General features: G+C 38.7%; 1 protein-coding gene and 1 pseudogene across 6 annotated transcripts; one reads left to right on the top strand and one right to left on the bottom strand.

Moving 5' to 3' along the window:
• Positions 1–23107: 23107 nt before the first annotated feature.
• On the bottom strand, positions 23108–57231 carry LOC149212213 (uncharacterized). Of its 6 annotated transcripts, none has more exons than XR_016250759.1 (6): positions 56582–57229; positions 56380–56427; positions 55055–55117; positions 54837–54902; positions 54293–54741; positions 23108–23171 (listed from the first exon to the last, which is right to left on the bottom strand). XR_016250759.1 is itself a non-coding variant. In XM_089391771.1 (5 exons), the coding sequence occupies exons 1-5, from the start codon at positions 57059–57061 to the stop codon at positions 54553–54555; spliced, it is 843 nt and encodes a 280-aa protein (XP_089247897.1). In that variant the 5' UTR covers positions 57062–57231; the 3' UTR covers positions 54100–54552. The 6 variants fall into 6 exon arrangements, 4 of the variants coding, with proteins under 4 accessions (XP_089247897.1, XP_089247899.1, XP_089247896.1 ...); XR_016250758.1 differs by having other exon boundaries at positions 23113–23171; positions 54156–54741; XM_089391771.1 differs by lacking the exon at positions 23108–23171 and having other exon boundaries at positions 54100–54741; positions 54837–54899; positions 56582–57231.
• LOC149212214 (extra-large guanine nucleotide-binding protein 3 pseudogene) lies at positions 40633–42930 on the top strand (annotated as a pseudogene).
• Positions 57232–72089: the final 14858 nt, after the last annotated feature.

Below are 72089 nucleotides of genomic sequence, written 5' to 3' on the forward strand. Positions count from 1 at the left end.
GTTGCAGCGTTGGAACATTCTTTGGTCAGGTGGGGGATAGTGCAAATAATCAAATAGAATTAGAAATCGACATTTACAATGAAATTAATGCATTTATTGCAAGCAAACAAATAGAATTAGAAATTAGCAACTACACTGAAATCAATGCATCCAATGCAATCAATCAAGTAGGATTAGGAATCAACATCTACACTAAAGTCAATGCATCTATTTCAGTGAAACCCCAAAATATTCATGGCTTTCTAAATCCAATTTATTTTACCTTTTGTAAGAGCCTTACTTCTTCTTCCTTTATGGTTAATAACGTTAGGTATCATATAATACTATATAATATATGTATTGTTTTATGTGTTTCTCTTTCGTCTCCCCTATCTCTTTCCCTACCTCTCTCTCGTTCTGCCTCTCTGTCTCTCTCTTCTTCCCTCTCCCCACCCCCATTGTCGTTTATATCTACATCTCCCGCAATATCTCCTTCTTTGTCTCAACCTCTCTCTCACCCCCCAAAAAACACACGCTCTCTCTCTCCATATCTATCTCTCTCCCTCCCTCCCTTTCTTTGTCTCTCTCTTCTTCCCTCTCTCCCCCCTCCATCTATATCTCTATCTCCCTCCATCTCGCCTTCTTTGTCTCTCTATCTCACCCCTAAAACATACACACTTTCTCTCCATATATATATGTGTATATATATATATATATATATATATATATATATATATATATATATATATATATACCTCCATCTTCCTATCCCTCTCTCTCGCTCCTCCATCCATATGGTCGAGAATTGTCACTTTTTGTAATCAATAATATATGTAAGGTCTAATATAATAATACTTAAAATGGAGATGATTATTATTATAATATATTGGAATAGTAAATGAGGCAAATTCATATATATAAAATGGTAGGTGATGTCAATCAAAAGCGGAAGAAATTCCATGCGTTGATTTCTCCTTAATCGAGGTATAGTAGGGTAGGACCAATGTATTGAGATGTGGGATCCAAAATAGGCACAAAATTCAATCTAGTAGCTACTACAATGGAGCTTTCATCCAAAGTGGACACTTCTAGATCGAAAGCTTATTGGGCGGGCACTAATATAGTGGATACAACTCCATGTTGCAATCCATTAGTAAGTTGTAAGGTCACTAGTTGGTCCAGTATGGGTGCAGTGCTTGTAACTCAAAGAAGATGGCTAATGTGTCATATATTCGTATATAGAGGAAATGGCACAGATTCAATGTGGATCCCTGCCTAGGAAGCTCATTTTTTAACGGAACGCCCCTATTTCTTTATCGATATCGCGAATGGAAGCAAATATTGGTCCCTAAGGTAGGGCCTACAAGCGGAGATTATGGTTTACATATGGAGTAGGTCATGCTCGATCTTACCATAGTACAAGTCCAAGGTGGAGATGATTATTATTATAGTATATTGGAATAATAATAATAATAATAATAATAATATTATTATTATTATTATTATATTCATAATAATATTATTATTATTATTATTATTATTATTATATTCATAATAATAATATATAAATAAATCACCTGCTAAAGAAACAATATTATGTTAACTTTACATTATAGACAAACATTTCTTCTGATCAAGTCGGTAGCTTTATGTCTTATATTTTATGTTTTGTATTTTAAATTTTACATTACATTTTGCATTTTACAATTCACATTACATTTTATTTTACATTATATATATATATATATATATATATATATATATATATATATATATATATATATATATATATATATATATATATATATATATTAAACATATTCTGCTAAAAGTTAATTTTTTTTTCTCGACATTTAAAAAATATTCACATACATATTTTCTTATATTACTCCTACATTCTCCCCATTCTAAATTCCATTCTAAATTGTAGAGCACCTTTCAACCAAATCATCAAAATTAATGCTCATGCTCAATTGCAATCTCATATGCTAAAGTCTCTCCATCATGTGTCACAAGAGGTGTGACTACAATACTAACTCCAATTCATGCCCCCCCCCAACTTGGATTCCACCCTCGTACCACACTTGGAAAACGATTAACTGGCTTCACCGAGTAGGGTAGAGATGTCTAATGTTGTGCAGGGACCAGTAATTGATATAGTACTGGTCTCGTCAAACCACGAGAAATTGAGAGATGTGCAACCAATATTTAAACAAAAATAAATAACATTAATTTCAAATATGTTTTAATTTGTCCAAAATTTCCCAAAACATTGGATGGGCCCACAAATGTCCATAAATAGTATCTTAATACTTAAGAGTACACTTCATATTGACATAACTAGAAAACAGATAAAATCATAAATCCTTCCAAAATGATCTATTCCATAACTACAAAGTAGCCGTCACTTCAACCCCCACTCATCAAAACTGAAGCTATGTATCCCAAATTAATATCCATACCTTCACATAATAAAAGTGAATGTATGTCGGCCATAATTGTTGTGGTGTTCAATATTTAAACCCAATGTGTTAAATAAATTACACCCAACCCATTAACTTCAATAAATGGTACCCAACCCATTGTATTTCCCATTAAAACAGATCAAATCACATGGATCAACAAAAAACAAATTCTCAGCCATTGGATCACATCCAAATCAATCCAGATCACACATTCAAAATGAAGCCATTGCAATCCATGTCCATCCTTGCCACCAATTAAATTCAAGTGCAAAAAACTATAAAAGAAGTTCAACCACTGCTGAAGTTGCATGTTTAACATTCAAACTATTCACCAGCCCTAGAGACAAACCATCACAGAACATTTGACAATATATTCAGGTTAGTTATTTCAATTACAACACATTTTTCTTACAATTTTATTTTCATTTCTCAGTTTTTATTTCAGTTTCTTATAGTTTTATTTTCATGGAAATATATATTTTTTTCTTTTTTTCTATATTCTGAATCATTTTCAAGTTGATTAGAAAATATGACACAACCATAATGAAGAGTATTGGCTAGTATGGCTAGCTACAAATGAAAAAGAATAGAACTCGTGGAGATAAACTTTAAATTGCACTGACAAATACATATTCTAATTCTCAAACCAAAGGCATTCATTTCTTCTTTTATTGAAAATAAATATTTCATTAAACTTTTTTCTTGAGGAAAAAATAATTCCAAAAATCAATGTGTGATAGACAATCCAGGTCAACATCTTAACCAGAAAAGGAACCAAGTGACACTTTTTATAGTTGAAATTCCTCCTAGAGCTTCCTTCATGTCTGAAGAGTGTTAGCTATAGGAATAAAAACAGTATTGACATTAGGTCTCTAAGTTGCCAAAGAACCCAAATGAGAATTCAAGGATAGCCCCAAAGAAAACAAGCACTACAAAAGTTTATGAAGCATTTCAATAAAAAATAAGTAGAAGGGTCTACTCATAGTACCAAAAGTAGGTGGAAACCCAGGGAAAACAAGCAATGCAGGAGTTTATGAAGCATTACAATGAACAATTAATAGATGGGTTTGCTCAGAGGACAAGAATGTAGAAACCCAAACGGCCTTTTGGGAAAATTCAATACTAAAAGCATGCAAATATGTGAGTTGAGGAAGACATGATAATGATATCAAAAGGAATGAAAACGGCTTATATGACAAGAATGTAGAAACCCAAATGATATTTTGGGAAAATTCAATACTAAAAACATGCAAATATGTGAGTAGATGCAGACATGATAATGATATCAAAAGGAATGAAAATGGTGCAACATTGAATCATCTATCATGCAACCTAACAATAAACTAACTGCAAGAAGAAGATAAGGGAGGAGAAAAATAAGTTATGAACAAGATCCCATTTGAATCAAAGTGTCAAAAAGGCTTACATATATACCTTATGATGTAATTCATATATCTATGTAGGTTGGCATTTTTGTGGATGCTCTTGCATTGTCGGATCTAAAGTTCTTGTCTCGAAGAAAAAATATAAATATGGTTCAGATCTTGGTACTTAAATACCTAATGAAACTAAACAATATTGACAAACATGAGGTTAAACAACTTAATTCAAATAACAATTTATAAAAAATAACTAAATGAGACTAACATCTTAACCAAAAAGATCACTTTATTTAGTTGAAATTCCTAGGATGTCTGTGAGTGTCTCCAAAAGTGTTAGACTTTAAATGGAGACTTTATAGTTTTCAAAATTTAAGGATTAAATTTAATTGAAACAACAGTAAGCCAATGCACTTTATAACTAGGTCCAAGAACACAACTAAGGCTACCCTCAATAGCTGAACAACTTGCAAAATTACCATGTCTTCCCAATCCAAACCTAGGATGTTTGTGATCACTATGAATAACAATAATGACAAACATGAGGCTAAACAAATTAATTCAAACAACAATAACTAACATATCAACATCTTAGCCAGAAAAGGAACCAGGTGTCACTTTTTATAGTTGAAATTCCTCCTAGAGCTTCCTTCATATCTAAAGAGTGTGAGCTATAGGAATAACAAGGGTATTGACACTAAGTCTCTAAGTTTCCAAAGAACCCAAATGAGAATTCAAACATAGCCCGAAAGAAATAAGCAATGCAGAAGTTCATGAAGCATTACAGTCAACAATAAGTAGAGGGGTCTACTCATAGTACTAGAAGAAGGTGGAAACCCAGGGAAAATAAGCAATGCAGAAGTTTATGAAGCATTACAGTCAACAATAAATAGATGGGTCTTCTCAAATGACAAGAATGTAGAAACCCAAACGATCTTTTGGGCAAATTCAATACTAAAAGCATGCAAATATGTGAGTAGAGGCAGACATGATAATGATATCAAAAGGAATGAAAATGACTCAGATGAAGAGAATGTAGAAACCCAAACAATATTTTGGGAAAATTAAATACTAAAAGCATGCAAATATGTGAGTAGAGGCAGACATGATAATGATATCAAAAGGAATGAAAACGGTGCAGCATTGAATCATTTGCCCTGAAACCTAAAAATAAACTAACTACAAGAAGAAGGTAATGAAGGAGAAAAATAAGTTATGAACATGATCTCATTTGAATCAAAGTGTCAAAAAGGCTTTCATGTATATCTTATGATGTAATTCATATATCTATGCAGGTTAGCATTTTTGTGGATGATCTTGCATTGTCGGATCTAGAGTTCTTGTCTCGAAGAAAAAATATAAATATTGTTCGGATCTTGGTACTCAGAGACCTAATGAAACTAAATAATATTGACAACACATGAGGCTAAACAAATTAATTCAAATAATAGTTTATAAAAAATAACTCAACCAGATCAACATCTTAACCAGAAAGATCACTTTGTTTAGTTGAAATTCCTAGGATGTTTGTGAGTGTCTCCAAAAGTGTCAGACTTTAAATTGAGACTTTACAGTTTTCAACATTTAAGGATTAAATTTAATTGAAACAATAGTAAGCCAATGCACTTTATAACTAGGTCCAAAAACACAGCTAAGGCTACCATCAGCAGCCAAACAACTTGCAAAATTACCATGTCTTCCCAATGCAAACCTAGGATGTTTGTGGTCACTATGAATAACAATAATGACGAACATGAGGCTAAACAAATTAATTCAAACAACAATAACTCCCAGACCAACATCTTAACCAGAAAAGGAACCATGATAGCGCCAAATAAAACAAGAAATGCATAAGTTTATGAAGCATTATAGTCAACAATAAGTAGAGGGGACTTCTCATAGTACTAGGAAAAGGTGGAAACTGACAGTAGTTTTCCAAGTACAAATACAGTCATGGTATTTTAAGTGTAAAAACAAGTTATCAAAACAACAATCACTGATAATTTTGAAGATATACAACAAATTCATTATGTAGATTTGATTTTTCAAGGATACTAACATACATGTTGATAATTTCATGTAATGAAGCAGAAATATTTTTGGCTTGTATGAAAGCATAATTTCAAATATTCTTAAGTAAATGCATGCAATAATTCTGCAGGTTGTTACATCTATGGTAAGATTTAGTTATGTTGCTCGCACAAGGAGAAGTGGCAGGAGAGTGACAAGGGGTGCCCAACTGCAATGCCCTTTGTCAGATGAGGACAGGACAGGTGATGTGAATGTCAAAAATGCCCCAAGCAACGATGTTGAAGATGACCATGCGACTGAAGTTGATGTTGTCACACCATCATCCACGGAGCCATCATCAACAACAATCCAAGGGGAAATTTCAACTAAAAAGATTAGTGTTATAAGAGGTTGGAAAAAAGAAGAAATGTTAGTTGCAATTGACGACATAGAGTTTAATGGATATTTAGCTTGGGCATCTGCAAAAAACATGGTATTCCTCCCTCATCAATACATCATTGGATAAATGGGTTGACTCATACAAAACATAGAGGGCCTCTTACAATTATGACTGAAGAGGAGGAGGAGGATGTGGTTGAGTGGTGTAAAGAGAGGACCCAATTGGGACATGAGCTAGAGTTGATATGACTCAATCCACAGTTGCTCAAATCTGTCAAGGGAAGCCAAACCCATTCAAAGATGGGTTTCCTGGTAAATCATGGTGGTTTGGGTTCAAAAAAAGGCATCCATACCTTGTATTGCGTACACTGAGGACCTTGACAGATTCAGAGCATTAAGTTTGCGGCCTTCAGTTGTATGTAAGTTCTATGACGTTCTTTCTAGTGCTTACGCTAAACATTCTTATGGGGCAGACCATATATGGAACTGTGATGAAATAGGTCTACAAACACGAAGGAATTGTGGCATGCGGGTAATTGCCAAGAGAGGGAGCCAAAACATGCCAAATATTTTTCGTAAGAGCAGGGAGTGGATAACTATTTTATGTTGTGTCAATTCAATTGGTACTTCAATCCCAGGGTTTTATCTATTCAAAGGTAAAATTCAACTAAAAAAATATATACAAAACTGTGAACTAGGTGCATGCATGGTTGCACATCCCCATGCATGGTTGCACATCCCCATGCATGGATGACTAAAGAACATTTTTTAAATTGGCTTTGTCACTTTGCTGCATCTGTAGCAGGTGGTGTCTCACCTAATAACATACACCTATTGATATTAGATGGCCATGGAAGCCACATGGTTATACAAACAATTAAGGAAGCAAACAATTCAGGCATCAACCTGTTGACATTGCCCACTCATACCACTCACAAATTGCAACCCCTTGATGTTAGTGTGTTTGGCCATTTCAAGAACTATTTCAGGTTAGAGCGTGTTGCATGGATGTCAAAGAATCCAGGGGTTGAGGTGAAAATGTTCGAGCTAGCTAAGCTTGCAACTAAAGCATTTAAAAAATATCTGACACCATCAAATATAAAGGCTGGCTTTAGGAGGACAGGAATCTGGCCACTGAATTATGATGCTCTTATGCATGATATTGGTTGTAGCCAGGTGTTTCATGTGGATGTTCAAGAAGAAGGGCATGTCCAAACAGGTGTCGAAGTACAAGAATTAGATGAACAAGATGATGTGATTGCAGTTGGTAATATGATTTCCCTCTTTCGAGGACACTTATATGGTGGTGATGATGAAACTGTATGTGAAACACAGTATAAACATGAACAAATTCACAGTAACATGGAGGTTGTTCTACGAACTCAGGAACATGAAACTTATGTTGTTGATTTTGTTAATGACATTGTTGAACATGCAGTTGACAATGACCAATTGACATTGCCAAGCCAAGTAACACCACCGTCATGGATTGCAAAAGCCATGATTAATTTGAACGAACATAGGGTCTCAACAACCAATGAACGAAGCATGAACATGCTTTCACAACCAGCAGAATTGAACAATGAAATTGTTCATTTTTTTGTGGACAATAGATCAATGGAAGAAGATGAAGCACATAATGAGGCATCAAATAAGGTAAAAATATAGTTCAAACAGTTGTCTCAGATACTGAAAGGGGAGTACCAAGCAATGACATGCACGTGGGATGGGTGGAGAAGTTACTTGGTCAATTCCTAAAGCTACCAGTGGAGAGAGTATTAATGAAAAAAAACAGTACATCGGGTAGTCTTCGTTTGCGCCGAAGTTCACAGTTACTCACCTCAAAAAAAAAAAAACAAAAACAAAAACAAACAAAAAACAAAAACAAAACAAACAAAAAACAAAACAAACAAACAAACAACAAAAAAACAAACAAAAACAAAAACAAAACAAAACAAAAACACAAAAAAGGGTCTAGCCAAGGAGAAGAAGGCAACAAGGATTGTTGCAGCACAACGTCGAGCAGATGAAAGGCTTGAAAGAGATAAAGCAAGGCAAGAGAAGGACCAACAAAAACAAATGGAAAGATAAAAAAAGGGAATCAAGAAAGGCACAACAAATGCTTGAAAAGGAACAAGGGATTATCAATATGGTTGACAATGATGCAAGCATAGATGATGAAACCAGGATTATGTCAAATGCATTAGACAATATTGCAGATAACACACCATTATTCCAAGGCCTCATAAACATTCAAGTGCCTCACTATCAAAATGAGGGTTTATCCACTTGCCTTATTCCTACCAGAGGAGATGTCAATTCTATGTATGCGCATCACACACCTCCACTTAATGCAAGGGTTAGGAGTGAAAATGTGAGGTATGGGTAATCAATTCCTCCATGGTTGGAAGGTGAAAATTGAACTCAATCATATGGAAGCAATCAACCATTTTTAGGTAGGCGAACCTATTTGGCTCAAGTAGGTAACTCAGAGAGTTTTGGTACTCAAAATTTTCAAGGCCATAAAGAATAGGGGTGTCATATGTTTTTGGTTGTAACCACATTATGATGTGGATTTTGGATGGATTGTTTCTTTTTCTTGTCACAGAAATATTTTGGCTTACAACCTAGGTTGTTTTATTTCACACTGTTTGCGGCATTGTAACCAAAATTCATTTTAGAAGAAACATTTATAGTCTATTATAATGTAGAAATCTTACCTGAGAATGAAAATGGGATTTTTTGTTATGCCTCTACACACCAAATGATTTACAACACATTTATAACCGAGTTGTAAATATGATGAAAAACGAGTGAATAATGAAATCTTGAACAAGTCACTTATTTTAATATGAAAATTCCATAAAATTGTGCATAGTAAAAATACATAACCTCACACCGCATATGAAACCTCATCCACTGTAATTTAACTTAGAAGACAAACATAGTGCATGTGTGGTGAACAATCAACAAGCCAAATAAGACCTCAGAATGAAAATGGGATTTTATGTTATGCCTCTACACACCAAATAATTTACAACACATTTATAATTGAGTTGTAAATATGATGACGAATGAGTGAATAATGAAATCTTGAACAAGTCACTTATTTTAATATGAAAATTCCATAAAACAATGAATAGTAAAAGTACCTAACCTCACACCACATATGAAACCTCATCCATTGTAAGTTAACTTAAAAGACAAACAAAGTGCATGTGCAGTGAAGCATCAACAAGCCAAATAAAACCTGAGAATGCAAATGGGATTTTCTGTTATGCCTCTACACACCAAATAATTTGAAACACATTTATAATTGAGTTGTAAATATGATGACAAACGAGTGAATAATGAAATCTTGAACAAGTCACTTATTTTAATATGAAAATTCTATAAAACAGTGAACAATAAAAGTACCTAACCTCACACCACATATGAAACCTCATCCATTGTAAGTTAACTTAGAAGACAAACAGACTTCTCCAAGCATGAGTAAAATACAAACCATGGAAAATAAAATTGAAAAATAGCTAAAGCCGAAAAAATTAGCCACTAGAACAAAATAAATAAGAATTAATGAGTTGGAATAGTGGATAATTAATCTGGGTGCTAACCCTAAATATGTGAAGTCACTACAAGATTTGGTCAAAACCAAAGACATTCAAATCCTAAAATTAAACAAAAATCTAAAAATACCAAATATTGGCCATGTTCAAGCTCCTAAATTGCAAGCAATATAAAAACAAAATGTTCAACTCCTACAGTAGATTCTTGAAATGATTAATCATATTGAATTATATGAGCAATAGATTGATGTTCTAAGGAAGGGTAAAGTTGAACATATATTCAAAAGATCTCCGTCTTCTCAACCTTCAATACTAATAGACCCATCTGAAGAGTTAGCTAAGATATTGTTAGATTTGAGCCTCAAGAGATTGAGGTTGAGAATTTGAAGAGAATAATCACTATTAAAAATGATAAGTTAGATATTTTTAAAGAGAAAATAAAGGAAAAATATGGAATTATAATTGAATATCAGAAGACTAAAATTAAATTGCAAGGACAATTAGAAAAGATATAGGGAAAATATAATTATAAAAAATTTCAACTCTAAATATTTGGACAAATTAAAATCCCTTAGAGTTAATGACTACAATGATCCTGGAGAAAATTAAAATATTGACAAAGAGGAATCCAATCCAACAAGCTCAAAAAACTTGTAATGTAATTAAAAGAAGCATTGAACATTTTAGGAATAAGTTCAATAATATGGGAGAAATGGTTATACCAACTCATGGATTTTTCTCTTTTTATAAACTATAGCACTTGAAATTCATTAATATAAAAAAGTTACATAACTATTAGTTTCATATTCACAAAGAACCTAACATTCCATACATCAATAAATATGGAGATAGCGCAATAAAGAAGCTCCTCAAGATGGCAAGATACAAAAGAACAACTTAGATCCATCTGATATAAACTCAAGAAGAGAACAGATTAAATTTGACCAGAACCAAAACCATTTCCAAAATGACATAAAATCCAAATTTCTCCACAAACCAAATGCTACAAAGGAATGAAACAACAATACACAAATACATTCGTTCCAACCCAAACATCTTTTAATTATACATTCGTTCCAACCCAAACATTTAGTGCAATTACATATTTTCACTATAAGCATTATAGAAGAAGGAATCAGAACATGAATTTACATATTAATGCAGTCATTACATTTAAAGTATTTGTTTAAGAAGTTCAAATGTGAAATATTTGCATATTATTGCATACTCTATTCCAAACAATACATAAATTGCAGTCCTCCTACTGGCCACTGCATATGTTACCAAATTTTGGGATAAATTAAAATCCCTTAAGAGTTAATGACTACAATGATCATGGAGAAAATTAAAATATTGACAAAGAGAAATCCGCTCCAACAAGCTCAAAAAACTTGTATGTAATTAAAAGAAGCATTGAACATTTTAGCAATAAGTTCAATAATATGGGAGAAATGGTTATACTAACTTGTGGATTTTTCACTTTTTTATAAACTGTAGCACTTGAAATTCATTAATATAGAAAAGTTACATAGCTATTAGTTTCATATTCACAAAGAACCTAGCATTCCATACATCAACAAATATAGAGATAGAGCAATAAAGAAGCTCCTCGAGATGGCAAGATACAAAAGGACAACTTAGATCCATCTGATATAAACTCAAGAAGACAACAGACTAAATCGGACCAGAACCAAAACCATTTACAAAACGACATATAATCTAGATTTCTCCACAAACCAAATGCTACAAAAGAATGAAACAACAATACACAAATACATTCTTTCCAACCCAAATGTCTTTTAGTTGTACATTTGTTCCAACCCAAAAATTAAGTGCAATTACATCATTTAACTGTAAGTGTTATAGAAGAAGGAATTGGAAAATAAATTTCACAAATTAATGCAGTCATTGCATTTAAAGTATTTGTCTAAGAAATTCAAATGTGAAACCTCTACATATTATGCAGAATCTATTCCAAACAATACATAAATCGCAGTCCTTCTACGGGCCACTGCATATGTTACCAAATTTTGGGAAAAATTAAATCCCTTAGAGTTAATGACTACAATGATCATGGAGAAATTAAAATATTGACAAAGAGGAATCTACTCTAACAAGCTCAAATAACTTGTAATGTAATTAAAAGAAGCATTGAACATTTTAGGAATAAGTTCAATAATATGGGAGAAATGGTTATACTAACTTGTGGATTTTTCTCTTTTTTATAAACTATAGCACTTGAAATTCATTAATATAGAAAAGTTACATAGATATTAGTTTCATATTCACAAAGAACTTAGCATTCCATACATCAACAAATATAGAGATAGAGCAATAAAGAAGCTCCTCGAGATGGCAAGATATAAAAGGACAACTTAAATCGATCTGATATAACCTCAAGAAGACAACAGAGTAAATCTGACCAGAACCAAAACCTTTTACAAAATGACATAAAATCCAGATTTCTCCACAAACCAGATGCTATAAAGGAATGAAACAACAATACACAAGTACATTCGTTCCAACCCAAATGTCTTTTAATTGTACATTTGTTCCAACCCAAACATTAAGTGCAATTACATCGTTTAACTGTAAGTGTTATAGAAGAAGGAATTGGAAAATAAATTTCATAGATTAATGCAGTCATTGCATTTAAAGTATTTGTCTAAGAAGTTTGAATGTAAAATCTCTGCATATTATCGCAGAATCTATTCCAAACAATACATAAATTGCAATCCTTCTATGGGCCACTGCATATGTTACCAAATTTTCGGACAAATTAAATCCCTTAGAGTTAATGACTACAATGATCATGGAGAAAATTAAAAAAATTGACAAAGAGGACTCCACTCCAACAAGCTCAAAAAAATTGTAATGTAATTAAAAGAAGCAGTGAACATTTTAGGAATAAGTTTAATAGTATTTGAGAAATGGTTATACCACCGTGTGGATTTTTCTCTTTTTATAAATTGTAGCACTTGAAATTCATTAATATAGAAAAGTTACATAGCTATTAGTTTCATATTCACAAAGAACCTAGCATTCCATACATCAATAAATATGGAGACAGAGCAATAACGAAGCTCCTCAAGATGTCAAGATACAAAAGGACAACTTAGATCCATCTGATATAAACTCAAGAAGACAACAAACTAAATCTTACGAGAACCAAAACCATTTCCAAAATGACAAAAAATCTAGATTTCTCCACAAACCAGATGCCACAAAGGAATGAAACAACAATACACAAGTACATTCGTTCCAACCCAAACATCTTTTAAATGTACATTCATTCCAAACCAAACATTAAGTGCAATTACATCTTTTAACTGTAAGTGTTATAGAAGAAGGAATTCTTTACCCTTGCCTTACATTTACTAAACTTCTATACAACTTCTCACCTTCAGAGCTAGACATGTTGGCCCTAGAACACTTATCTTATTTAGCTATTAGTATCATATTCACAAAGAACCCAACATTCCATACATCAACAAATATGGAGACAAGCAATAAAGAAGCTCCTCAAGATGACAAGATACAAAAGGACAACTTAGATCCATTTGATATAAACTCAAGAAGACAACAAACTAAATCTGAGCAGAACCAAAACCATTTCCAAAATGACATAAAATCCAGATTTATCCACAGACCAAATGCCACAAAGGAATGAAACAACAATACACAAGTACATTCATTCCAACCCAAACATTAAGTGCAATTACATCTTCTAACAATAAGTTTTATAGAAGAAGGAATCCTTACCCTTGCCTTACATTCACTGAACTATTATACAATTTCTCACCTTCAAAGCTAGACATGTCGGCCCTAGAACACTTACTGTATTTAGCCCTTAGGAGGTACTACTATTAACTACCATTTTCTTAGAAACATCGGATTGGGTGGGGGTTTCTCGGAAATGGTAACAGAGCAAGCAGAAATCGTAATAGAGCAAGCATAATCGTAACAAAGCAAGCAGAAATAGTAACAGAAGAAGTAGAAATTGTAACAGAGGAAGAAAATGTAGAGATGATGTAACAAGAGCTAATTTCCCAACAACTTTCAAGTGTTGAAAAACACAACAGTGCAACAAGAATTAAATTACAAAAATCCCAACAACAATTTTAAGTGTTGAAAAACACAGTGGCTGGTAGGATTTAGAATCCTACCGGAGAGCCGCAAAAGCCACCACCGTGTCCAAACGTCCCCCAGACCTCGCCATACCTCTTCTGTGACAGCGACACAAATTACCTACAACCAAAACTTGCATAACGCATGAAAAAATTAGCATTTGGGCAAAAACCTACAAACAAATTACAACAAATTCGAAAAAAAAAAACCCATGAATTTGCAGATTTACCTTCATGGACCTCGAAATGTGTATGTCTACCACCAAACTAGTTAGAATCTCCCACTAGCTCCTTCCCAAACAACAAGCCGCAAGGATGAAATAACAACCACATTATTTGTAAACCCCCGATGATGCAAAACGAACAACAACAACGATAGTGTTAAACCCCCCTCGAAACAAGTAAAGCAACCACACCCTAACCCCTAAACGAGAAACGAACCACTGCAAAAAACAATGCTAGGCGCAGTAAAGCAACCACACCATAAACCCTAAATGAGAAACGAACCACTGCAAGCAACCTCACCCGGTGAGCATCTCCATAATGGCAGACAACGTGAACCAGTATTGAAGCCGAGAGGAGCCATCGCCGACGAAGCGCATTTCCCACACACCGAACCCAAATGAAATAATACAGGGCAGCAAAGACAGGCCATAAAATATGTGGAATGAAACCCTAAATGACATATTCCCTGTTGTCTTAAATGTACCCACCCACCGCAACACGTGGCAGGAGCTACTCGACATCTATCGTACGCCATCGCAAGTGTCTCCACATCAGCAGCTTAGGTGGATGGGAGGGCACACAGGTAATGGCATCCCTCCCCTCTATGCATCATATCCTCCTTCAACAAATCTACCCCATCATGTACCTTTTTCCTATGCTCTCAATAAACCCAAACGAGAGTGGATGCAAGCTTGACTAGTTCCACAAACCCTCCAGGGAGTCAACTAGAAGTAAGCTTGACCAAATCCACTAATCAATGATCTACTGAGTGGACAGTGCAATAGTTATCAAGAAGTCAGATCAACATACTTTGAAAGGTTAAGCGTCAAACAAAGTAAACAACAACAACAGGAGACTAATGTTGCTCAGAAGCGCAAACCAAAAAAGGAAGAGAGGATGCACGCTAAGTGTTTGATGAATCAATTGTATAACAACGGAAGTTATAGTCATGTTTGTGCAGTATTTTTACAGGATTTCTGATAGACCTATACATGGACGCTAACCAATTCCTTGAAATCTTGTCAAAGCCTCCAGCTTCACTTGAAACAGTGGTTGAAGGTGAAGGGTTACAACTTGAAACTGGGGTCCATGAAAAACCATGAAGTCGAATTTTTCATTTTGGACAACCAAAGTAAAACAAAATTTGCAGAAAAAAGAATTTCTGAAAACTGAAACAACAAGCTTCGTTCTGAAATACACACCCTCTCTACGAGAGTTTCGGAGGTGGAAGGGGATAATTTATCCCTTAAGAAGATATTACATGAAAGCAAAGCGCAGGAAAATATCCATCCTCCAAATGATATGTTGCATGCAAAAATTCTTGACCTTAAAAGCAAGCAAGAAGAAATTTGATCCCAACAGGCCACCTTCAAACAAGAAACTGAGACACACATCAATTCTTGGGCATAGGTGGTTTGGGCAAAGGATAAAACTCCTACCCCTCTTGCAGCAGTTGAGGAGGTGGTGCAAGAAAAACTTGTGGAAGAATGCACTAGACGAGCGAGAGAATTGAATCTCAAGGTGAGAGGTCTCCCCTTACCTCACTCCTCTTCGGATCCTATGGAAGTGGGGGCTAGGTTCCTTCAGGATACCCTTAGCCTCCCTAATATAGCTCTGGACAAAGCCTGGTTGGGTTATGACTCCACTCTCTTCCTCAGGTTTCGGACTGCATCTGATCGACTCCGCACCCTCAGGGCTAAGCAGAAGTTGTTTTCTCTCCCCAGCAGGATTTTCTTGGATGAGGACCTCACCCGAGCATAGGTTGCAGAACTTAAACAATCCAGAGAACAGGTTATGGCAGCACGGCAAGCAGGGAAATGGGCAGTTATTAGGAATCTTTGAGTAGTCATTTGAGACTCCTTCCCACCTGGGTGGGAACCCCGAACTAGAGGTTCCAAATGACGGGCCCGCTTAGGGAGACGACAGGGTACAGACATCTTTATCCGTTGTTGGAATGGAAATAGATAATTCTGGTCATCATCGGGACTTGTGTATGACGCTCTCGAATCAGCGGACATCCTCTTCATGACCGAGACTCATGCAAGCCTTGTTCGACCTCTCCCAGATATCACAGGTTACCATTGGTTCTCAGTTTGCAGGCAAGAGACGAGGAGCTTGGGAGGGGTCAAAGGATCAAGTGGAGTTGCTTGTTTGGCTAGTGACTCACTTCGGAACAGGATATATGTGGTAGTCAAAGACGAGTTTGCCAGGTTTTTGTGGATTCATATTAGCATCGGAGTCTCTTGTCTGAGGGGCATCTACATTACAGTTTGTTACTTTCCCCCAACCTCTTCACCATTTGCCATCCATAATGGCTCAAATGGGGACCCCTTTATAGACTTGTACACTAGCATCACCCAATACTTTATTGTTGGGGAAGTCATCCTCCTAGGTGACTTCAATGCTCATACTGGAGATCTCAAGATCCCTCTCCATGATCGATTAGAGGACGTGTTTTGTACCCAGGGGATACATCTAGATTCAATTAAGCTTCACCGGATGTCAGATGATGCTTTGGGGCCTACAGGAGTTTATGGTAAGCATCTATTGCAACTGTGGGAATCACAAGAGTTGTTAATTCTAAATGGTCTTCCATGTTTCCCAGATTCACGTGTTGGCCATATGGCGCGGGTGCGAGTGTAGTTGATTATGTCCTTGCTAGCCATAACTTGCTCCCTTTTATTCGCCATCTCTCGATCTCCCCCATCCCCCTTGTTGATCATGCACTTCTTTCCTTCTCTCTTCGGTCAGACCCTCCCCTTCCACCCCATCCTTCCCTTTGGGGCCCACCCCGAACCACCTTTCAATTTGATGAAGGCGACCCTGACATCTTCTCCTCTACTTTACGCAAGATGCTCCCATCAGAAACCCATTTCTCCTTGCTTGATTTTGCTTCCACTAAATACACTTGTCTTTCATCTGCCATTTGGGAAGCAGCACTCAAATCCTTCCCTCACTCCACTCGTCCCACTTTCACCTCCCGAAAATTTGGATCTTGCCCCATGAACAATTGGTACGATGACGAATGCAAGACTCTACATCGAGAACTTCGATATCGTTTCACCCAATCTCAACCCTTCTACCCTAACATCAAAGCTTCTTACCATCGTCTCCTTCGTCGCAAGAAACGACTCTTTGTCTCTCATAGAATATGAGAACTTTCTGCTCTCCTTGCCCACTCCCCTAAACAATTATGGGATACCATCCTTCCCCGATGCTCCCCTCTTCCATCTGACCTCAACCCTACATCCATGTTCTCTCACACTTCCAACCTTCATTATATTCCGGAGCAGGGCCAAGTTTGTGTTACCTCCCCACCCTCTTCCTATTACCTATTCTCAGACAAAGATATTAGAGAGGCCATTTGGGTGATGAACAGTAGCAAAGCAGCCGATGAGGAAGGCTACCAAGCAGAGTTCTTTAAACACGGTTTTCGTGCTTTGGTTAGTTACTTGGCTGATCTCTTCAACCATGTAGTCTGTGAAGGTTTTCCACCAGCATGGTCACACCACATCATCCATCCGATCCACAAATCAAGCTCCAGCTCAAATCCTAATAACTACAGAACGATCATGGTGGGCCACACGTTCTCGAAGTTGTATGCTATTGTTCTACATAGGAAGCTCTCTAGTGACCTTGAGCAAAGACAACTCAGAGCTAGGGGATAGGCAAGTTTTCGACCAGCTCATCAGACCATTGACCACATCTTCACCCTTCACGCCGTGATTGAGGAGGCATGACATCGCTCTTTGAAAGTCTATTGTTGTTTCGTAGATTTTCGGAAAGCTTTTGACTTTGTTTCGAGGGAAGCCTTACTCCAGAGACTCAGAGATATTGGCATCTCGACGACCCTATTGACAGCTATTACGCGCCTATATGAGTCCGTCCTTGGTCGTCTTCGCATGGTTCATGGGATGTCTGATTTCATCCGAAGCACTATTGGGGTTAAACAGGGTTGTCCATTGTCCCCTACCCTGTTTGGGATCTATATTGATGAGTTGGAGGCTTTTCTACACGAGCATATCCAAGACACTGATGGTTGCCTTCTTCACCGGGTCATGATATCTCTTCTACTCTTTGTTGACGACATGGTCCTCCTCTCCTCATCTCCAGAAGGATTACCGAGGCAGTTGGAAGCCTTAGCTTTGTTTTGCGATCTTCGACAGTTGACGATCAACCTAGGTAAAACCAAGGTTATGATCTTCAATGGGGTGAAAAAAACCTCAGACCTTCACTTCCTATTCAGACGGGAGGAGGTTGAGATCACTAGCACGTATATGTACTTGGGGGTGCAATTCTCAGGTCCCCGCTTCAGTTTGCGACCAACTCTTCAGCCTTGGATCAACAAAGGATATGGATCCTTAGCCCTTCTCGAGAGACAGTGCTTTCGACATCACTTCCAGGACATCTCGTCCAAGATGAGCCTCATGGACACCTTGATTCATCCCACTATTCTATATGGTTCAAAGATTTGGGGACCGTATTTACTTGAGTCAAATTGGGTTTCAATTGAGAGAGTTCAGACTCTTCTTCTCCGCAGCATCATTAGATGCAAACATACAATACCTCAACACATCATCCTTGTAGAGTTTGGAGCTCAACCATTTTGGCTTGAGACAGTCTTCAGTTTGGTCTCATTCCTGCATCGTGTCCGAGGATTTGCAGACTTGATAAAGAGTAGGGACCGTTACCCTTACTTGGCATATTGCTCTTCTGAGAATATTGCTCGTTCTACTCCCTCGGGTCAGGCTAGATGTTGGTTTACAAGAGTTTCAAATCTCTTAGAGTCAGTGAGCATTCAATTGGATCGTCTCCCTCCTTTCTAATATTCCTTGGATGCTCCTGGTCACCTTCTACCTACTAGACAAGAGTTGAACAAGATCATCAGGGAGGACATCTACAGGTAGTTTGTCCAGGTCCCCTGGGTAAATCCTTTGGGAGGGTTGCGCCCAAAGATGGCCTTCAACGCTGAGCACTTCTAGGAGTTGAGAGACAGACTCATTATTCGACCCCAATATACGTTTCACCACTAGATGCATGCTCTTCGCATTCCTCTAGATCAGTTCAGAGTAGGTTCTCATAGACTTTAGGTACCACCAGATTGATAGGCCAAACAAAATATGTCAGGTATGTCATCTACAAGAAGTAGAGACTGAGGTGCACTTTATTTTTGGATGTCCTATCTACTACGAGATTAGAGGAAGGTTTCATTGCTTGTTCATAGACTCTCAGACCCTCACAGACTTTTTCACGTATCCCGATCAGAGATGTTTGGCCCTATATATCCAGGAGGCCCTTAGGTTTCGAACGCATATTCTTCAACATCCCATCAAACCAAACCCCACACAGAGGATCACAACATTTTTCAAGGTACTACTTTTAGACAGGGACACAAAGAGAATGATTGATATCGTTTCATATCCAAACTATAAACCAGTGAGGATCCGTGGGACCTCACCCCGCCACACGAGACCCCGGCAGCTAAACCGTCTCAAATCTGTCCTTGAGAGACGAACTAGGTCCTCCAGACCTCAACAATGCACAAACTCCCCCAAACAATGAGTTAGTGGACAGTCTATAACTCCCACTAACCCTTCATCAGACCAACAAACTTTGTGGAATGTTTCTCAGTGCTCTTCAGTCAATCTCGGATGTTATGAGAGATGGGTCCGATTCTCTTCGTCAAGGCATTCCATACATTGTATCTTTTATGTTCCCGCATTGTACCTTTTATATTCGTGCAATGTATTTTTTTTATAGGAGACCGTTTGGTTCTCCTGCATTCTATGGACATCACAGTACTCAACCGTCTCTTTGACCTACTTTGTGGTCAGTAGTTGGACATAAATATAATTATCTTATCTCATCTTATCTTCCATTGTCAGTGATGTTGCCATGTCCTCGCCCCTTAAACCTTAAAGAGACTTATCTCGATGATGATGATGGAAGCCCTAGCTCACCCCTCTAGAAACCCTCTCCCATATCCCACCATAGGCAACCTGCGTCTGTATATTGTGCGTTGCAGTTAGAGACCATGGTTTCCAAGTAGGGATTTCTTCATGAACTTATGGTTCAACAACATGACCATAGCTAGAGGCTACTGCAGTTGATCTTGGATTTTAATTGAAAATGTAGCAGTCTACATTGAGTTCTACCAAATGTCACTACTCGATCCATGAAGAAGTGACTTAGTTTTCAGGTCATTGGATTTTGGATGATATCGAGCGATTAGCACATAACATGGGTAAGACCACTGCAAATCGATGCAATCAGAAACAACTTAGTTACACTGCAAATGATTTGCACCTTTAAAGGGCTTTGGTTCACTACATTTTTTTTTGGCTCGAAGTAATTCGACAAGGAAGTCGAGGGTAGTGGACAGAAGTTAGCCACGACTACTTGTTCTTGGTTTGGATTTCATTAACAAATCTAATGAGGTAGAGATTAGATGAAAACAATGTCTTCAAAGGCATAGTTTGGCTCGTCTTAATCTTGACTCTCATTTAAAGAATAAGCAACGCCTTTGAAATCATTATCCTCATCGAATTTTCACCTCATTAGAAATGGGTTCTTGAAACCCAAACCAAGAATAAGTGGTCGTGGCCAACCTCTGTCCACAACCCTCGACCCCCTCGCCGAATCTCTTGCAGCTAAGATAATGGACTGTACCAAGGCTCTTTAACTCTGCCAATACTTAGCAACCTACCTAGGCAATTTCTAATTACATTGTGTCCATCATTGGGTGCTAATGACACAGGTCATCCAAATCTCAATTACCTGGCAGAGTCATTTCTCTGTGGGTCGAGCAACCTAGCAGCCAATTGACTTCTCTGTGCATCGAACAGGCACGTCGGGTAGAGATGAATGCAGAATGCTACATTTTCAATTGGATCTCAGGATCAACCACGCCAGCCAACCTCCAACCGCGATCACGGTGTCAAACCCTAAGTTCGTGAAAAATCCCTGGTTGGAAACCCCGGTCTTACAATGTGGAGGCAGGTTGCCTGACGGAGTCCAGCCACCGTCTGCCAGAACCTGTCAGATACAAAATAAATTTACCTGAATTTCCTCTGTTGTAGCATTTACACTCAACAAAAAAAAATTGGTGTTTCAAATCTTTGGAGATTGAATTGTGTGTTTTGAAACATCCAATATTTTGAGTAGACACTTTAACCATCACCATAGATAAAAAATTATGAGAAAACTTGTTAAATACTTTCCAAGAAGTTTACTGTTTTTTTCAAAAAGCCTCCAAAACCTGCCAAATGGTTTCTTGCTCATCTGAAAGAATTCAAATGTATTACAAATATTATAATTAGTTGTATTGCAAATGATAAAATTGAGTTTTGCCTGCGTTTCAGCAAGTCAAACTACTGTGGTAGCTAGATAGGCCCAGCTAATAAGCTATATACAGAGCTGGTAATTACATAGACCAAAGACATATAGTGGGTCTTTCTGTCTGCCCATATAACTGTAGCGTAGAATTTCTATTAGATTCCTTCTGATGCAAAGTGCTAATTCTAGAATTTCTATAATGCAAAGCACCAATCTTCCCTCTGCATTTCGGTATTTCATATCTATCTTTCCAATATCAACCCAGTTTACCTATTAGATATAGATACAAAGCCATTCCCATTACATCGTCTTTGGCATTTAAACCAAAAGATTTGGGTTGATTCTCTATACGCTGGTTATTTCATATCTATTTTTTCATTATCAACACAGTTTCCTTTTTCTTCATTATCAACCCAGTTTCCTTATTAGATATAGATACAAAAGCCTTTAACACTGCATTGTCTTTAACATCTAAACCAAGAGATTCATTGCATTGGTGTTTGGCATTTAAACCAAGAGATTCATTGCATTGGTGTTTGGCATTTAAACCAAGAGATTTGAGCAAATCAGCCCTCATATCTTGCATTTATGTTAGAATCCACTTGAGAGTCAGGACTATCATGAGAGAAGCTTCTAAAAACCGAAGTGAATCCCTCAATGAAACTTAGATTGATGGATATAGAAATAACACAAAATTGAGCTTACATGGATCCAAAGAATGATACACTTTAGAATACTTTGACAGGCACAGAAAAGTGAACAAATATCCTCATTTTCTAAGCCAATAGCTAAATCATGTAACTAGCATGGCTGCAACATTTATAAAATGAAGCATTTAAAGAAATGTAATCCACCTTAACTGGGGATATTTGCCTCTTTTGATCTTTATCCTATGCCTCACCTCTGTAGCAGCTGCAGCTTTGTTCTTTGACTTTGGCATTTGGTCATGAAGATCATTTGAAATGTTAGTGCCAAACAAAGCTTTTTCCAGAGCGTTCAGATCAAGAAAACCTGAACAGTGAGTATTCTTCGTAGCCATAGCACCATCCTTCTCAAACCCAAATGATAACTCAGAGGAACAAGGATGCGTTGGCCTTCCAAGCCTCTGTGGCTAGTCATATGTCACGATTAAAGCTGACCTACCAGAACATTTTTCAAAATGCTCATGCTCGTCGCTTCTTTGAAAACTACCACATGAGGCAGCTGTTTCTGTTTTGTGTCTGGTGCTTGAATGAGATGATGATGGCCAAGATATTTAAGGAATGTTTTGCTCTTGCCTTTGCTCAAGGCATAATGCCAACTGCTAAACTCAACCAGAACTATTTTTCAATAAAACAATTACCCATGTCTCCTACTTGCAAATATAAGAGGGTGTAAATAAGATAATCAAAAACCCAGATGGGATATGTACCTGTGATTTCATATAAACACTGTAATCTTTTGAGTCTTGATTTATTTTGCTCATCTGCTCTACCCCTGTTCCAAACACAAAACTTGTGAACATCTGCTTTGGGAAAAACCAGATAAACAACACATGGGAACATTCCAATTTCGTGGAACCCAGTAATGACACAATCTAGGAAGAACTGGCAATAGATCAAATATATAAGTGAATAAAAAAATCCAACCTTGTTAATTTTGCATTTTCTAACGACAGTTCATCCAACGTCTCCCTCAGTTTTGCGTCTGCATTGGACAGAATGTTGAATTTTCAGTCCCCTATAAAGAGTTTTTCCCTACCATCAAGGCACGAACATCATCTATACCCACACACATCCATATGCCTATCTGCATGAACAATTATACCTAGGTATGCAGTCACAGACAAGTGCAAATATACATGCATATGCACCAGCACAAAGATATATACATAAACATTTATCCATAATACATATACATATATACATGCACACACATATTTGCCAAGATACACACATACCCACATCTGAAGCAATGCATATATACTCATACAATAACAGAATGCACATAAACAATGTCTGTAGATATGTGTGTGCATATTTATTCATGCATATGCACACACATTCTCAAAACAATCACACACACCTACAAAGAGATACATATGTCATATACACAAGGGCAAAGGCAGACAAACATACAACACACATATTTGCATGTATACACAGTCACAAATGACGATGTATATATCAGTTTTGCACATATCACGGTAATATTGGAACTACCGCCGTATTATCACCAAAACCACACTCCCCGATATTGTCACGATAATTTGCCCAATCGAAATTATTGTGATAATTTGCCCAATTATCGCGAGTCAAAAGGAAATTATTGCCCTGCTGCTGGAAAAGGCATTATAAAGTTCCAGTTTTGGGGGTCATTTTCTTTCTTTCTTGTGTTAAGATTGAGCTTTGAGGGTTGTGTGATCCTTGTGACCATTTTTCACCAAGCAAACAAGGGAAAATCCATAGTTTTCTTTGTTGAGAAATCTATAGGGCAATAATTAGGATGATTTCTCTTATACTTGATAACTGTTTGTGATATCTTTTTACTTTTTCTTACTTATTTGCTTCTTCTCTTATTATTATGGTATTTTTATCATCAAATAGCTACCAAAACAAGAAGATCAACAATACACAAAAACACAGGATATAGGCTGCAAGCTAGGTCCAAAACCTCTCCACTTTAGAGGAAAACCCGCAAATCTCTTCTCTTCTTATAGATTCTTCAATTGACGAATCGTCGAATTCCAAGACCTCTAGACCAAGACCAATACCCTTCGAAGACCAACTCCAACCTTCTTGATGATGTGCTTACTTTGTCCAAGTCAAACCCAGTCAAATCTCTTCTAGCAGCACAACTTCAACCCCCAGCTACAGAATTTCGGCCTCTACTGCAGGTCTAAAATTTTTGGCCCCTCCAGTGACTGTTGCCTTCGCACATGTGAGCTGATTTAGGGTTTCCAAGGCTTCTCTTGACCTTCGCTTGAGTTTCTCCTTCTAGGGCTTGAGGATGACCTAATGAGCCTTCCTTCGACCTTCTTTCTACACTTTCTTCAAATTCGATCTTGCAGTAGCAAAACCCTAGCCTTCTTTCCTTCGCACGTGTGAAAAGAGAGAGAAATAACCCAAACACTTGTCTTCGTCCTTCTTCCTTCTTTGTTGGCCTTCTTCTTCTTCTCCTTCACTTGAATGATGAGAGGATGAATGATGTCCTAAGGAGGTCAAGTTCCCTCCTATATATAGGCCTCCAAGGTGGATGAAATGCCCTAGAATAGGCTGACTTCTTAGCTGCCAGGCCAACTTGGTCTTGGAAGGTATCTTGACACTTTAAAATACAAAAATAATTTTTTTACAAGTTACAATGTGCCCAATGGGACCTTCAACTTATGAGAATGACTCTTTTGACTTCTTGACCCTAGGATAAGTCCTAGAAGCCCTCAATAGGTACTTGACCTCTAAAATAAAAGACCTTGAGCATGAAATCCATGCTTCAAAAATAACAATAATATTTTTTCTTTCATTTTACAATATACAAGAATCAAAAGTACATTTTATATTTATGAAGACCGAATCTAGTTACACATTTTTCAACACTCCCTCTTAACTAGGGAGGTATTCATAAATGGTACATGGACATTCTCAATCTGAAGAGATCTCATAAGAAGAGTCAAATTGGTAAGCCATCTCTTTGCATCAAATCATCCAACATTGTCACATAGAAAGGCCTTGACTAACAACTCTATCTCTCCACAAGATCAGAGCACAATGTTGGTGAGACAAATGACTGATAAACACCATCATCGTCTCTCAAGGCACATACCCCACCCAGGTGTTCACAGGGTATGTCCTTCTAGGACAATTCCTATCTTGGAATACCACATCCTCAAGGAATTTCCTCTACGACCACTCTTATCTTGGATGCCCTACCTCATCCTCAAAGAGTGTCAGATGCTAGATGCTTACCCAATCCTCCATTCTTTCTTCACAAAGTGAAGACAAGAATGATGTGTCTATCTCTCCCTCTCAACTAGGGAGGATATATCAACCAAACCAAGCTTGTCTCTCAAGTACACAAGCTTCTTGTTAGGAAGATATTTTGTCAAGATGTTAGCTACCTATTCATCAGTGGAGATATACCGTAGCTGCAACACTCCATCCTGCACCAGCTTTCAAATGTAGTGATACTTGTTATTTATGTGTTTTGTCTTTCCATGAAACATTGGGTCTTCAGACAACCTTATACATCTGGTGTTGTCACAATGTATCACCGTAGGGTTCATAGGTCCTTCAAACAAGTCAGATAGCAGCTTCCTCAACCAGATAGCTTCTCTGCTTACTTCACACGCTGCAATATATTCAACCTTAGCACTACTCAAAGCAATTGATTCTTGCTTTCTGTTCATCCATGATACCATGGAGGGTCCCAAACTAAAACATCCTCCAATGGTGCTTCTTCCATCCTTTTCACTACCTCCCCAATCAGAATTTGTATATCCAATCAAGTGGACATCATTCCTCTTATCATACTTCAGGCAATAGTGGATTGTTCCTTACAGATATCTCAGTATATGCTTGGTTGCTATCCAATGATCATGCTTGGGCTCTACCTGGAACTAACTGAGAACATTCATTGCAAAACAAATGTCTAGTTGAGTATTTACCAAGTACATTAGTGAGCCAATCAATTGTCTATACCTGGTCAGATCCACTAGGCTTGATTCGAAACTTCTTAGCCTCTTCAAGTTTGTGATCATGGGAGTTGTCATAGGTTTGCAATCCATCATGTCAAACCTCTTCAACATCTCAATCACATACTTTCCTTGACCTAAATAAATCTCATCAAGTCCCTGCCAAACTTCCAGTCCCAAATAATAGTGCATCAACCCTAGATCTTTCATGTCGAATTCTGTTGCCAATTGCTTCTTGCACTCTTGAATACGACCTTCCACACTTGTCATGATAAGATCATCCACATACAAAAGAATGATTACGAGCTCATCCTTCACAACCTTGATATAGAGATTCGGATCAGAAAAACTCCTTGAGATGCCCAATCTTTGTAGGTATGCATCCATCCTTGCATACCATGCCCTCGATGCCTGCTTAAGGCCAAACAATGCATTCTTTAAGTTGCAAACATAAGCCTCTATTGCTGACTCCAAATCCCAAGGGTTGCTCTATATAGACTTCTTCATCAATAGTGTTATTCAGGAATGCAGTCTTGACATCCATTAGATGGATGCTCCATCCCATCGATGTTGCCAAAGAGACCAATGAACGTATAGTTGTATACCTTGATGTTGGTGCAAATGTCTCTTCATAATTGATGCCTTCCTGTTGAGAGAAGCCCCTAGCCACAAAACTTGCCTTATATTTACTAATACTTCCATTTGTTGCATGCTTAATCTTATAGAGTCACTTGGAAGTTACCACAAATTTGTCTTCAGACCTAGGTACAATCTCCCAAACTCCATTTTTCATTATCGATTGATACTCTTCATTCATGGCATCTTTCCATTCTTGATGTTTGATAGCCTCTTCAAAGGTGGATGGTTCTACTTCTATTAGCTTTGTCATATACGTTGCATACCCAAAATATTAACAAACTCTTCAAAGGTGGATGGTTATGCTTCTATTAGCTTCGTCATATAGGCTGCATACCCAGAATATCTTTTGGGCTTCTTGCTTTCCCTGAATGTGCCTTTGGCTGCTCCATGTCCCTCTGCATCTAAAAGAGTAGATTTCAACCAATTAGGTCTCTTTCTATTTTCAGGGATGACCACAGGTTGCACGGGTTCACTGGGACCTTCATCTTCATGATTTGAATCTTCTTCCTCCCTGATACATTCTTCTTCAAATATTGGAAGTTCTTTGTCATCAGAGTCCATCGGGAGGTCTTTTGATTTCTTAAATGCAATACTTTCATCAAATATCACATCTCGACTAACTTCTATTCGGTGTCCTTCGTTTATGTAGATCCTATATGCCTTTGAAGTATTGCTATAGCCAACAAATGTACCCTTCATGCTTGTAGGATCCAACTTCTTTCTCTTCTCCTTCGATATGTGAATATAAACAAGACAGCCAAATATTCGGAGATGGTCCACGCATTGTTTCTTCCTAGTGAATGCTTCTTTAGAAGTCATGTTGTCTAATGATCTGTGAGGACTTCAATTTTGAATTTATACAGTAGTATTTGTTGCTTCACCCCATAGAAATTTTGGCAAATTGTGATCATGTAACATGGCTCTTACACTTTCTTCAATAGATCGATTCTTTCATTTTGCAACTCCATTTTATTTGGGATTATATGGGACTATCAACTCCCCCTTAATCCCATCCTCCTTACAGAAAGCTATGATTTCCTTTGCAGTGTATTCCCCTCCATTGTCGGACCTTAGAATCTTGATTCATCTTTCTGTAAGGTTCTCCACTTCAGCTTTGAATTCTTGAAATTTGATGAATACTTCATCCTTGGATTTTAGCAAATAAACCCAAGTTTTCCTTGAATGGTCATCAATGAATGTCACATAATATAGATGACCTCCAAGAGACTTAGTAGACATAGGACCACAAACATCATAATGAATGAGATCCAGAATTTCTTTTGACCTTGAAGCACTGCTTCCAAATGGTCTCTTGACATTTTTACCCAATGCACATCCCTTGCATACTCCTTCATGATCCTCCTTGAGTTCAGGGATGCCATTTACCATTGAATTTAGAGTTGGTAAGATTTTGTAGTGAAGGTGACTAAACCTTCTATGCCAAAGTTCACATGGACTTACTTCAATGTGAACCAAAGCTTGAGAGAGAGGAGTCAACAATCTATAGAGTCTTCCTTCACGAATCCCAATCATCTTTGCATTTTCAATGCTAGAGTTTTTATCCCATACTACAACCTTTCCATTTATAAAAGCGACTGTATCTCCCTTATCTTCTACATGAAATATAGAGTAGATTCTTTTGCAAACCTAGAACAAATAGAATGTTGTTGAGATGAATATTTCCTCCATTCTCTAGCTCCAGTGAGGTTGATCCAATTCCTATTACAAGATAACTCTTTTTGTCACCAAGCTCAATAGAGTAAGAGGATTTTCCTCTTGATAAGGTCTTTAGTTGCTTGTGCTCACCAGTCATATGTCTTGATGCTCCACTATTGATTACCCAAATATTCTCATCTTCAAATGTGCCAGTAAGTGTTGAGAATAATCCTTTGTCCTTTGTAGATGTCTTGGTCATATTATTCTTGATGGATAACAAGAGATTCCACAATGCCTTGATACCTTTCTTGAGATGACTTGCTACCATAGAACACTTATGTAGAGACTTCTTCAAAGGAGTAGTGATCTTCATCATGCCCTTAGCCAACCTTAGCTTTGATACCGTGTTGAGAAATCTATAGGGTAATAGTTAGGATGATTTCTCTTATACTTGATAATTGTTTGTGATATCTTTTTACTTTTTCTTACTTATTAGCTTCTTCTCATTATTATGTTATTCTTATCATCAAACAACTACCAAAACAAGAAGATAAACAATACACAAAAACACAGGATATAGGCTACAAGCCAGGGTTAAAACCTCTCCACTTGAGAGGAAAACCTGCAAATCTCTTCTCTTCTTATAGATTCGTCAATTGACAAATCCAAAGACCTCTAGACCAAGACCAATACCCTTCCAAGACCAAGTTCAACCTTCTTGATGATGTGCTTCCTTTGTCCAAGTCAAACCCAGTCAAATATCTTCCAGCAACTCAACTTCGACCCCCAGCTACAGAATTCGGCCTCTACTGCAAGTCTAAAAATTTTTGACCTCTCCAACCACTGTTGCCTTCACACGTGTGAGCTGGTTTAGGGTTTCCAAGGCTTCTCTTGACCTTTGCTTGAGTTTCTCCTTCTTCTAGGGCTTGAGGATGACCTAATGAGCATTCCTTCGACCTTCTTTCTACACTTTCTTTAACTTCGATCTAGCAGCAACGAAACCCTAGCCTTCTTTCCTTCGCACGTGTGAAAAGAGAGAGAGAAATAACCTAAACACGTGTCTTCATCCTTCTTCCTTCTTTGTTGGCCTTCTTCTTCTTCTCCTTTGCTTGAATGATGAGGCTAAATGATTTCCTAAGGGGGTCGAGTTCCCTCCTATATATAGGCCTCCAAGGTGGACGAAATGCCCTAGAATAGGTCGACTTCTTAGCTGCCAGGCCGACTTGGTCTTGGAAGGTATCTTGACACTTTAAAATACAAAAATAATTATTTTTACAAGTTACAATGTGCCCAATGGGGTCTTCCTTATATGACAATGACTCTTTTGACTTCTTGACCCTAGGACAAATCCTAAAAGCACTCAATGGGTGCTTGACCTCTAAAATAAAAGACCTTGAGCATGAAACCCATGCTTCAAAAATAACAATAATAATTTTTCTTTCATTTTATAATATACAAGAATCAAAAGTACATTTCATATTTATGAAGACCGAACCTAGTTACACATTTTTCAACATTCTTTGCCATCAATTGAGCATTTTTGGAGTGGAGATTTACTTTAGTATACCATAACCATATTTCCAAGTATGTAAAAAAAATATTCTTTTATTTTCTTTGTTTTGAATATTAGTATACACTATAAATTTAGAGTCTTCCTCTTCTTACCTTTTTTTGAAGTTTCACATTTGTTTTATGTTGTAGGTCCAAAACATAAAAAATTAATCAAAGCTCTACAAAACGGAAAAGCCATTTGACTAAATGTGGGAGTATGGTGAGCCATGCGAACGTGATAATAGAACAAATCTGAGTTTCAAGCTATGTGGAATGGAAATGTTTGGCGGAATCACTCGCTTAAAATACCACTTTGTCAAAATCTTAGAGCATGAAGTGGATATTTTCCCTATAGCTACCACATACATTGTCCTCATTGCAAAGAACTCAATTCTTGATACTGCTAGAAAGAGAGATTAGAGGAAGGAACTAAGGATTGCATTGGAACCACAAGCTTCTCAAGGGCCAGGGAAACTTGATCCTTGGCCACACTTTTTTAGTGCATTATTATTATCGGATTATCATTATAGTATCTAGATGATTCATGATTATCATCTCATGAAATACATTTATTTGTGTTTTAATGTGATTTTGTATAAACTATTATCTTGTCTGAAATTATGATTGAGGACAAATATCATATTTTAGTGTATACTATCATTGATTGATTACCCACTTGACATCTTATACATTTTATATTGTAGTTTTATTTTCATATTTGTGTCACAATGTGTTTGTTTGATGTTGTGTCACAAAAGAATAAAAATTTGAAAAAAATGATTTTTTTTGTATTTTTTTAAGTTTCTCGATAATTTCCAATATTTTTCCCAATATTACCGATAATTTAAATTTTGGACCCCCGACAATAAATTACCAATATTAATAAATGTAACTTTGGCATATACACAAATATGTATATACAAAAATAAATAACCACACATAGGGGAAATGGTAAATGCATGGATACATATACACTAAGTCGCAGGACACGTCCTCCAAGGTCCCGTGTCTCGTATTTTACGTGTCGGACACGAAAACGGCCCTGAAACGTGTCGAAAACGTTTTTCATCGTGTCCTGTAAAATGTAAAAGGTATTCATCGGTTTTCATCATGTCCTGCATCTGGAGAACGCGTATTCCGTTGATAGAAAACGTTGCCTGCATAAGCTGCAATTTTTTTGAAAGAAACAAATAATTTTTGAGTGGGGCAGCTTAATGATCAAGTCTAGGCCCTAGTATTGATATGCTATTCATGGTAATGTTAAATTCTTAAAGTAAAAGTGACAATTCTCCTTAATCTTCATTTTCATCCTTTTACTTAAATTTTTAACATTACCATGAAATGACTCAGGATGTTTGAGAGTGGTTCCGGCCTCATTGGATTTCATATGGAGAAAGTAGAATTTTAGATTTCATTCAAAATGCAGCAGACTTATCAGTTTTTCAGGATTTCAAGATTGGAAGATTGTAATGTTGCCAGGTGACACCACCTGCCCGGGCTACCCCTGCCACCAGTAGAGGACGTGGTCTAGCTCCTATAGCTCCTACTTCTAGTTCTTCAGCTTCTAGAGCATAGCAAACTCCACTGCCAACTCCACCAGCACCAGCATCTACATCTAGAGAGAAAAGGAAAGCTGTGGCATTTTCTCGCAAGGGGGGCAAAGGAAATCAATAGGATTAGACTTTAGTTATTTTCTTATGTGCTTGTAAGTTGTACATGAACAATGAACATTGAATATTCAAGAATCAAGACCAAGCATATCACATTCTAATTTCTAAACAGTAAATTTTGATTCTATTTATTTTTTTAAAGTGAACTATGAACTTTGAGAAGTAATTATATTTTAATTTGATTAGATAAGCTACAACCTGCAATTTAATATGGATAAAAAACTATATTTCGGCATATATATATATATATATATATATATATATATATATATAAAACGTGTCCCCCATGTCCTGTTTCCAGGTCGCTGCGTTTTGTATTGAATACTCGTATTTACGTGTCCTCCATGTCTCGTGTCCTTGTGTCATGTGACTTAACATATACACAATAAAACGGCAATGATAGAGACAAAGTGCACATATGCTACAATTGGAGTCCTGTGACGTAGCGACATCGTCCAAATCGCTTTTCTTCTAGTAAATGAGTAGAGTGAATAACAAAAAGCCGGATAGTTTGCCTCCCCATGACCTAAAAATAAGGTAGATCCTACCCAATACAGTGACACATACACATATGTACATCTATGTTTATGAATACCAAGCCACAAACAAAGAGGTATAAATAGAGATACATGTACAAAGTGGCAATGACACACAACATCCAAAAAGAAAACAGGGGCCTACATTATATTTCACAGATTAGAGACCACTTCCCTTTGAGTTGGGTTGAGGTGTGGGAGCTAAGTGGCATGCAGCAGGTTGGCGGTGGGGGAGAAGATATAACCATGGCACCCTGTTCAAGCTCATAATCATTTCATTGGCAGAGATATCAAGTGGGCTCAGTTTGGAGTCATGGGTGGCACTGCTCTCGTCTCTCCAAATGATGTCTCACCTGCTCTTTGCCCCACTTGAAGAAACAGTCTCCAGTAATGGTGGAAGCAGGATATAATGTCTGCAACTTCAATCTCATCAATATTGTAGACTTAGATCCCTTAGAAATCCCTATCCTACTGTGCTTCATGTCTTCAAAATCTCTTCTGCTTCTGTTGCCGCTCCTCTTTAAAATCCCCTTTAGTCCATAGAAAAAGAGAGTAAAGTTGGATGAATGAGGGAGGATGAGAATATAGCACATTTGGTGGTTAAGTGATCATATGCGTAGCAACTATGGAAGAAGGTTGAACAGCTGACTGGTCTGCCAAATATTTGGAAGGGGGATTCAAGGGAGGAAAGTTCGCTTGCATAGTTTGACAAAAAGGAGCTTAAGGAGTTTAAACCCCTGCCAAGCATAGTGCTCTGGGTCATTTGGTTGTCCCACAATGCCCATATTTTTGAAGATAAAGATGTTCCTACCTTTCAAGTCATCTCTCGGATTCAAGCTATGTTTCCATTCTGTAGAATGCCAGAGATTCTGAAGACTCCATGTGTGATTGAATACCAGCTAATAGATAGAACTCGTTTGTGGGTTTTTCTAGATGGGGTCAGGCAAGGTCCACAAAACTTCTGTATTGCAGGGTAGTCTTTTGCTTATTTCTCCTCAGCATCGGTGGAAGTACAATGCAGGATTGGGGGCAAAATTGAACAACTACGCAGAATTTTTTAGGATCCTGATAAAACTGGGTTTAGAGAAGGATTTGTAGCACTTGCATATTTTCATGATTTGTTCTATAATTATCGATCAGATGTGTGGTTCAGCACAGATTTAAAATGTAATGCTTGGACCCATTGCGGAACAACTTCTGGAGGCATCATGATCCTCTAAAATGTTTCCTTTGTCCATGCTTTTAGAAAGCATAATATTGAAGCCAATACTTTATCCAATGCCCATGTGATAGAAGGATCTGTAGTGCTGGAAGAAACTTGGGAGGGAACTCTGTTTCCTCTATTCTCCCAGTCTGATGCTCTTCCCTCTGAAATAGTGGCCTGCAAGGCTGTCCTTTTATGATCATTTCCATTTAGGTTATATGATCATATGTTAATGGATATTTGATTTTGGAAAATAGAAGTGATATTTGCAAGTTAGTTTGTTTTCGTCCAGTTAGGAGTTTTTTATTTGGGCGTTTTTGGGTTTGTTATAGACAGTCTTGTTGTGAAACTATAAGCTAATTTGCCAAAGATAAACAGGGTACTGTACTTAATGCACATGAGAAATGTGATTTCCATCCTCACTATTAATAGAGAGTTTTTCTTTAGGAGTTTTTATTTGGGCGTTTTTGGGTTTGTTACAGACAGTTTTGTTGTGAAGCTATAAGCTAATTTGCCAAAGATAAACAAAATACTGTGCTTAATGCACATGAGAAGTGTGATTTCGATTCTCACTATTAATAGAGAGTTTTTTCTTTGACAAAAGAGAATTGCATGAATGTATTCATGCTGGGATTGGTATTCTTAAGGCATCAATAAAAATCAAACCAATAGCAACGTTGTAATTTCCTCTTCTAATTAAAATCAAGGAGGACAATATAGCCTATCTAACCCCATAAGCTATTATCTTTTGTAAAGGGGAACCACCCATGTTATTCGGCTATGGTCTTTTGTAAAGGGGAACCATCCAACTCCTGAATTCTACAGCTCCTTCTTTGAGCTTATTGGAGATGATCTACTTCAGACTATAGAGGATCACAGAAGATCAGGCAGAATGTATGATGCTTTTAATGCAACTTTCCTGGCCCTCATCCCCAAATCATACAAACCCTCCTATTTCGATGACTACCGCCCCATCTCGCTCTGTAACAACATCTACAAAATCATCTCTAAAACTATTGCTCTTCGTATCAAACCTATCCTTTCTCGGATGATCTCCAAGGAACAGTTTGCTTTCCTCAGTCAGCGCCAGATCCATGAAGCCATTGGGACAGCCCAGGAAGCCCTCCATTCAATCAAAAAGCTACATAAAAAGTCTATTATTCTTAAGATTGATCTTTCCAAAGCCTTTGATCGTGCCTGTTGGTCCTACCTTCAGTTTACTCTCACTCATATCGGCTTCCCCCATGCCTTTATCTCTTGGATTATGTGATGTCTCTCATCAGTCTCTTACAATATCCTCATCAATGGTGCTGCCTCCGGATTTTTTCATGTGGAGCGTGGACTTAGACAAGGTTGCGCTCTTTCTCCGCTGCTTTTCCTTCTCATTATGGAAGGGTTTAGCAGACTGATTAAAAATGGCAGGGCGGAGGGTGCGCTGGGGGGTGTCCGGATCTCTGATATGTCCACACTTACCCATCTTTTATTTGTAGATGATGTTCTGATTTTTTTAAATGGATCCTTTCATGACTCATATGCTTTCAAGAACATTTTATCTCTCTTTTGCAAAGCTACAAGAATGGAACCTAATTTTGAAAAGTCCACAATTATCATTGTGACCTGCCAGCCGCATGAGTCAAGATTCGCTAGCCAACAATTTGCCTATGTGAGGCAAGATCTGGATGTTGGACTAAAATATTTGGGCTTCAAATTGAAACCGAATGGTTATTGTATTGCAGACTAGGCTTGGCTCATTGCAAAAATTGAAAGCAGAATCAACATCTAGCAGCAACATTGGCTTTCTAGAGCAGGTCGGCTCACCCTGCTCAAATCGGTACTGGAAGCAATCTCGGTTTATTGGATGACGTTGGCTTGGATTCCCAAAGGAATTCTAAAAAGGATTCAACAAATCTGTTGTCGTTTTCTCTGGAGGGGCCAGAACACAGGGCGAACTTTTACATGGGTTCGCTAGGACTGAATTGGAAAACCTAAAAAATTGGGGGACTGGGGTATAAAAAACCTTCAGCTTTTTGCAGAGGCACTTGCAGCAAAAATGGGTTGGCACATCGTAAATTCTAGAAGCCTTTGGCAGGAGGTTATTTACTATAAATACATCCATCCGCTTACTGTCATGGATTGGATCCGCAGTCCCACCAATTTGTCGTTTGGTGCCTCTATCATCTGGAAAGCGATTACTCAATCCCTCTCCCTCATTAAGAACGAGCTGGCATGGAAAATTGGGAAAGGGGACCAAGTGTGAATTGGCTTGGACACTTGGAGCGGCTGTGGGAATGCTCATATTCTCCCACAGCAACTCTGTAATTATCTCTCTAGAGCAGGCTTTACCCATATTGTGCAGATTACAAACACTGAACAAGACCTGTGGCAGCAACAGCGTTGGTTGGATCACAGGGCGCTCAACATCCCAGATCGATGGAGCGAGGACTGGCAATGCTTCATTGGGGCTCTTAAGGAGGCCAATGTGAGGATCAATGATCAACAAGATGTTCTTATTTGGGCCCCCAACCCCCATGGCAGATATTCCCCAAAAGCTGGTTACACGAATTCTATGGCTTCCTGGGAAAATGGCGATATCTATTGGTGGTGGCGCCATCTATGGAAATTAAAGGCCCCCCCAAAATCCAGATTATTTATGTGGTGCATTCTTATGGAGAAGGCCCCTACTGAACTTAATCTAATGCGAAGGGCGTTCCACAGACCCTCCAAATGTTGCTTGTGCAAACAACACGAGGAAGATACAAACCATTTATTCCTCACCTGCCCTATGACGACTTTCTTCTGGTCAAGGATCACTACTTCCTTGAATTTGCCAACAGCCTGGTCTGGGCAAAATGTTGGCGAGGCTTGGCACAGATGGTGGACAGAAGCACAATCTCATAAAGTCAGGAATCTGCCACTGATTATCTGTTGGGGTATATGGATTAACAAGAACAAAACTATTTTTATGGATGCCACGATAAATTGGGACACCTCCTGTTCAATGTTGCTAGCTATTTATAATTTGATCCCAGATGATCCAGACAACAAGCCCCCTGGGGTCATCATCCCAGAACATATCGACTCTAATTTCCCCTTGGGTTATTTTGATGGATCAGCACAAGCCGAGCACTGTGGGGGGGAGGCTGTATTGCACATCGACAACCTCGTGTAGAATATAAGTTGGTCTGGGCAAGGGTTCCAACAACTATGCAGAACTTAACAATCTTAAACACCTCCTCCTATTTGCAAGAGAACTAAATTGCCAAAAGATTCAAATTTTTGGGGACTCACAGCTCACTATAAACTGGATAAACGATGTATATCACAGTCACTTGCACACACTCAAAGACATATTGGCTGATATCATTACTCTAAAGTCTCAATTTAATTCTTTTGCATGCTCACACATATACAGGGAAAGGAATGAGATCGTTGATCGTCTTTCCAAAGTGGCCGCGCAGCTGAACAGAGGACAATGGAAAATTCAGGAATTCAGGGAGGGCACTTTCTACCATTTCTTCCACCAACCGTTCATGGAGATGAACGGGCTCATCACTAAATGATCCTTTTGATCATTCTTTTTTTGATATTCGGCTCTATGTATATAGTTTTACTGTTATTACCTGTTGTTTTTACTTTATGGGACTGAACTCAGTTTATCTTGTTTTTTTTGATGGACTATCTGGACTTCAATGAAGTTTATTTTCAGTGACATCAAGAATGTAATTTTGTATAAAGCTTTTAACTATAGTTTGAACTGCTCCTCAATGAATGCATCTCATACATGCAGCATTATACATGATGTAATTTTCTTATTTATTAATGAAAATTACGCCTTTTTCCATGGAAGAAAGTAAAGGGGAACCATCCATGTTATTGGGGTAACACCAAGTTAGATCCATTTTAAATATGGACTTAACCTGAGATCCAATTTCTTCAAGTGAAAATTTTTTTTCAAGTCAACATTATTTAAATCTTTTGTACAATTTTTTTTTTTAGATATTTTTAAATTTTTATTTTGGCCATGAGCAAAATTTCAATTTGATGAGGGATGGACAACCTTACACATCATACTGGGGTGTAGAATGAGCCTCTCAGCTTAGATAATTTGGGATAAATGGAAAAGAATTTATAATAAAAGTGAAATTTGAATAAATAGAGAGAAAATTGTTAGCCACTCAAATTCAATAATTTGGGATAAATGGAGATGAACTTGTAATAAAAGCGAAATTTAGGGGTAAATAGAAGGAAAATTGTTAACCACTCAAATATTCAAATTAAAATTAGGAGAGAAGACCCAAATAAGGCCCCAAAGGGAATCTATGAAAATCATGGACTGTGAATTTTTCTGATTTTTTTAGCAGAGGCTCTTAGAGAGTTTTAAGACTCCTTTCTTTCTGATTTGTTTCTGTGGTGCCAATCCCTTCTCTGCTCTGTTTAGCAAAATTTATGAAACAACATTCATCTATCTTGTGGCAATAAGGATTCTGTGGCAGCGTGGGACAGCAACGCCCCTGTTTCTCTCTCGCTAAGGCTGCGGCCCATTTGGATGTGATCTCCTGTGGCAACATATTAACCTGAGGTTTTTTTTTCCCTCTCCTCTGGTTCAGGGCTCTAATCGCCCCTGTTCTCTCTCTAAGGCTGTGGCCCATTTGGTTGTGATCTTCTGCAGTAACACATTGACCTGAGGCTCTATCCCGGCATTTCATGAGGCAGCGTAGGTTTTCTAAAGGGTTAATTTCTGTGAGAGCGAGGGTGATTGGCACTGTGTGGGCAGCAAAACATCATCTAAGCTAGCGGCCCACCCTCAAGTGCTTACCTGTGGCAGCAGAGAGGTTTTGAGGCTCATTTGTGACAGCGGTTTACCTCTGCATTACTATATGAGGCAATTCTGTGGCAACGCCCTAGTTTGTGGCACGAACTGTGGCAACATTGGAGATCGGAGGCTAACAGAGGCAGCAGATCCCTTCTGGGGTCACTTTGTGAAAGCGGATCCCGGCTGAGGGGTTACTGGAGACAGTAGATCCTTTTGGGTGGTCAGCGGAGTCTTGCTGAGGTATTTCTTGTGGCAGCGGCACCCTTTTGAGGATCAATTGTTGCAACGAATCTCTACTGAGGTAGCAGAATCTCTTTTGCAGTCTGGTCTGGGCAGCGAGGTCCATGGGCACCCTGAGTAGCAGTGAGGTGTAATTTGAGTTGTAAATGGTATTGTTAGGACATTTCCTGATGCAGCAAGGAGACTGATGGTCTTGTAAGTCGGTTGTTATGTATTTAAAATAGTCCATGTACAGTGTTGTCGATGTCTGATATTACTGGTACATTCAATAAAGGTTGTCATTATTTATTGATGAATACTATACTGCAAGACTGGCTGGTGTAACAGCACTACAAGTATGATTATAGATTGGTAGTCTGTTATGTACCATTGAAAACCAACTGCTTGTTTACACTGTTGTGCATTCAATATCATCTCTGTTTAAAAAACTTGATGCAAGCTTAGGATACAATCTTGTCATGTGCTTTTTCCCTCCCAAGGGCAACAAATTCCTGAATTCCTTAGGGATACTATAGTGGTATCAAAGCTGGCTGGTTCTCCTGCCAGCCTGGAGAGTTTATTTGAAAAATGTGGCAGCTGGAATTAGTTTTCCCTTTGGGAAGGAGTACGCAGAGTTTTGGAGAAAATGTGAAGATCATAACAAGGACCTAATAAAAAAGATAGAACGAGCTAAAGCATGGGCGAAGGCACACCCTGGTTATTTTATTTCTATAACCATTTCTAGCACCTTCTAACAGGGATCGAACGGGTTCCCACATAAATAAAGCAAGGGCCACTAAACAAGTAAATAATACATAGAATAAAAGTTCTCTTTTAGGTCAATGTGTAAATTGAAAAGATAGGGTCAGCCAAAATCCAATTAGGGGCTGCAGTTCCCTAGGGGGTATGGGAAGAAATGCTGATAAGACCATATTAGGAGACACTGCAACAAACTCAATAGATGAGTGTGACATTTTAAGTGGCGACGGTAACTCTGGTCGAAACAGGAAAGTCAATGTTGCAGATGATAGCAAGAAATTAGATTCCTCAAATGAAGATCCATCTACATGCAGAATACAACAGATTGATTCTTTTATGCATAGCAAGGATGACAACTTGTCAACTAATGGTGGAACTTACTCACGGAGAGTTGGAAATGAGCTACTAGATGGTAGCCTGCAAAATAGAACTGTTATTAAAGGTCAAGGCACGCAAGCACATGGCATCAAGAGTTATATTTTATTACCAGAAATAAACCACCCTGATAGGACTAATCTCATTGCTGGGAAGGGTATTTCTGAAACAAGATTCAAACGGAAGCTCCGTGGTGTAGAAAGTCCTAAAAATGACTCCACCCAAATTACGCACTCTGCAGTTGCAGTGGACTCTTCGAAGGTTGTGTTGATACAAGGAAGAACACATGTCCTATCCTGTGATGATTCTGTACCTGAGAATGCAGATGGAGATGATTGCCCACCTTCGAGTGCCAGTATGATTCCTGGTACCCACAAAACTGAAAACAACAAATTTTACTCAAGTAACGCGGGAGAAAGTATAGAGTTTCTTGAGAAAGCATCAATAGATCTGCGACCAGAATTAAATAGTGTTGAAGAAGGGAAAAAGTTTTCAAGGAAGCTGTCCTTGGAGAAAGTTCACCCACAATTGGAATCTGATCATGCTGGAGAAAGTATGGTTTTTCATGATAGACTGCCCAAGAAAGTCTCCCCACAATCAAAATTTGCCAATGTTGGAGAACATTTAACGTCACTTCAAAAACCATCCCTATGAAGGGGATCACTTTCAACTAGATGACAATCATGTAGGAGAGAGTATGGACCGTGCTCACCTAGAATCAGAAATTGATACTTACGTACATTTAGAATCTAAAGGCACTGGAGAAAGTGAACATATATCCATGGAGGAAGGTCGTCTCCAGTCAGAATTTGGGAAGGATGAGAACAATTCAAATTTATTGAATCCAGTCTTTCTGGAGGCAGAAGCAACATCACATTTAAGAGCATTACAAAGTTCTAAACTTCCGGCAAACTCCACCAAGCCATCTTCATCCGAGTTCGATGAATCCTCTCCTGCTTCAGTCTCACCCTCATTTCATTCTTCACCTCATGAATTGGTCAACTCACATAACAGTGACGCAAAACAATTGGCATAGTAACAAATCAGAATGTGGAACAGATGGATGATGAGGAAGCTGGTCCTTCGCATTTCAATTCTCCAGATCCTTCATTGAGACATGTTGCATCAAATGGTTTGGTCTCAAGAAAATCAGGGAATAAAGACACAGGAGCTGAGCAACGAAGGAAGAAAGGAATGTGTCATAGGTGCCAGAAAACTAATCGGTTGAAAGAGAAAGAAACTTCTCTGGTATGTAATGCTAAATACTGCAACAATTGTGTACTCAAAGCAATGGGGTCAACGCCTGAAGGGCCCAAATGTGTAAGCAGTATTGGCCAACCTATTCAGGAATCAAAGCGGTTGAGTCTGGGTAAGAGCTTGAGAGTGTTGAGCCATCTCCTAAGCACCTTAGAGGTTCAACAAATCATGAAGGCTGAGAAGTAATGCCCAGCAAATCAGTGTGAAAGGAAGGCCAGTTTGGCCCGAAGAAATGGCTATTCTACTTGGTTGTCCTAATCCACCCCGTAAATTAAATCCCGGGGGCTAATGATAAAGTATCTGGATTTTGGGGCATGGTAGACCAGAAGCCAAATCAGATCATAAGTCCACACTTGAATGTAGGGGCTGATCTTCAAGTTGATGCCAGTGGTGGCAAGACAAAGGCTTTTATTAATGAGCGTGAAATCAAATTACTAAAACAGAACTCAAGATGCTGAAGGTGACAGGTGTGCAGTGTGCAAGTGAATTGCACTTTTGGGTTAATGCAGATGGTGCATATCAAGAGGAAGATCATAATATCATTAGAGGAAATATATGGGGCAAGACATATCAAGAGGAAGGTCACAAAACCGTTAAAGGAAATATATGGGGGAAGGCAACAACATGGCTGTTATGCACTTTACTATCATTGCCTACATCTTGTGGGGGTTTTATTGGGGGGGCAGATGTGAATTATCAGTCAAACAGATTGCTTCCTGAATACCTAGAGCCAAGAAAGTTCAAAAGCTTTTATTGCTTGGATATCAAGGATCTGGTACTAGTACCATTTTTATACAGGCAAGAATTATATAAAAGGGTGACAAATTTTCATAGGAAGAGCTGCAAAATATTAAGCTGGTGATACAAAGCAACCTGTACAAATACCTTAGTATCTTGCTAGAGGTTCGTGAGTGTTTCGAGAAAGAAAGTTTGACAGAAAGAGATGACAATGCACAGAATCAACCTATCTCATCTGGGGAGAGTGAACAAGACGCTGATGTTCAAAGTGTTTATTCCATCAACCTAAGATTGAAGGTCCTTTTTCACTGGCTTCTGGAAATTGTGGTGAAGGAGGATTTTGATACCTTTTTCCCAGCTGCCACACGAGTATGCTCCTGCGGTTGAGGAATTATGGAGGGACCCTGTAATTCAAGCTATGTATGCAAGAAAAATTGAGTTGCATGTTCTCCCTGATGTTGCCGGTTACTTTGAAATGGGCTGTTGAGATATCAAGTAATGAATACGATCCAATACGATCCATCAGAATCTGATATTTTATATTCTAAAGGAGTGACTCAAAGTAATGAGTTAGCATTTCTAGAATTTTCACTTGATGATCGTAGTCCAATGTCAGAACCTTATAATGAAAACCTTGATTGTCCAACACCAGCTGTGAAGTATCATCTTATTAGAGTAAATACTAAAGGATTAAATGAAGGATGTAAGTGGCTGGAAATGTTTGAGAATGTACAAGCTGTAATCTTCTGTGTTGCTATGAGTGAATATGACCAAATGTGGGTTGAAGACAACGGTACCTTGAGAAATAAGATGATCTTGAGTAAAGAACTTTTTGAGAATGTTGTGAAGCATTCATGTTTCAGCGATATGCCATTCATTCTATTACTAAATAAATATGACATTTCTGAGGAGAAGATCAACAGAGTGCCACTTACTGTATGTGAGAGGTTTAAGGATTTCAGCCCAGTGAAGGCGCATCACAACAATCAATCACTGGCCCATCAAGCTTACCATTATGTGGCAATGAAATTCAAGGATTTCTATGCATCTCTTAGCAGCCATAAATTGTTTGTATGGCAAATGAAGGCTCAAGATCGCAGCACAGTGAATGAAGCCTTCAAAAATATTTGTAAGGTTTTAAAGTGGGCTGCATATGTGCAAGAACAGGTCTTGCAATACACGAACATGCAATTGCTTGAGGACAAGTGACATCAGGATGTAATGTTCCAAACTTAAACAAACAGTGATACATAAAAACCAATTTGATTATTGCACAGAAAAATTAAACTATCATCAAATATTCAATACACAACAGAAATGGGAACCAGCTGAGCCATTTTATTTAGTAATGGAGCAATGTACAATAGTATGGAAAGAGCAACTGGGCTTGCCTCAAGGGCAAGTTAGACAGAACCCAGGTGTCAACAGTAATCCCAAATGCTAGAAAGCAACTGCTCCTTTAAATCTCTGTGCTGTCTCCCAGCTACGGCAACTGCTGGCTGGAAAGGTGCTGCAAGAAACCCCGCCTCTGGTGCTCAGAAAATTCTGAAATTTCAGCCACAAACTCCTTGGCCAAAACCCAGAAAAACCCAGAAAGGGTTTGGCCTATCTCCAACCACCCAATTTCAACCTCCTCTATGGCCTACGCCCTCCAAGTAGCTACAGCAAAACGACCTGCAAGAAATGGCCACAAAGTCCTCCAAGCTCTGAAATCGAAGCAAACATCACTCCAAATATCTCCTCTAACCTCCACGACAAAGCTTAGCCCCAAGGACTGATACTCTACCCACCAGATGAGCTCCCACACACTGCTTCTGCGCTGACCCAAGAAGTGCGAAAATCACACTGCCAAACTTGATGCCCAATCAGCCCCCAAACTCCCCCAGAGGCTGGCAATCCTCCGTAGCCTCTTCTCCGGAAAATCCCACAGCAAAACTCTCCTACTCAACCCCACAAACAACTCGACTTCCTCTCTCCCTGCGTCTTCCAGAAATACGGACCCCCTGGAAGGAAATGCTACTGCTAGAAACCACAACGAGAATCTCCTCTCGAAGAAGAAGGAAACCTTCCTAGGGTGGCGCTTGAAGTCCCCCGAAGAAAAGATGAGCTCTCAGCCTGAAGAACTCGTGCTAAATAGCCAGTGACTCAGCTAAGCAGCTCGAGCAACCAAGAGAAATCGATATACAGTCATGAATGATTTGAGAAGAGAGAGTTGTCCTCCTTATATAGTTTTTGTGGGGGATTTTCCCTCCATTTCGTCCTCCATCATGGGCCCCACTTAACCAACGCCATGCAAAAGTTATCTCCCTCTATGCATATCGAACTAGGGAGTGCGTAATTCCCTAGTGAGGGTGGCCTCCATGTGTAACTTAACTTTAATACAAAACATCTTCTCCTAGTTTAATCTCCTAATAGCATCGAATGGGGTCCACTACTCCAAAATTGGCCCCATAATATAAAATTAAATCTTGTTCCAAAATTATTTAGGAAGGGACATTACAGTCCTCCCCTCCCAAATGTTGCTTGTCCCCAAGCAACTTCAATGTCGGATGCTCCAAAATGTGCTCTCCCTCCCAAGTGGCATCCTCATTTGGTAGATTCTTCCATCGCACCAAATGTTCTCTGATTATCCTGCTCCTAAGCTTCCTCTCTCTGGTTTCCAAGATGGCTTCTGGCTCTAAGATCAAATGCCCCTCATCATCAAGCGGAGGCAACTCCATGACTGTTGTAACCTGCTACCCCAACACCCTCTTGAGGCATGATACATGAAAGATGTTATGAATCCTGCTCCCTGGTGGTAGCTCCAACTCGTAAGCCACCTCTCCAACTCTTTTTCTCACTCTATACGGCCCAAAGAATCTCGGTTGCAGCTTTTCTGCCCCCTTCTACTTGAGTGTGGACTGTCGGTACAACTGCAATCAAAGGTAGACCAAGTCACCCTCAAAATGTCTCTCTACTCGGTGCCAATCAACATACATCTTCTGCTGGTTTTGAGTTGCTTGTAAGTTATCCTTAAGAGCCTTGAGGATATCTTGGCTCTCCAGGATCCAATCCTTGGCCTTTGGGGCCCTGCTGTCTCCAAAAACAATATCAGCAAAAGATAAAGCATCATAACCATATAAAGCACGGAAAGGAGTCATACCAATGGACATATGATAGGTGGTGTTGTAACAATACTCTCCCAAGTGCAACCATCGAATCCAAGCCCTCTGCTGCCCTGTCACATAATTCCTGAGATAACCCTCTAACCACTTGTTCACCCTCTCTGTCTAACCATCGGTCTGCGGATGATAGCTGGTGCTCTGGGTGAGCTCAGTGCCGACTAATCTGAATAGCTCCTGCCAAAATCTTCCCATGAATCGGCTATCCCTGTCACTGACTATGGTCTTCGGGAGTCTGTGCAGACGAAAGACCTCCCTAAAGAACAACTCTGCCACCTATGAAGCTGAAGATCGTGTTGGTATGGCAAAGAAGTGTGCAAACTTGGTCAACTGATCGACCACTACAAAAATACAATCCTTCCCTTGTACTGAGGGAAGTCCAGTAATGAAGTCCATAGAGATGCTCCCCCATTTCCCCTTAGGGATGGGAAGAGGCTGCAACGATCTCGCTGGATGGGTCAACTCTCCCTTATTCTTCTGGCAAGCTTCGCACTCCTGTACACGCCTTAGTACATCTCCCTTGAGGCCCTTGCAAGTGAAGCATTCTCCCACTGCCATATATGTCTTCCTAAATCCCTGGTGCCTAGACAAAGGAGAATCATGAGCTGCCCGAAGGACGCGCTCCCTCCACTGTGATCCTGAAACCAGAAATATACATCAATTATAATAAATGACCTCGTCCATCACCTTGTATCGCTCATTTGCATAGCTACCCTCCAAGATGTCGCACGTCTGACGATCCTTGGAGTATTCTACCAATAATTGGGCCTTCCAATCATGACAGATGCTCATGAGTGAAAGCCCGACTGGTCTCCTAGATAGTGCATCCGCCACTATATTGTGCTTTCCCCGCACATACTCAATATCAAAATCATAGGCCTGCACTTTACTGACCCATCTCTGTTGTCTGTCATTGAGGCCCTGCTGCCCCATAAAATGGCGAAGACTATTGTGGTCTGTCTTCACCCGAAATCGATTCCCCACCAAATACTGTCTAAATTTGGCCAATGCATGCATTATGGCCAACATCTCCTTGTCGTAAATGGAATACGACATCTCATGAGGTAGAAGCTTCCTACTCTCAAAAACAATGGGGTGCCCATCTTGGGACAAGACCGCCCAATCCCTACACATGATGCATCGCACTCCAATGTGAAAGGTTGAGAAAAATATGGAAGTGCTAGAACCGGACAGCAACTCATCACCTCCTTGAGGCGATCAAACGTTGTCTGAGCTTCCTCGCTCCATGCAAAGGCCCCTTTCTTAGTCAAATCAGTAAGGGGTGTTGCCAACTGTGAGAAGCCCTTCACGAACTTCTGATAATAAGTACAGATGCCCAAAAACCCTCTCAATGTTGTCACATCCCAGGGCTCCAGCCAATCTCGAATGGCCCGAATCTTCTCCTCATGCACCTTGACCCCATCTGCACCGATGATGTGTCCCAAATAAAGCATCTCTGTCAACCCAAACTCGCACTTAGACATCTTCGCGTAGAACTGTTGCTCCTCCAATATACGCAAGACTATCTCCAAGTGCTGCAGGTGCTCCTCCCATGTCCTGTTGTAGATCAAGATGTCATCAAAGAATACCAGTACAAACCTCCTCAGCTAGCCTCAGAACACATGGTTCATACATGACTGAAAAGTAGTTGGTGCATTGGTCAACCCAAAGGACATGACCAAGAACTCGAAATGCCCATAATGACATCTAAGGGTTGTCTTCGGAATGTCTTGCTCTCTCACCCGAATCTGATGATACCCTGATCGCAGATCTATCTTAGAGAAGTACTTGGCCCCTCTAAGTTCGTCCATCAACTCGTCAATGTGCGGAATGGGATACCTGTTCTTCAACGTCTTCTTGTTGAGGGCCCTGTAGTTAATACACATGCGAAGAGTCTCGTCCTTCTTTACCAAGACAACTAAGGAAGAAAACGGACTAGAACTCGGTCTGATGTGACCCAATGCCAACAACTCCTGGATGGCTCTCTCGATCTCATCCTTATAGGCTTTGGGATGCCTATAGGGTGTGGTGATGACTGCCTGCACATCAGGCTCCAACTCTATAGTGTGCTCAAATCCTCTGTCAGGTGGTTGCCCTGGTGGTATATCTCCAAAAACTACTGGATATTTATCCAGTACTGCCTGTATGTCCGGATGCAGTGGTGTGGTCTTCCCTCTAACCTCTGAAATCCTTAGCTCTACTACCCATGCTATGTCACCATGCCTTAAATCGGCCTCCATCAGATGAGTTGAAACTGTCTAAGGGGGGTACAAATGCATGCCCCTAAGAACCACCGGCTTGCCATCTGGCCCAGTAAACTCCATCACCAATTGTTTCCAATCGGTGGTAACCTGACCAAGGGAATACAACCATTGGATACCCAGCACCACATTGGTGTCTGGTACATCCACCACGAATACAGAGCGGGAACATATCGAGTACACTGCATAGTCTTGTCCCCAAAATCCCTCAAACTATGTAGTGGTGAAACCCCTCCACTGGACCATCTAAGCATCAATAAAATTGTGGGTGGCCCCACTATCTACCAAGACTGAAACACGCTGCCCCTGCACCGTACCTCTGATCCTCAAAGTCAAGAATTTGGGAATCCCGCACAAGGAAGCTAGGACTCCCCTTGTTGGTGCGAAGGATGCTCCTCCCTGAGGTGGTGGTGGTGGTGGTGGTCCATTCCCTGTTGTCTCCTCACTGTCTCTGCCACCAAACTCCAACTCCTCATCATCCTCTTGATCATTGTCTAAGAAGACCTCGATGTAATGGGCCTTGCCTACTCTGCACTGATGACCAGGTGCCCAAGGCTCGCGACATGTAAAGCATAGCTTCTTCCTCCTGAGGTCCCTCCTTGTCTCGTCATCCAACTAGCCACACCCTTGGGTTGCTCTCTGTGTTATGGGTGCTCGAGTGTCACTTCCCTTCTGAGGGTAGGGAGTGCGTGTAGGAAATGGAGCTTGAGCCTTGGGAATGGCCCCCCTGCAAATCCCGAGTGCAAGATACTGACTCCAGAAGAGTCGATGGTTTGCGAGACTTTACCAGTCCTCACAATGGTTTTGTCAATCCCTCTACAAATGTGTATACACTCCTCGTATCTGACAAATCAAGCACCACGACTGAGACCCTCAAAAACTTTGAGATATAATGCTTTGGATGCCCTGTCTGTCGGCGCTGGGTCAACTCCCTGAAGTGAGCCTTTGGATCTTTCCGATCAAAGCGCTCCACTACTCTCCTTGTGAACTTCTCATAGGAGGTCTCGCTAGCTTGTCCTAGAGTGGACAAACCATGAAACCATCAATCGTGTGCCTCCCCCTCCATGTGCAATGTGGCCATCTTGATGGATTCTTCTTCATTCATTCGATTCAACTGGAAGTATGTGTCCAGCGTCTCCACCCAAGCAAGTGTTATGCACTTGGAAGTGCTATCATATGTAAGGAAACACATTTTTCCAATAGAGCGATGCAACTCATAGTTCTGAGTACCATAGCCTTTCCCCTTCTCATTCTGCTTGAGCTTGCAAAAGTCTCTGAAGGTCAGAGCCTCTCTGAAGTCTGCCCCCATGGATTTCCATTCCCAGAAATGCTCCCCCATCGACGATGAATCCTCACCTCCACCAGTCTCTTCCTGCGCCAAAGGTATACAAGACAGTAAAGTAGCTCGAGCTGGCTCGCTCGAGGATGGTCGTTGCGCAGTGAAAGAAGGATGATCGAATTGTTGAGGCCCCAGAAGTCTCTCCAATTACAAATTCTCGGTGAGTGCTTCGCTCCCAGTTCTGCATTTTGATCTCATCCAACATCTCCTTCTACCCCTTTGCCAAATCATTCAAAGCCTTCAAGGGACTATCGAAAGCCATCTCCTCCTTGCTCTTGGGTTCACCCATATCTTCTGCTACTGCACCCTTCCCACGATCCTCCGTGTCTGGAGTAATCTCCACTCCCTTTCTCTGTTCCAGTACTTTTGCCTTCTATCAGTGATATTTTGCTGGTCTTCTTCACTCATAGAAAATTTTCCCCACGACTAGGCCAGAATATAAGCTTTGATACCACTGTAATGTTCCAAACTTAAACAAATAGTGATACAGAAAAGCCAATTCGATTATTGCACAGAAAAATTAAACTATCAGCAAATACTCAATACACAACAAAATTGGAACCAGCTGAGCCATTTTATTTAGTAACGGAGCAATGTACAATAGTATGTAAAGAGCACCTGGGCTAGACAGAATCCAGGTGTTGACAGTAATCCCAAATGCTAGAAAGCAACTGCTCGTCTAAAGCTCTGTGTTGTCTCCTAGCTACGGCAACTGCTGGTTGGAAAGGTGCTGCAAGAAACCCCCCCTCTGGTGCTCAGAAAATTCTGAAATTCCAGCCACAAACGCCTTGGCAAAAACCCAGAAAAACCCAAAAAGGGTTTGGCCTATATCCAGATTCCAACCACCCAATTTCGACCTCCTCTATGGCCTACGCCCTCCAAGTAGCAAAACGGCCTGCAAGAAATGGCCACAAAGTCCTCCTCCAAGCTCTGAAATGGAAGCAAACACCACTCCAAATATCTCTTCTAACCTCCACGACAAAGCTCAGCCCCGAGGACTGATACTCTACCCACCAGATGAACTCCCACACATTGCTTCTGCACTGGCCCAAGAAGTGCAAAAATCATACTGCCAAACCTAAAGCCCAATCAGTCCCCAAACTCCTCCAAAGGCTGGCAATCCTCCTTAGCCTCTTCTCCGGAAAATCCCACAACAAAACTCTCCTACTCAGCTCCACAAACAACTCGACTTCCTCTCTCCCTGCATCCTCCAAAAATACGCACCACCTGGAAGGAAATGCTACTGCTAGAAACCACAACGAGAATCTCCTCCTGAAGAAATGAAGGAAACCTTCCTAGGGTGGCGCTCGAAGTCCCCCGAAGAAAGGATAAGCTCTCCACCTGAAGAACTCATGCTAAATAGCCAGTGACTCGACTAAGCAACTCGAGCAACCAAGAGAAATCGATATACACTCACGAATGATTTGAGAAGAGAGAGTTGCCCCCTTATATAGTTTTCGTGGGGGAATTTTCCCTCCATTTTGTCCTCCATCATGGGCCCCACTTAACCAACGCCATGCAAAAGGTATCTCCCTCTCTATGCATATCGAACTAGGGAGTGCATAATTCCCTAGTGAGGGTGGCCTCTGTGTGTAACTTAACTTTAAAACAAAACAGCTTCTCCTAGTCTAATCTCCTAATAGCATCAAATGGGGTCCACTACTCCAAAATTGGCCCCATAATACAAAATTAAATCTTGTTCCTAAATTATTTAGTAAGGGACATTACACAGGAAGGGAGGATTGTAATGTCCTCTTCTAATTAAATAGCCCAAGGATGACAAAGTAACCTATATAACCCCATAGGCTATGGTCTTTTATAAAAGGGGAAACCCATTATTTGATGATATTGGCGTAACATTAAATAATTTGGGGTAAATAGAGGGCAATGTTGCACGAAGCGAGGACGAAACGGGGACGCGGAAGCGTCATTTTCCAAAAATCTAGGAAGCAAAGCGTCTGCTATATATATATATTTATATATTTATATTTTTTTGCATTTATACTCAAAACAAACATCCCAAATACCAAATTAGTTGTAGAAGACATGAAAACATGCATATTTTTGCATAAATCAAGATAAATATAACATCCATTGTGCATTAATGATTAATTATTCGAGCATCAACCACTTAGATGCATCAACCATCTAGAATCTAGATTCTTCTCCTCTTGTCTAGCCTTTGCCTCTACCTCAATTGTCTAGGGATATTATTCAACATTGCCCAATTTTGATCAAACTACCTAATCCAAGACTTAAAATATGGTAGAAAAAGCTTAACATGCTTGATCGATGATTTTGACTTGATTGAAAGGTAATTTTTTGCTAAGGGTGTGACAAAGGAGTTCAACAATTAACACACCAACACTAGGGTGCATATAGGGCTTGGTGCTCTTGATTAAATACTAATCACATACCTTCGTACTTGATATAATTTAATGAAATGCCACAATCCCATTGATCTTGAATTCCTGAAAACTGTTAAGTCTGCTGAATTTTGAATAGGATATGAAATTCTATTTTCTCCATATGAAGTCCAATGACGCTGGAACCACTCTCAAACATTCTGAGTCATTTCATGGTAATGTTAAAAATTTAAGTAAAATGATGAAAATGAAAAATAAAGGAGAATGTCACTTAAATAAAGGAGAATATAAAAAATAAAGGAGAATGTCACTTTTACTTTAAGAATTTAACATTACCATGAGGGATGAATGGGGGCTTGATTCCCTTCATTCCTCAATCCTAACCCAAGGTGGACCCACCCCCAACAAGCAAACTCACCAAAAAATTAAAACTAAAAAAAAAAGAACTGATTTTTTTAGGCCGCGCAGCGCACTTTTCCGAAGCACGCACGGAATCGATATGGCCTCCGAAGCGTCATACGAAATGAGCTTTGGAAATTCCGAAACGCGTTTCAGAAGGACACTTCCAGAATTTCCAAGAAGCGTCATTATCAGTTCGAAACGTGTTTCGAAATTTTGGAACCGCATTTCAGGAGGTGCTTCCTGGATGCATCCATACGGACCGTGTTTCGGGGGTTAGATCCGGGGGGGCATTTTCTGCAACATTGATAGAGGGACAAATTTGGGGTAAATGGAGGGAAGATTGTTAGCCACTCAAATTCAAATTAGGAGGGCAGACCACAAAGGGAATCTATAAAAAAACTAGAGAATAATCATTTTTATCATCATGGATTATGGATCTTTCTGATTTTTGAGTTGAGGTTCTTGGAGGGTTTTGAGACCCCTTTCTTTCTAATTGGTTTTGGTGATGAAAGCTTCCACCCTACCAATGCCTTTTCTGTACTCTGTTTAGCAAAATTTCTGAAGCAGCACTCATCTATCTTCTGGCAATAAGGATTCTGTGGCAGCAGCGAGCAAGTGTGGGACAGCAAGGGTTATGAGGTATTGTTTTGAACAGAAAAGTATCTCTGAGGAAGCAGAAGTGTTTTTTTTTTTTTTTTTCTGTGGGTCCAGGGCACTAATTACCCTTGTTTCTCTCTCCCTGAGGCTGCAAACCATTTGGATGTGATGTCCTGTGGCAGCGCACTGACCTGAGGCTCCATTGGGCAGCAGATGGCATGTCCTGAGGCAGCGTAGGGTTTCTGAAGGGTTAATTTGTGTGGCATCCAGGGTGACTGGCACTGTTTGGGCAACAAAATATCATCTAAGCCAGTGGCCCATCCTCAAGTGCTTACCTGTGGCAGTGGAGAGGTTTTGAGCAATGCCCTAGTTTGGAGCATGAACTGTGGCAGCATTGGAGATTGGAGGCTCTGTTAGAGGCAGCAGATCCCTTCTGGAGGTCACTTTGTGACAGCAGATCCTGGCTGAAGGGTTACTGGGGACAGTAGACCCTTTCGGATGGTCAGCGGAGTCTTGCTGAGTTATTTCTTGTGGCAGTGGCACCCTTTTGATGATTAATTGTTGCAACAGATCTCTACTGAGGTAGCAGAATCTCTTTTGCAGTCTTGTCTGGGCAGCGAGGTCCATTTTGGCACCCTGAATAGCAGTGAGGTGCAATCTGAGCAGTAAATGGTATTGTTAGGATGTTTCCTGAAGCAGCAAGGAGACTGATGGTCTTGTAAGTTGGCTGTTCTGTTTTTAAAACAGTCCATGTACAGTGTTGTTGATGTCTTATATTATTGGTACATTCAATAAAGGTTGTCATTGTTTATTGATGAATACAACGCAAGACTGGCTGGTGTAACAGCACTACAAACACGATTATAGATTGATAGTCTGTTATGTACTATTGAAGAACAACTACTTATTTACACTGTTGTGCATTCAGTATCATCTCTGTTTCAAATACTGTGATGCAAGCTTAGGATACAATCTTGTCATGCGCTTTTTTCATCTCTAAGAGCAAGAATTTCCTAAGGGATATTAAAAATTACAAACAAAGTGCTTGATTATCATAATGTATTGATATTTTTTTCATTTTTTATTAAATTGAATTTATAATAACTATTAATAAATTAAATACGTATAGCATTAATAACCTAATTAGTACCTGAATATTAGTTTGTCTTCTAGTGGTAGTTGGGATGTTTGTCCGTAGTTGTGATGTTATGATGATGATAAAAGTTCAAAATCAACAAGTAAGCTGTCCTGTATTTGACGAAGTTTTTCCAGTGGGTCATGTGCTCTCTTCTAATATCTCTATTGACTGAATGAACATTAAATGCAAAACAAATATACCTGAATAAATGTTCTTCTGTTGTAGCCCCTGCACTCCTGAACAATAAGCAATTTGCTAATAAAAACTTGACTAAAGTCACATCCACACCCTCAATAAAAAACAGTTTACTAATGAAAACTTACTTCAGCTAAACTCAGAAGAAAACTCAAGTTAAAAGCTCCTTTGTTACTACACTCCGTAACAAAAAGCAATTTACTGATAAAAAATTGCTTACCTGAATAAATACCCCTGTTGTAGCATCTACACTCAACAATAAAAACAATTTACTAATAAAAACTTACGTTAACTAGGGTTCAATTCAGAAACTCAAAGAAAGCTCAAGTTAAAAATTCCCTTGAAATCTTGCCAATATGTCTACTTAAAAACACTCGAAACCTTGCCAATAAGTATGCCACTACAAAAAACTCGAAACCTTGCCAAATTTAACGTCTCCTGCTGTTTTGAAAGAATTTGAATATATTATGTCTAATATAATTGGGTTTCCAAACTTTTGCCGAGTTTCAGGCAAGTCAAACTACAAGTGGTGATTAGATTGCCCCAGCTATATAAAGAGCTGGTAATTACATAGTCAAAGACAGCCGGCGAGTCTTTCTGTCTGGACTCTGTCCATATAACTGTAACCTAGAATTTCTACCGGATTCCTTACGATGCAAAGCACTAATTCTAGAATTTCTATTGGATTCCTTATGATGCAAAGCACCATTCTTGTCTCTGCATGTTGGTCATTTCATATATATTGTTTTCATTATCAACCGAGTTTCCTTATTAAATTATAGATATAGACACAAAGCCCTTAACATTACATTGTCTTTGGCATTTAAACCAAAAGATTTAGATTAATTCTATATATGATGGTTATCCCAGATCTATCTTTTCATTATCAACCCAGTTTCCTTATTAGATATCTTCAGATTGCATTGCCTTTAGCATTTAAATTTTAAACCAAGATTGAACATTGTCTTTGGCATTAAAACCAAGAGATATGGGCAAACCAGCCATGTATCTTGCATTTATGGTACAATTAACTTTGGACTATCATGATAGAAACTTAGAAAAACTGAAGTGAATCCTTCAACAAAACTTAGATTAATGAATGTAGAAATAATACAAAATTGAGCTTACATAGATCCAAAGAATGATATACTTTGGAATGCTTTTCCAGGCACTGAAAAAAGAACAACTATCCTCATTCTTTAAAAGCCAATGGCTAGAGCGTGTAACCAGCATGGTTGCAACCTTTATAAAAGAAATACTCCCACCTTAACTGGGGATATTTCCCTCCTTTGAGCTCTTTCCTTCACCTCCTTGCCTCTGCAGCAGTTGCAGCCTAGTTCTTTTACTTTGGCATTTGGTTATGAAGATCATTTGAAATGTTAGTGTCAAACAAATATTCATCCGAAACATTCAGATAAAGAAAACCTGAACAGACAGTATCCTGTGTAGGCATCGCACCATCCTTCTCAAACCCAAATGAGGACTCAGGGGAACAAGCAAACATTTCCCATCCAAGCCTATGTGACTAGTCATACGCCGAGACTAAAGCTGAATTACTAGAAAATATCTCAGATTTCTCATGCACATCACATCTTTGAAAATCATCACATGAAGTAGCTGTTTCTGTTTCCCGTCTGGTATCTGAATGAGATGATGATGGTCGAGATGTGTAAGGCATGTTTTGCTCTTGCCTTTTCCGAAGGCACAATGCCAACTGCAAAACGCATCAAAAAGTATCTTTCAGTAAAAACGAATATCTTTGTCTCCTATTTGCAAATATAGACGAGGGGAAATAAGGTGGTCAGAGACCCAGATGGGATTATGTACATGGCGATCTTTCAAGTCTTGAATTTCTTTCCTCCGCTGCTCTACCTCCTGGTCCAAACACAAAACTTGTGAGCAACCTCCCCTTTGAGCAAAACAGATAAACAACACATGGGAACTTTCCAATTTCACTAAACCATGACACATCTCAGGAAAAAGTAACAATAGGTCAAACACGAAATAAGTGAATAAAGAAATCCAACCTTTATCAATCTTGAATTTTCTAAGGTTTCTTCCTCCATCATCTCTGTTAGTTCCCGATAGGTCTGAATTGAACAAAATGTTGAATTTTTAGTCTTACTATAAAAAGTTGCTCTCTACTCTCAAAGCAATAAGAAAATCATCTATACCCATTCACATGCAATGCCTATCCGTGTGAATATATACGTTTGCAGGCAGTTGCATCTGCAAAGACACATAGACATGCACAAAGACATATACATACCTACATATGCATATTTATCTATACATACACACATATTTGCCCATATACACACACATGCTTACATCTAAAGCAATGTACATTCACATATAAAATATACGCATTAACAAAGTTAGTAGAGAATGTGGGTGAATATTTATTTATACACACTGGTATGTATGTACTCAAAAGTTAAAACAAACATATATATATGTATTAGTTTAAATCTATCTTAATTCTAGATCTATCAATCATCAAGAGCTTTTTACTCTGAAAGAGATTTGCACATCAAGTGATTTGATTCCTCTTCGCACTTGGTAGATCCAGAGTTAAGATGGATCTAGGCTGATCTTTCCCCCTTTAAATAAGTTATATTCCAAATAAATACTATAGGTGAATACCATGAGTAAATAAGTTATTTTTATTTTACCATAAGATTATTATTATCTTTACTATTTTATTACTTTTGTTCACATAACAAGACAAGACAAAGTAGAACGTTACAACATCTCTTCCATATTAGACTGGAGAGTGTCTCTCAGTACAATAAACACAAAAGTAATGACAGAAACATACAATACACATCTATATGTATACACTGCCATAAACACATATACACGTCATAAGGTACATACATTACGCATATCTACATGCATACACAGCAATAAATAGAGAAATATATATATATAACACAAGGGCATTGACAAATACATAGATACATATACACTATAAAAGTGTGGTAGCAGACGCACAATACATATATGCTTACAATTTCAGTCTTTATGACTCGGAAGCATCTCCAAATCACCTTCATCCTAGTAAATGGGCACAGTGAACCATCTAAGTCCAATAGTTTGCCTTTGCATGCCTAAAAATAAGGCAAATCCCATCCAAGAAAATGACACAAACAAACTAAAAACACATGTACAAATTTAAAGTGTCATAGACAGAGGTATATACAGATACATATATTGAGTGGCAATGACATGCACATACAATACATGTCTATATGTATGCATACAAACATGCTACTGGGTAGACACACTGTCTTCTCTCTCATCAACATTATCAATAAGAATGGCAGAGCAGGTTGAAGGCTGTGCATACCTTTTTCTTTGGCGCTCTTTTCCTGGGCCGAGTCTCAGCTATCACATTCTGCATTTCAAGCATTTCAATGAAAAAACACTCAGACCTATCTCAGAATTTTCAAAATCCAAGGAACCAATCAATTAGGAGCAAGAATCAAAACCTCTAACGCCAAAAAAACCAGGGGCCCAACATTAGAACTCGCAGATTAGAGACCACTTACCTCTGAGTTGAGACGAGAAGTGCGTGACAGGCTTCGTGTCGGTGGAGAGGGGGGAGCCATAGCCATGGCGCCATGTTCAAGCTCATTATCATTTTCGCTCGCAGAGATAGCGAATGGCCTCCGTTGGGTGTAGTGGGTGGCGCTGGACTCTTTTCCCTGAATGGTGGATCGCCTGCGCTTTGTCCCCCATTGAAGAACCAGTCTCTTGTTGGAATAGCAAAAGAGGATAAGAATGTCTGCAACCTCAATTTCATATGCTGTAAACTGAGAATCCTCAGAAATCCCAATCCTACTGTGTTTCATGTTTTCAATATCTCTTCTGCTCCCGCTGCTCATTAAATCTCTGCCATTATACTGTACTCGAGCATTATAGAAGAGAAGAGAGCATAGCTGGATGAATGCTGGGATTGGGACTGGAATTGTTATTGCGATGGGATAGTAGTTGCGTTTAATTGGCATCACCACCATTGTCTTCGTCATCGACTGGAATTGAGAGAGTGAAGTCTGCCCTTTCTTCCATTATGAGCATGCCACGTGGTTGCTTACCTTGCTTGTAAGCCAGTTAGTCTCTTAATTTTTAGGGTTCTTTTGGGGTCCGCCTGCCGCAAGTTCAACTATTATAACCACTCTGAATGTTCTCGGATTTTTAGTTGTCCACGCTGTACAAGCTATGATTCTTTAAAACTATCCCAACTCAGAATTTAGGGTATTTGTGTTATATTCGTAGTGAGTCGATGTAACATTTACATTGTATAATTTATTTTGTAATATTTTTTAAATAATAAGAATTTTTTTAGAAGATTTTTTGGCGAAATCACATTCAATGTATTTGTCAATTCATTTCGAACTAACGAGTGTGGTTTATCATCAGGACAAATTGAAGATTCAGATCCAGGCTGCATGTTAAACAGACAAAGTAGAACATCCAATTGCTAATAAGAATTTGTTTGGGTTAGCAAGTGTGGTTCATCGTTAGGACAAGTTGAAGATTCAGATCCAGACTGCATGTTAAATAGACAGAGCAGAACATCCAACGGCTAATAAGAATTTGTTTGGGTCAGTCTTATAGCGTTATATTAATATTGGGTTTGGAGTATGTTTTAAAATTGTTTTTATTTATTTGGTTAAGAGTTCGTCTTTCTCAGATTTAAGGAAAGGGTTTGGAGTATGTTTTAAAATTGTTTTTATTTATTTGGTTAAGAGTTCGTCTTTCTCAGATTTAAGGAAAGAGTTTCTCAGACATAAGGAAACAGAGTATGTTTTAAAATTGTTTTTATTTGGTTAAGAGTTCATCTTTCTCGAATTTAAGGAAAGAGTTTCTCGGACAAAAGGAAACGGAGTATGTTTTAAAATTGTTTTTATTTGGTTAAGAGTTCATCTTTCTCGGATTTAAGGAAAGAGTTTCTCAGACATAAGGAAACGGAGTATGTTTTAAAATTGTTTTTATTTGGTTAAGAGTTCGTCTTTCTCGGATTTAAGGAAAGAGTTTCTCAGACATAAGGAAACAGGGTCAAGATCCAGAGGCATCTCGCAAGAGTGAAAGCCTACCCCTTATGGACCACCAGTGGGTTATTCCAGGTGGCGTGGTTCTGGTTTTGTAGAGTGGTCGTGATTTTCCTTAAATAACAATGATGAGTTAGCCTGCAAATGGTGTGGTTTTTCTTAAATAATAACTCATGCATTGCGGATAAGAGCTAGAGAGGTTGTCTTCACTGCTAGTTTGATAACTAAATTATGATAGGTTATCCAACCTGTAAAAAAAAATATTAAATAAATTATATTAATATAATTTTTTTATGATGAAAGTATTGTGTTTTTTAATGTAAATTTGATCATTGTGGAAATAGTTATTATTTGTGTTTTGTAAGGACTTAAATTTTCACTCTTGTAAAATGATTTTAAGTTTTAGGTAGTTAACTTATTTTTTTACTTCTGAGAAAAAAAAAATTCAACTAATTTAAAATCATTTTTATTTTTGGTTGAGGGATAATTCTTTATTTTTGTGTGAAGTTAGGCACTTTATATTATTGTGAAAAAGGAGTTACATGGTCTTTATTTTTGTCTGTTCAAAAAATAATTGTCTCTAGACTACTGATGGACCACCAAACCATAAACATAAGTTCAAAATTTTGAAGTTTTTGAGACATACTTTAACCAAAGCATCATATTTGCAAAAATGCATGGAAATAGGTTGAATATTTTGAGCCTCAATATACAAATACATAATAACATTTTAAAAATTATAGAAACAAAAATAATAATAATAATAATAAATTGATAAAACATGGGGACCACTGGGTCAAGTCTTTAGGCTAGAGTTGGTTGAACAATCTTCTCATCCATTGAGGAGTGGTTGGTTGAGTCTCTGATGCAAGTGGTAAGTTATCAATGTTGTTGTCAATTTTCTTCCATCCTAAGGAACCTCATTGAGTTTTTAGTTGATGATTTGCATTGTCCATAAGAATGTGATCCAACAATACTTTGGTGTTTCAGTAAACATTCAAGGCCTAAATGTACCCAAAAAAACGTGATCTAGTTGAGGTGCTAATATTCAATGTCCAGTCCCATGTGGCTACATCAACATGATAGTCTGGGCTACAACACATTTCCCTACAAACCTCTGCCTCTACATGCTCGATTTCTTGTCAAAGTAACTCAGGGATGAGTTCATGGTATTGAGCCATGGTCTTCTAGGCTTGGGCTTGTGTATGAAATTGAGAGGTTGAAGCAATATGATTGTCCCATTGACAAAAGATAGGGGCATGGCCATGTCTACCTCCCCATCTTCTTGAAATAGGGCGACCATGTGACATACTAATACATGGAGCAAGGAGGGTCTGTAGATGGCAGGGGGAGATATGGTATGGGTGAGAGGTGGTGCAGAGGAGGAGATATAGGCTCTAAGAAGGAGAGAGGTGCAGGATAAGCCAAAGAAAGGGCATCGAAATACTATGAAAGCAAAATGGATTAAGTGAAGTGAGGAAATTCAACGATCTTAGGTGAATGGCACTAGAAGTGGAGGAGGAGGAGGACTAGCAATTAAAGGAAATTAGGCAAGAAACATTGGGAACCAGATACTCAGGTGGAATACAAATGAGCCAAATTCTTACAACTCCACAATTAAATAATTCAAAGCAAAGCAAGACATACAAGTAGCAATGGTTGAAGGAGGAAGACTGGAAGCGGAGGAGGGTGATGACTAGCAATTAAAGGAAATTAGGCAAGCAACATTGGGAACTAGATACAAAGGTGGAATACAAATGAGCCCAAATTCCTACAACTCCATAATTAAATAATTCAAAGCAAAGCGAGACATACAAGTAGCAAATATTGAAGGAGGAAGAGTTTACCCTTGACACTGATAGCTCTACTGCATAACCAATGTTGATTGCGTTAATGCAGACCGAAGGCAAGCCACCATTTAATAAGAAAGCAACCCTAGTGAATCCCAACATGCATAGGCTCGAGGGTCATGCATGCATTGGGATGTGAATAATTTGCAAGGTCGAGGAACAAGTCCACTACCAACTAGCACATACACCACCCAATCTGAGTAGTGTGTGATTGCCACCCTAACAAGGAATGACAGAGTTGCAAGTTGCCTAGTAACCAGAGAGACTATGACCCCATTGTTTGCATTGGTGGTGAGAAATACACATTAAAATCAAGAGCCATGAATATAAACATAATAACACAAGTAGAGTGAAATGTTGTACCAAACCACCCAGACAGATTGTACTCCTTGAATCTACTCACCTCCATTGAGTGACATCTCCTTTCATACTAAGTAGTAAACATAATATTTGATTTAACTAAAACACTTACAAGATACAATCTACTCATATAGCTAAACCACTTCTCATTTTACTAGTCATAATGTCATGGCCAAAAAAAAGGGTCATAATGTCATGGCAAAAAGAAAGAAAAACACCCCATGTGAAAAGGCTAAGTGATAACTCTTAAGAAATGAGAACATTATCGATTTCCAATTTTATGATTAAAAAAATATTAAATAATATGTATAAGAAAATCAAGTAATAATTTAAATAACATTTAACTATAATCCTGAAATCATATATTATCTTTAATTAATCTAAACTATTACCTGAAAATGTATACACTTACAATATTTAAAAATCAATAAAAGTAAATGTAAACCCAAAATAATAATAATAATAATATATAATAAAAAATCAATCACATACTCATAATTTGTTAATAAAGAGGATTTTAATGAAAATTTTATAATAGTTTGTTGATAATGAAGATTTCTGGAATACTGTCCAAATCATATGTTTGTTCAATCGAAATGTTGGTCAGTATATGATTTTGATACACAATTTTTTTAAGAAATTTTTATCATCAACAATTTATTAACGGTAGAATTATCCAGACTAAAGTTTATAATAGTTGTAATTGCAAATAGCAAATATATAATAAATATTTCCCCAATAAAAAAATAAAATTATATTTTAATAAAAATACAAATTCAATAATGGAAAAAGAAATTAATTTTTCAATTCTTGAATTTTAATAGTATTTTCGAAAAAAAATGAAATCATAATTTGTTTAATTTTTTTCTTTGTAAAATATTTCATAAAAATAATATTTATAAATTAAAAAATGTTTTAATTAATAAAATATATTTACTTATATTTATAAATTAAAAAATGTTTTAATTAATAAAATATATTAATAAGTAAATATAGGTTGAAAATGCAACGAAAAAATTTTAATTTAATTTTGTTTTTAAATTAAATTAGAAATTAAATTGTAATTCCAATTCTTATAGCAATTTGTAATAATTAATTAAGTTAATTTGACTTAGTTGGCCCAGTGAATTCGAGTTGGGAGTCTATCTAAAGTCATGTAGAGTGGTTCTTAAATTTTAGGCGCCCAAGTTGCATTTATTTTGAGTTGTAATTATTCAATTCAGTTTAACTGAGTTAATTTCAGCTAAACTAGTTCATACTGATAGAGGAATTAGTGGGAGATCCAGTGGTGGGGTGTAACCAGCACTGCTCAATCAATAAGTTGAAGATTCACTCATAATTAACTCATGCATGTTGGATCAGAAAAAGACCCAGTGGAGATTGGAGTTCAAGGACAATGTATTATCAGTTGTATAATCATTTGAATTTTACAAGTCGTGCATGCAATCAGAGGAAGGCCTATGAGGATTGCACAGTTCATTATTGAGGAATTTCTCAATTAAATATGGGCTAATTCCCTAGGAAACTGTGTAAGAAAATCAGAGTTTGGTTAAGTATTGGCTTGAGCTGGTGTGTGAAGCAGTGAGATAGATTGAGATAGTGCAGAGGTTGTTGGGCTTGAGCAAAGCATTGTAATCTTCTCATATTTTCTGATTAATGCATTATACAGATAGCAGGGGTTTTTAGGTGTGGCTTTCCCCAGAAAATCATTGTGTTATGTGTTATTTAATTCTTTCTCTTTTATGCTTCATGATTTCATTAATCATTTATTGTTTTTGCTAATGAGTAGAGTAGATTCAAGTCAATTGTTTTAGCATATTACAATCTGTAGTTTGAATCTACAAAGAATTTCTACATGGTATTGGAGCTGAAATCACTATAGAAGAGGAGAATATGAGTTTGTCTTTTGCAAGAGAAATCGAATTTGCAGTATCATACTTTAGAGCTAGCAGGATGTCGTTCTACAAATTAAGACTCGAATATGCCCTTGAGGGTAGTTCGAACTATATTGCTTGGAAGGACATGATGGAGGCAATGTTGGAAGACAACGTGCTTAAGGAATTCATAGACAAAGATATTCCTAAGCCAACTGATGCTCAGGATCTGACAGAGTGGAGAAAGTGTGTGGCAAAGGCGAGAAGGATTATCCTAGAAGGAGTTCGAGATCATATTGTCTCGAACCTCCACGATAAAGAAAATCCATTTGCAATGTGGAAGGCCTTGACAAACTTGTTTCAAAACAACATTGACCACCAAAAGTTGGCACTGAAGGAAAAGCTTAGAAAAATTGAAATGGAGAAGGGTGACACAATACCAAAGTACTTGACCAAGTTCACCTAATATCATGATGTGCTTGGAAGTGTTGGTGTTTTAGTTGTTGAAGACAATCTGGTGAGCCTAGCACATCTAGGACTTCCCAAGGGCTGGCATAGCTCCCAAGACTCAGTTAATGGGAGGGAGAAACTACCAAAATGGGAGCGGTTGTGGTCTGAATTAGTGCAGGAAGAGATTCGACAGAACACTAGAGATGGATCCTCATCTAAGCATGATGAGGATAATTGTGCCTTAGTTGGGAAGGTGAAGAAAGGGAAGGGGAAGTCATCCCATTCCAAATCAGATTCTAGTTAGGGCAGCGAGAAGAAGGGCACATCGAAGATTAAATGTTTTCACTGTCACGAGCTAGGACACTATGCGACAAAGAGCCCACATAAGAAGGTCAGTAATAAACCCTTAGGAGGAGGAGCAGGTGAAGCTCTTCATTCAAAATTCGAACTGGATTTCACCCTCATCACTTGTATGGTGACATCAGTGATGGGTAGTGTGTGGTACCTGGATAATGGAGCCTCATTCCATATGATCGGAAACAAAGAGTTCTTCAGTGACTTGAAGGAGAAGGACCTCCAAATGCACATTGATATGGGAGATGATGGGAGGTATAGCGCGATCGAAATCGATATTATTACCTTTTAGAGGGAGTATGGTTCTCCTCTCACATTAAAAGATGTCATATATGTTCCGGGTTTGAAGAATAATTTGGTTTCAGTTTCCATGTTGGAGGACCGTGGCTACAATGTGATATTTAGCAAAGGAAAGGCTTTCCTTCTTCACATAGCCTTAGGACAGGTGAAGCAGATTGGGGTGATCAGGTACTATTTTTTTCTCAAAATTCAAAATTTTTGGATTGGTGTGGAACCTAAACGACCACGTAGTGCTCATCATCATGAATCCAACGCAACTCGTTTCACGCGAAACAGACTCCGTATGCTCCCATAAACATGTTTTGTTCATTTTCCTAAATAGGCAAATTTAAAAAAAATATATATGCAGGCAACCCATTGAGCAGTCTGTATTGCGGACGTCGAGCTAACTAGGCATGCCTACATGGTAGGGTGACTGTGCATATTCTTTTTTTCTTCTGGTGAATTAGATGGTGCCAAGTGCCACGATTTCATTGGTGTAGATTGGACGAATTTCATTGGTTGGTTGGTGGCCAACCACAAGTTGAAACATGGCAGCCCAAGGGCCACCAATATTGGGTTAAGGTCTAGGCAACAGTGACAAGGGTCGAACCCGGGACCTCCAAACTCCAAGCGTCATGCTCTAACCATTGAACTATACGATGTCTCTTGTTAACCATATGAACAAAACGTATATTATGTTATATTCGATAAACTAATGAGGGTAAGGGGCCAAAGCTTAGCCTAGCCCCCTAACAAATTACCCATATGATCTAAGGCCGAAACCGTGGGCGTAGAAGGAGTGGAGTCCTAGCTGGCGGGGGCGGGTCATTGGCCTTAGCCCTGGGCACGTGGCCCCCCACATGACCCAAATTTTCGAACTCAAGGCATAAGCGGCAAAATTATCCATTCCACAATTTGCGTTGTTTTTTCACTAATTTGTTGCTCCATTAGTGGAAATTGGGTTGAAAATGTAGGACATGTGCTGGATTTTGGGGAATTTGTAGAGCAAATAGTGCAAGAGCTAGGGGAGCCATAACTTCTTAAGTTTTTTACCAACTCAGGAGCAGAAAGAGGCTAGACAGACATTTTTGGGCATTATAGAGCCATTGGAAATTATAGGTTTCAGAGCTATCTGAGCATGGTAAACTGATGTATTCACACTTTTGAGCATAATAGAGAGGGTTAAGCCATTGGAAGCTGGACCAAGGAGACATAGCCCATGCGAGATGAACTCCTTCTTCATGTGTTGTTGTGAGACTGTTTTGGTGATGTTCATGTTTGTTATATGTTGTTGTTCAGTCATTTGTTTATGTTAATTTGTACATGAAATCTACATAAAAACATTCAAAAAATCATGTTAAAACTTGTGCTTAACCTCATGAATCCTTAAGCACTTTTACATATTCTAAAGAGGAATTTAGCACAACAAAACTATTTTTCCCATCCATATCAAGTTTGGGATCAAAGTTCTTGGTTTTCTTTATGCAAGGAGGATTTAACTGTTTGCAAGTGAATGTGATGCTTACAAGGTTGAAGCTTAAGAGAGGAGAAGGAAATTTGGTTGGAGGTCCTGAAGTTGGGTCAAGGATAAGGAAAGCAATTTTGCCATAATATCCACCACCAGTTCTACCTCAAATTATAGTTGAAGCTTCAGTAAGCATGTCACATGAAGGAGAGCCTACAAATATGTCAGAAGATGATAAGGTTTTTAGGAAGGATTTCTTTGACATGACAGAGATGGTGAAAGTCCTCTATGAAGAGAGGAATGCAAGACTGCAAGGTGAAAGATCCAAGTATCTGAAAGGAGAAGGTTCTTCAGGAGGAGGAGGAAATGGAAATGGAAGTAAACCCCCACCATCTCCACCATCATCTTCATCGTCATCTTCACGGGCATCTTCATCTTCTTCCACTAATACAACCCTTACTCATACTCATCAACATGCCTCAAAAGGAATTGGTAAAACACCCTTGTTAAATCTTGATGTTAAATTTGAACTACCCATGTATAATGGTGAAGTGAATGCAGAGAAGCTTGACAATTGGGTTCGTTAGTTGGAGGTCTATTTTAGAATTTAAAACCTTCAAGATGATGACATAAAGATTCAACTAGCTCCCTTTAGGCTAGAGGGTGCAACATTAATATGGTGGGAAGTCAAGACACAAGAAGATATTAAAAAACATGGTAAGATCTCAATTTCTTAATCTGATTTCATTGCTGCAATTAAAATACAGTTTTACCCTCTAGCATATATGTAGAAAGCCATCATGAATTGGCATAACTTTAGACAACTTAAAGGTCAAAATGTGCAAGATTACACCCAAGAATTTAGAAGAAGGTCTCTAATGCTAGGTGTAGATTTGCAATCACAACACACATTTCTAAAGTATATAGGGGGTTTACACAATTACCTTAGGCATATGATCCTTATGTTTAATCCCAATAGTCTAGATGAGGTTTGTGTGCAAGCCACTCATCTTGAGGCAAGAGGGAAAAATATTCCAGAAGAGGGTAGTAAAAAGCCATTTAAGGGTAAAGAGAAAGGAAAGGGTTTCAAAGGAAAGAAAAATGCATCCATTAAGAAAGAAGGAGAGAAAATAACATGTAAACATTGTTCCAAAGAGGGTCATGATGAAGACCATTATTGGAAGCTTCATCCAGAGATGAGGCCTAAGAAACTCAACAACAAAGGAAAAGAAAAGACAGTTGCAATCATTCAAGAGGATTTGGGATCCAATTCGGGTGATGAAACTAAAATTACAACCATGGGTATAAAAGGAAAAGAATCCATTACTAGCACTAGTATATCAAATTGTCACACTAGCACTCCAAATGAAGAAATAAGGATTGAATTATTTCATGTGAGAGTTATTGCAAAACATACAAAAATAGACACACTATTTGATAGTGGGTCTCAAGCCAACTTGATATCTGAAGACTTAGTCAAGAAAATTAATCTTGAAACCATTCCACATCCCAAGCCATATCCATTGGGTTGGATATGTAAGGACACAAACTTACAAGTTACAAGAAAATGTATTCTTTGGTTCGCAATCACAACAAACTTCATTGACGAAGTTGAATTAGATGTTGTACCGCTTGATATTTCAGAAACTGTTTTGGGTAGTCCTTACCTCTATGGTAGAAAAGAAATATTTTATTGTCATGAAAACAAGTACCACTTTTTCAAAGATGGTGTGGAGTATATTGTGAGAGCTCATCACAAGAAACTAAATCTTTCATTAGGTAATGCAGGGAAAATGAAAATACTAGTGAATTCAAGCAAGAATTTAGTGCTTCTTATGATCAAACCAAAGAATGATGTTGATTATGAAGCATTTGAAGGTTGTGATACAAAATTGAAATCTGATTATGTTGATATAGTTAACCAACATGGTGAGATGTTTCAGGAACCAAAGGGATTGCCTCCCAAGAGGGGAATCCAACATGAAATACCATTGCAACAATATTGTCATCTTTCTAACATTGGCATGTACAAGATGTCAATAATGGAAAATTAAAAAATACAAAAGAAAACCCAAGAGTTGTCGAACAAAGGGATCCTTTGACCATCTCCTTTGTTGTACGAGTAACCTATTGTTTTGATGCCCAAGAAGAATGGAAATCATGTCACTAAGTGGAACTTAAGGAGTGACTATCAATGTAGAATTGTTAAGGAGACACATGGAAGATGACATTCAAAACAAGGCAAGGTTTGTTTGAATGGCTAGTTATGTTTTTTGGCCTTTGCTATGCTGCTACTACTTTCGTTAGTACGATGAATGGTGTATTGGAGCCATTTGTAGATGAGATAGTCTATTTACATGAAATCTTAGTTTTCAGACAATCTCTTGATGAACATGTCATGCATGTGAGAAAAGTACTTGATGTCTTGAAGAAAGAACAATTGTTTTTGAAGATGTCAAAGTGTGAATTCGGTAAAACTTCTTTAGTGTACTTGAGGCATATTGTTGGAGGAGGTGAGTTGAAGATAGACCCCTCCAAGGTCGATGTCATGATGAATTGGCCAACGCCTAAGACAGTCATTGGAGTAGATTTTTTTTTGGGAGTAGCCCAATATTGGAGAAATTTTATTGCTAACTTTTCTTGTATCACAACTCATTTGCATGCATTGATTAGTGTGGAAAATGTCTTCCAGTGGGGAGGCAAGCAACAAAAGGCATTTGATGTCTTGAAATAAAGATCGGTTCAACTCATGTACTTGCAAGTGACTATGCCATGGGCATAGTCCTCATGCAATATGGTAAGCCCATTTCATATCATTCAGAAATTTTCAATGGTGCAGTGACAAGGTTGCAACAATCAAGGCACTTTCGACGGATGGGATCCTTACAATAATTCCACTTGGTCAACAGGTATAAGAAAGGTATATACAACAAGGTTGATGATATGCTTTCTAGGCCTATTGTTAGTGCAACTACTTTACTCAAGCATAATTTTGTTTTGCATGAAAGTTATGTTCAACAATATGCATACTTTCAAAATGTACATTTAAGCTTGAGTCAAGAAAACCAAGTAGGGGAATTTTATTACCATTTGTGTCATAATTTGTTGTACCATCTTGGTAAGAAGGATGTTGTTATTGATGGTGACATGGACAAAGCCAAGAAGTTCATTGAACAATTCCAAATGGTACCTCAAACAGTTCAAGATCAACTTGAAAAGAGCCAAGGCAAGTACAAAGCAAGGCACGACAAGCATCATGTAGATCACAAGTTCCAAGTCATTGATGAAGTTTGGCTTCACATTAGCAAATAGAGACTCCAAGGAGAAGGTAAAAAGCTTAAACCAATTAGATATGGTCCATTCAGAATTTTGGAAAAGATTGGTGACAATGCCTTTAGGTTGGATTTGCCTTCATATATGCAAATTTATGTTGTTGTTAATGTGGAAAATTTAAGGTTGTATGAGCCTCCTTTGATTGAAGATCAAGGAGAGAATGTTCAAATTCTATCTATTGAAGATTTATCTCTTGAATACCTTGATAAACTACAACAAGACACCATTCTTGACAGAAGAACAAGGTCTTAAAAATGAGGGAATGTTGCTTACCTTCGTGTGGGGCTTAAAGGAACAAATCCTTCCAAAGCCAAATGGATCGAGATTGGAAATGTGAGAGAATTGTACCCTCACCTCCTGAACAAACTGAAAGTGATATTTTGGGGTCCAAAAGCTTCCAGTGGGGAGAAATGTTAGCTTGATGGGGCCTGATCCAGGTTCAAATTTAACTGCACCAGCCAACAAAACCATAACTGTTGGCCCTTTTGGCAATAACCTGCATAGCTCAAACAACAGTCTCACTCGAAGTAGTATTGGGGGATGCTAGAACTAGGGTTCTGCATCTAGAGGCCTGTGTGATGGTCTCCTGAGGTTATTATGGCTTAGATCTAGCTTCGTGCAGCTCTAGTCCTTCCAACAGACAACTACTGCAAATCTATCTAAATGACTTCCAGCTCTTCGTGAAGGTACTTAATTGTAATTATCATGCATAACTACTACAGATCTACCAGTTTTTCATAGTAAATAAGCATTAATTCTCATAAAACATATCACAGAGTGAAGATACATAAACTTTAGCATAAGTAAATAACAAGGCCCAGATGCATTAGAATAATCTCAAAATAGTTTTTATTAAGTATAAATGTTCAATTAAAGACTTCTTATCTCTGTGCACTCAGCACTAGGAGCCTTCCCCTTTCACTTAATTACATGAAATAGACCTTTCCTGCCTTATCACCTTACCCTTACAATGATTCTTCACCAAAACTTAACTTCTAAGATTCGTTGTGACTCAACTTTATATATCATTTTCTTTACAATACCATGGTCTGCGGACCATGTGTTACAGATCTATTTGGGCACATCAAATCCCAACATTCAGATCAGTGTTTTAGGGCTCATCAAACCCTAATTTCAGTTGCTTCATGCCCTAAACAAGTCAACCCTTTGAATGCCTCCTTCCCAGACAATTTCATGACTTGAAGACATCCAGAAATAGCCTCTAGAGGGACCAGCGCAGGTAAGCCCTTATGAAGGTGCGCTACAGAGTAGTTAAGTCCACTGTCAGGGTGTTATGCAGAGCGCTTAGGCTTCCTTTCACCTGCGTTGGGTGAGAATGAGCGAAATTCACATAGGGTTTGGGGAATATTCTTATCTTTTGGAGTCATCTAGAAGTTTCCATGACTTATCAACTCCTATGAGCTCGAAAATGGATGAGGAATGAGTTAAGGTGCATCCTATCCTCTCATCCATTCCTCCATGGAACTAATTCTAAGTATGGAAGGCCATTCAATGCCACCATTAATGACAAAACCTCCTTCATCTTCATATAAATTGACCACTCATCTAAGTGATCAGGGGCTGGACTATGTTGAATTGTAAGGAGATAATGCTGCTATGAGATTTGGATTTGAAGCAAGTATTGTGATGCTACAAGTTGGTCTTGCTTTTAATGTGATGTGGATGGAATCCAAGCTTGAGGAATGGCTTTGAATCAGACACTAATGGTTGTAATTCCTTCTTCTATATAATAAAGTGTTTGAACCTTTTTCCCATATGTTTGTATTGTTTCATAATGTTTATATGTGTGAATTGTATCTGATTCCTTTCACTTATATTCAATAGATTGTATGCTTTGATCAGATTTTGTCTTCTGTTGTGTTTACAGGGTACTTCTCAAGCGGATTAAGTACGAGAAGGAGCGACGAAATCGATACAAGGGAGACGAGAGGAAAGCAGAACTACAAGTAGGCCTTCTATTTTCTCATCTTATCTATTGTTTATAGGAAAAGTCTAAAACACTTTAAACTTTTGTTCTAGATACAACTACTTATTTAGGGAATTAGTATTTATCTGTAGATGCTAAATTCTCCAAAACACCATGGGCGGGTCTCAAAACAACTCTATCACCTACCCAACTAAGGGACTAAAGCCCCTTTGACTTTTACTAGCTTCGCGCTCCACTTCCACATTTCGTGGAGACTTTACATTTGCTACAAAAATCTATTCCAAAATTTGCTCAAAACTTAACAAAATTGACCCCAGGGACCCCTTCCCAACAGGCCCCCAACACAAATTGGGTGAGTCTTCCTCGAGTCACTTAGCTGGTGCATCTATCTTGTTGCAGAGGTTGCTGAACTACACCTTCAACACATGTATGTTAGTAGTACCCTGCACCGTGGCCTGTTGCACTTCCTCTACCAGATTTTCTGTAGTCGAGCCCTCCATCGGGAGGCACATCATCCTTTGAGTCTACTGGAGTGTTGTCAACTTCTCTTGAACTGACAAAGTAAGTTGCCCTGCTTCCTCTGTCCATGGCTCTATTATGGCCTTTAAGACGACCTCTTTTCTTGGTAGCTCTTCATTTTGTGATTGTAGCTGTTTTCCTTCTTGCGAGCGAGGTGCTAGACTAGCGTCAAAGTGCCCATAGTCACCCTGAGTTCATCAAAATTTTGCTGCATCTCCCAAATATATGTGACAATTTTCTACAGGTTTGGGTCCTCCTGTAGAGTCATCCATAGTTCCATTTCCTATTCGAATATCAATGTGCAGCCTATGACTACGACATCCAAAGTGTCCATGCTCTCCTTGATGGCTGCTCTCGTACCTCTGGTGGAGTGGTTGGCTGCAATTTCAACTCGAGCTCTGAGATCTTCATTTGGAATTCAAATGTTACCCAACTGACCTCATCCTTTGATTCTCTGACTGCAGCAGCCAAATTCTGAATCTTCGTTGCTGCTGTTGCATCTTCTATAATGTGAAGCTCTAGCAGTGTCTAACAGGCCTGTGTAATTGCAGCCTCCAAGTTATGGCTTTGTGTGGCCAATTCTTCCTTTTCCTTCAACACATGTGCCTATTCGATAAAGATCTGCTCGTTGTTCATCTTTACCTCACTGATAACTGATAATGCACACTGCTCCCTGATCCTGAGCTTATCTAAGACCCCCTGATGAAGTGCGTGGAGGGTCTGAATAGGCAGCGCGGCTAAGTTGATACCCATATCCTGATTTGTCCGAGTTGGGTGTTTGCTTCATCTGCTTTTGCGCGCAGTGATCCCTCTGGTAATGGAATGCCTCTGAGGTCCAGAGTCCTACCTGTTTCCAACACATTCATGCTCGCTTGAATCTTGCTTTCCCATCTTATGCTCGCCTAAAGTCGACTTATTTAAATCTGCAACTCGCGTAGATCCTTTTGAACGCTCCCCAACGTTTGCATGTATTGTTGCCCGAACTGTGTCCACAGCTCCGCCGTTGTGTCGCAGACCTTGTCTCTAATCTCATCCAATTCCCCCTTAATGAGGACCATTGGATCTGCATGTGCATTCTTATCAGATTTTTGTTTCTTTTTGGGCCATGAAGTGGTCTCCCTGGTCCACTTTTACAGTTTAGAGAGACTGCTCTGCTCTTCGCCACCGCCTCCTTCCTCCTCAGACCCTTTCTTGTTTGTAGTATGTTGAGAAGCAAACTGCTCAAGCTCCAGCGTCGCCTCCTTCGTGACACGCTCCTTTTCAGTAGCTGCCTTATCAATAACTTCCTTTTTTTCTGTGCTGCTTTTTCTTCGGTTGTTGCCTACTCAACCTCTTTCGTTTTCTACACTGCCTTCTCTCGAGCAGAAATCCGCTCACCTTCCTTTTTCTTCTGTGTTATTGTGGCCTGCACGGAGGAACTTTTCCCGGCCGTGCTTGTTCCTGCGCCGAGATCTGATGGCTGTCCCCACTCACCTAACCATTTTCCCATGACTTCCTGTACATCTACATCTGTGTCTAGGTGATGGGCTTCTAAATTAGACATAAATTAAGGCCTACGCCTCTGAATTAA

This window comes from Pinus tabuliformis, chromosome 1_1, assembly GCF_031772625.1.
Source record: "Pinus tabuliformis cultivar Carrire ecotype Pingquan chromosome 1_1, CPIR1, whole genome shotgun sequence".
In the NCBI taxonomy this organism is placed as follows: domain Eukaryota; kingdom Viridiplantae; phylum Streptophyta; class Pinopsida; order Pinales; family Pinaceae; genus Pinus; species Pinus tabuliformis.

Excerpts from the sequence above, each read along its gene's own strand:
- LOC149212213 (XM_089391770.1), bottom strand. The coding sequence starts at position 57,061 with ATGACGAAGACAATGGTGGTGATGCCAATTAAACGCAACTACTATCCC. Across the intron at positions 56,428-56,581 it reads CTTCTCGTCTCAACTCAGAG|AATGTGATAGCTGAGACTCG; the intron begins GTAAGTGGTCTC and ends CTTGAAATGCAG. Across the intron at positions 55,118-56,379 it reads AAAGAGCGCCAAAGAAAAAG|ACCTATCGGGAACTAACAGA; the intron begins GTATGCACAGCC and ends TGTTCAATTCAG.